General features: G+C 43.4%; 1 protein-coding gene across 2 annotated transcripts; it reads left to right on the forward strand.

Moving 5' to 3' along the window:
* Positions 1–1,928: 1,928 nt before the first annotated feature.
* On the forward strand, positions 1,929–28,503 carry LOC139063828 (uncharacterized). 2 transcript variants are annotated; one of them, XM_070546684.1, is made up of 16 exons: positions 1,929–2,598; positions 11,411–11,527; positions 11,655–11,758; positions 12,234–12,506; positions 12,592–12,685; positions 12,808–12,875; positions 12,968–13,186; positions 13,289–13,354; positions 13,422–13,553; positions 13,690–13,752; positions 13,840–13,992; positions 14,104–14,169; positions 14,248–14,364; positions 14,498–14,548; positions 14,627–14,689; positions 14,775–28,503. In XM_070546684.1, the coding sequence occupies exons 2-16, from the start codon at positions 11,419–11,421 to the stop codon at positions 22,911–22,913; spliced, it is 9,717 nt and encodes a 3,238-aa protein (XP_070402785.1). In that variant the 5' UTR covers positions 1,929–2,598; positions 11,411–11,418; the 3' UTR covers positions 22,914–28,503. The 2 variants fall into 2 exon arrangements, with proteins under 2 accessions (XP_070402785.1, XP_070402793.1); XM_070546692.1 differs by lacking the exons at positions 1,929–2,598; positions 11,411–11,527; positions 11,655–11,758; ... (1 more) ...; positions 12,592–12,685; positions 12,808–12,875 and having other exon boundaries at positions 13,115–13,186; positions 13,478–13,553.
* The last annotated feature ends 43,586 nt before the right edge of the window (positions 28,504–72,089 follow it).

Consider the following 72,089-nt stretch of genomic DNA (forward strand, 5'->3'; position numbering starts at 1 on the left):
GTAAGTGTTTGCAGGTGAGCAGGTTGGAGAGCCCCAGCTGCAGCTGATGACCATCAGCCAGGCCAGAGGATATAAGGAGCAGTGTTGCCACACTTCAGCGCCAGTTGATACTCTATTGTTGGGTACTGTAGCTCTCCTCGTTCCTGTTTAAATCTAGCCTCGTGTTTTTTCTCCCCCGTGCTTAGTTTTATTCTCCTTGTCTGCTGCAGTACCAGCCCTGGATTCTTACCTCAGCTTCCTGCTGTCTGAAGTGGATTTTTCACCCAACGCCGCTCAACTCCTCTGGTCTCCCGCTCTCCACCTCTCACCTGTCCTGGATTACTTCACTGCCTGCTACTCCTCTCCACCAGACCATCTCCAGCTCAGACCTGACTTGCCTCCCTCTCCTGCTCAAAATCCCACTTCACACAGTAAGACTATGCCACCATTACTCCGGTGTTTGCCTGGTTGTCAGTATTCATTTTGTTATCTTCTATTTTAGGATTGGAATACTCCCCCTGGCCCAGTTTGGATCAGCGCTTTTTGTTATTATTTTTCTTTATAATAAAACATGTATAATTTTACTCACCTCTCTCTCCGTGTGTGATTCTTTCATGTGGGTTAAAAGACTGCAGCCCTACATGACAAATCTGGATGAGCTTGTTGTGTCCTTAGTGTTCCCTGTGTGTAGCCTAGTTTGTAACTGAATAAATGTTGTGATTTCTGGTAGTGATTGAGTCCTTGTTGTTTGAGATATTCTCAGGTACCAACACAAACCTGGGTTTAATCGTGATGGTTATTACCATAAGTGAGGCTCGTAATTCCATAGACAAAGGATGGTTAAATGGTTAAAAATGTTAGAAAGACAAATGTTAATTTTACAGCACTGTAATTTGACATCAATGATGTATTGTGATGTAATTACAGTTGACATTTTGTGTAATTTACAGAAATTGAACAGAAACATGAAAATCAAATCATATTCAGTAGGTGTAACATGGCTACAATCTTCATTAAATAATAGCTAACAGAAGTTATTTGACAAATGTTTGTTTTCAAAAGGGTTATGTAATGCAAATGTTCCTTATTTTCTTGTTGTCATTGGGGTCTTCATTATTACATGTAGCAAAAATTATGTATTTCAGTGTGGAGAAAGCAAAGTTGTGGGCAGGTGAGAAGATCCATATGGAATCAGGAAGTGTACATGAGCAACAGTCTATAAGAGAATGGTGATGATGCATGTAGGAAACAGCTTACAGTGTTTATTTGGAGTGTGGACAGGACATGCACTGAAGACCAGATGATTTAAGTAAGGGAGGCCATCCATGGAGCCAGGGAACAGATTCAAACGTGGTTCTGGAGGAGAGGATGGTAGCTATTAAGGCGTCATGAGTTGCTGGAGTTTTGCAATCCTACGGAATGAACAAAGGCAGATGAAGAGGTAAAGTTTCAAAAAGATAAACTGACTGGATGCTACCCCTTAGGAATACAATCTGGTGGTGAGGAGCTGTTGATCTGATTCCTTTATTCCTCCTATCTGATAGGTGGGCCAGCCCCCTGTGTGGAATTACCATCCAACAGCCTACAGGACAAAATGAAAAGTTCACATGGGTTACAGACTACATTTTGACATGTGTGTTATTCTTCTGGTATTATTTAATGTGTATATATTACTGATATTAGTACATTTTTCATTTTAAAGGTAATGTCATATGCAAGGATCAACTCCTTTATATGTGATGTACGTTAAAAACGGTATAAATAATTAAACTAATGCAAGATATGAGAGTACTGTAGAATGTTGTAAAAGCTGAATGTCAGGCTCTATCATGGAGAATGAAATGACTATATATTAAGCGTTCTTGCAAGAAGAGGCAAAGCACAGTAGACTGATATCCTAGTATAAAATTACTCACATAAAATAACTGTCACATATTTTAGCATGTGCAAATGGGGTAGGAACCTGCAGCGTGCTGATATGATCATTTGTGCAGCTGATTCCTTTTTCTAGTAAAAAATCACGTGTAAAACATACACAGCATTGTAATTTAAAGAGATGGGGAAAAAAATCAAATTTATGTTTAATGCTCAGTTAATCATTACAGTGTTTGAATTGAAACATGATGTCAAAGTATTCGGTAAAACCAGTAGGAAAATGGCTGCAAGTTCAGCGAACTTATAATTGTTTATTCGACAGGAAAAAAGAACACCATAAATCTGGCGATGTGGTAAGTAGCACCTATGCTATGGGAGACGTTTCTACGTGCTGATTTTCGATTTGTAGTGTTTTTTTTTTCAAAACTTTATTGAACAAGGTGAAACCGGTTTGTAGCGTTACTAATTGTGAAAAAAGTAAAGTGACGTCAAGTCCCGGAGTTCTATTGGTTGTTTGGTTTCAAAAACCGTCTTCCGCCCCACTGATTGGTTGAGACAACCTTTAACTGAAATAGGCGCCCAAAACGCTTCAGTCTTTTACAGACCCGCTTTGAGTGTACCTCGTGTATATTCAGAGTTCTCCCTAACCCTCGTTTTCCAAGTTGGTATCAACCATATTTGGAGAGCTTCCTTCACCTCTGTTCCTCTGTTTGCATTTAACGCAGCGCATCGTCTTCTGTTGAGGTGAGTCAAATTTGCTTGTTTTTTGGCGGTGTTTAAACATGATAAGATTTGGCTGTTGTAAGTTAGCTTCTCTGCTATTCTGCTGGCTCTAAATCCATGTTAATAGCCTGTGTGTGCAAATTTATTTCAGTGGGGTGTTTGTGTAGGCTTGTAAATTAGACCGCTAGTTTTGCTGTAATTGTCAGGGAAAGCATTCTTTGGAAGCTGCGGAGGTCTGGTTTAGCAATGTTCGGTGACTGGGATCAAGGCCGGATTAAACATATGGGCAAGTGGGCAATTGCCCAGGGCCAGAGGTGGAAAGTAATGAATTACATTTACTCACGTTACTGTAATTGAGTAGCTTTTTTGTATATTTATACTTTTTAAGTCGTTTTTAAAAGCTGTACTTTTACTTTTCCTTGAGTAAGTTTTTAAAAAAGAATTGTAATTTGCTACATTTTAAATCATATCCGTTACTGAGTAAAAATAAATTATAGGCTAAATAAATTACAAATATTACGTGAAGCAGCGTCGGAACGGAAAGAGACACCTGCATGAGCGCCACGTCTAAACCGTTGGGGGTGTGTGGGTGTACACTTTTGCTCAAAGACATAAGTTCAGTCGATCAACTTGCTGTTCACCTCCTCTCTCCCTCCTGTGGGTTGGAACCCGCACTTTCGCGCACCGGTGTGACGTCATCGGAATTCTGCTCGGTTCGGTAGCCGGACTCGGTTCCGTGTTTGAAATGTGTTTCCCTACCGCTCCGCACGGCAGCGGCAAAATAACGTTTAGCGCTCATAACAAGCGGATTATCAGCGCTCTGCTCATAAAACAGAAGACCTGCAGGCCTCTGTGAGTTAATCCTGATATTGTTCAGGTGTAAACATTGTGCTCCATCGCTGTGTTTGAACTCAGAAGATGCTTCTTGATGCCACAGATATGTGATGATTTAGCTTGTTTCTTTATTTTAGTCCAGAATAAGAGATTAAATTATTACAAAAGCAGTTCAGTGTAGTTAAATTAGTCATTCAAATGATTCGAACATGCTGCAGTGTGTGTGTGTGTGCGCGCGCGCTTGCGTGTGCATGTGCGGGCGTGCATGTGTGTGTGTGTGTGTGTGTTACACATGTAGAACTGCTTGAGACAGCGTGGTTTCATTAAATGCATCTTATATCTTGGGTGAAGTAATGGCTCAGGAAAATAACTTATATTTCATAAATAATGACATCTTAATAGTGTCTATGATAATGTTTTATCTTATCTTTGGTCTGGGAGGTGTAACTTATCATGATACATGCCTTTTAAAACATGTTAATGTGCTACAAGAGGAGATGAATGCAGTGTGTGTGTGTGCGCGCTTGCGTGTGCGCGCGTGCATGTGTGTGTGTGTGTGTTACACATATAGAACTGCATGAGACAGCGTGGTTTCATCAAATCCATGCATCTTATATCTTGGCTGAAGTAATGGCTCAGGAAAATAACTTATATTTCATAAATAATGACATCTTAATAGTGTTTATGATAATGTTTTATCTTATCTTTGGTCTGGGAGGTGTAACATATCATGATACATGCCTTTTAAAACATGTTAATGTGCTACAAGAGGAGATGAATGCATTAATTTAAAGTTCATGTTTGGAGTCCAACTTTCACAGACTGGCTCACGCTGGTGAGGAGACACCATTAGTTCTAGTAACACCTGGGCTCCCAAGGCCTGTTCTGACAGGATGGACGTTACGGGACCCTTAAGGATTCCAGTTGGTTGATTGGATGATTATTTAGAAGGACTGGAATGAACAAACTGATTTCAGTGGTGAAGGGTTAAATGAGTGAGTGAACCCACTACCAAGGATGAACTCTGCTAACTTTAAAAATCAGCTACTCTAAATAAGCATGAAGGTCAGAGAGGAGCTCTAGGATGGACATGGATAAAGGAACTGTAATGTAGAGGTAAAGTAGGGCAGAGCCAACGTTAACAGCTGTCATACGGTCCATCTGAAATATTTGACTTTCATTTAGCTTGTTATGTGACAGGTTAGAGCACAGTCTCATGTTAGAGTTTTGTCATGAAAACATTGAGATAGCTCACATACTGATGGCATCTAAAAAATATATTTTTTTCTCAAAATAAAGAATAATGTTAATCACAATTGAAACTAACCATCCTAGAAAAACCTCGTCCAGTCAGTGTGCACGTCCTGTTCTCACTGATTGAATAGAAATCCCTCCTTCAAGCCTTGCGGGTTTGAGTGTGTGTGTGAGCGCACACACGAGCGCATTGTGAACTGGCGTTGTGATTTAGCACTACTTAGATGTAGCCATTTTTACGCTTACAAAAATGTAACTAAGTAACTTTTACTTTGAGTACATTTTGTTTACGATACTTTTTACTTTTACTTGAGTAAAAATTTAGGCAAGTGCTTTTACTTGTAATTGAGTAAAAAATTATCAAAGTATTGGTACTCGTCATTAAGTAGGAAATTTTAGTAGTCTTTCCACCTCTGCCCAGGGCGCACGATCTCTAAAGGGCCCAGAACAGCAAGGGCACGAGCAAAATAGTGTAGGCCTATGTGTAATCTCCCGCTTTATATTAAACTAGGGTGACCGTACGTCCGGTTTTCCCCGGACATGTCCACTTTTCACTCTGTCCGGGCAGATAGGACAAGAAAATAGTTAAATAAAGACAAGAAAACAAAACAAAGTGTTGAAAAGTAAAATGTAGGTAGATTTATCTCCACTACACGTTTTTACCTGTACAAAACAATAAGTTCTACACATGTCATATTTATACATCTGATACAATTCAGATCACCTTCAAAACTCAGTCACACACCCAGGGCCGTTTCAAGACATTTTGGGGGCCAAGGCAAAATGACCCCGCCCACCCCCACCCCCACCCCCCATAACTGGGCTCCCCAGAAGCCTCTGTGTAATTCATACCCTCTCTAGGAGTGTTAGTTATACAGTGTTTATAAAAGCTCCTCAGACATCGCTGACATGTTATCAGATGAAAAACTAAATTATCAGACACGCTGTCTCATCTGCTGCTTTTCTGAACCTGCAAAAAGTAACAAAACCATTTGAAAGCCACTATTTGTGGATTCTCTGAAAGTTTCCGTGGAGTGTGGGACAACTTATTTTTTCATTGATCCTATCGTCTAATCTCACAGCTGAAACAAGCATCCTTAATAATCTGTGCACAGGAAGCTTACCGTTGCTGTAGTAAAACAAAAGGTATAATAATTTATTATTAATAAAACCTTGTCGCAGCACTAAAGCAGAAAAATTAGATTTTGCAATAAATATGCTAAATATTTACATATGAATTGTTTTGGAGCCCTTTTATTGGCAGAATTTGATATTAATTTAGTTCTTACAAAAAATGGGTCCCAACGTGGTTTGTGTGGCGTTGCCATAGTGTGATGTCATAGGCACAGATCCCCTGTCCTCTTGTTTGGAAATGGAAATATGGTCACCCTATATTCAACTAACTCTCCACCTGGGCTTTTGCGCTGCACAGAGACGCTTCGCTGCCTATGACTTTGAACGTCAGTTGAGAGTCAGTCTCATGCAGACTGACCAATGAAGAGAGGGCCTCAAGTTAAGACCCTCTCCTCATTGGTCAGTCCACACGAGGTGGGTCAAAGGTTACCCTGAGCGGGTTACGTGATGTCAGGCATTCAAGTATTGAGTATATTTACTGCATATTACAGTAAAATATTCTGTATGTGACCATATTGTGGTGATCCTTGGGTCGTGATGATGGGGCCCTTGAATATTGTTGCCCAGGGTACAACAAAGTGTTAATCTGGCCCTAACTGGGATGACAGGCTGAAATAAAATGGCGGCTTGTTTAAAGACAGTGTTGGCTGGCAGCCCTGTAACAGTGCTAACCACCGTGCTGCCGTAATAATAACATTAAATAACATTCATGATGGCATTTAAAGGGGCATGCCAGTAGGTGTGTATTAGGTATTTTGAGCCAATAAGTTGGTTGTGGATCACTGACTACCATGTTTCTTAACATTACCTTACTCCATCTAGAGTGCTACCAGCAGAGTATGTGGTAAAATGGTAATGGTTGTTAAAACATTAACCTAATATGTGAACTGTAGCTTTTAAGTCAAATGCTACTGGCATAGCTCACCTTCAGTCTGCTGTTGAACAAGGGCTAAACCTTCTAGAATTACCATGTCAAAGACCAATCAAAAGTCCTGATCCATCTCCAACAGCATTTAAAACAGATTCATCTGGAAAGCAACTTTGCACAGGGACGGTTTGTCACAGTTACAGCCTGAGAGAGCTTGTATGGATTGACACAGACCTTGGAAAATGCTCAACAGAAACTTTGGGGCACCGTTTACACAGTCCAAAAAAGGTTTTGCTTATTGAATTCCCATCCACTCTGCTACTTCAAGGAGAGAAATTCACACTGAAAGCAGTCATTACATTTCAGGAGGGCCCAACACCATAAACACTCGGGCATTATGTGACGTTCTGTAACAGGACCTCGTACAGTAGCGGCGTTTAAAACAAAGCTAAAGACCCACTTTTATGGTTTTGCTTTTAATTCTGCAGGTTAGATGTTTATATATATATATATTTACATGAGTTTATTCTGCTTTTAAATGATAGTTTTTATTTTTAGTCTCTCAGTCTTACTGTGACACACACAGAAAGATGTGGTCACATTTTTCGTATTGATGCTTTAACCATCTGATGTAATTTATTCCTGTGTGAAAAAAAAATATATATTTAATGGATTCAGGCTAAAAGGAAAAGAAAAAAAACTTAGAGTCTCTAAGGACATTGTCTTTGTAAACTGTTCTGTAAAGGTAATGCACCTTAATGCCAGTAGAGGGCAGTATGATACTTGGCAGCTGACCGGGACAGTTTGGTGCGGACATTGGCGCAGCCGTTAGCTTTTCCTCATTCTGCAATGAAGAGCTAACGCAGCAACACCATACTGATGTCCTGTCTGCTCATTTGACTGTTTTTAACAGGTTAGTGTCCTCATATAAGAGCGATAAACAGGTGAAAATGGGAGAAAACCGTGTCAAGATGTGTTTGTCAAGCACCTGTTAATCGGTTTGGGAGGAAGTTTTGTTCTTAATGTGTGGTTTAAATGTGCTGTACGCCTGGCGCCCCCCGATGGTGAAGTTGATATGGCGGCACAATAACGGCTTCATGTTTACTTGGATTTTATCCTGTGTGCTCCATGTAAAATGAATGGCATTGCTGAGAAAGAAGTGTTATTTTGTTCATGTAGGTGAAATAGTGAAAATAAGCAAGGTAGTTGATGAGAAAGAGTTATTTAAACTGGTTTGCATTTATATTATTTTAAAGCTCAAGTGGGGTAGAAATATTAAGTTTGTTCCATGAGTGTCTTATTATATTATGAACATGTAGTGATGAACCAGTATTGCAAGAAAATGTCAAATGCGGTAAAATAAGTGTCTGACTATTCAGAATTTGTCAAAAGGGAACTGCTTAAACAAGGTGAATGGTAGAAAATGTGCTGCTTGACATGGTTGAAAGTGTTAATAAAATTCTGCAATGAAGAGCTAACGCAGCAACACCATACTGATGTCCTGTCTGCTCATTTGACTGTTTTTAACAGAATCACCTGTTGCATGGTCACATACCTGGGACCTGTAACATTACTTTACTGTGCAGCACATTGGTGGCATGCCTCATGCTTGTAAGAGGCTCCATAAATGAAGGTTGATGATAATGCAGGGTATTCGCGGGTTCTTAAAGTCTTAAAAAGGCTTAAATGAGCTTTTCCAAATTTAAGGCCTTAAAAATCCTTAAAAATTACAAATAATCCTTAAATACAGTTTCCAAAGGTCTTAAATTACCAAGGACCCAATAAACAAGACTATTTTATTTCTATAAAAATTCCATGAATTTCTAGTTGGTGTTCAGCATTTTTTGTGTATGATATTGGCATAAGCGGAACCGTACACATTCACTCTGTTGTGAAAGGGGGCTATTTTTAGATTAGCATATTCAGGGTTTTACCTGGCTCAAATTGAGGCAGAGGTGGAACCATCTTGACCACGCGCCAACACATGCATACTCTGTGCATTCAACAGCATCACTTTTTGAAAGGCCAAATATTTTTTCGTTAAGTGTTCTAATCTAAGCTTCTGTTGATTAATTGAATATTCCATTTGACAACATTTCAAGTGAAACAAAACAGGTTTGCTGCTAAAAAAATATGAAATAAAACAAACAAAATTGTCAGGCTGAAATAATGGACTTTTATTATGAAAGGCCCAATAATATGCACTAGATTGGTGTTTAGTTCCTTTTTTCCCATCTGATATTTATAGTTAAAATATTTTTAAATATTTGACCTACATTTCAGTAACATTTTAGGTTTGTATTAAAAACACTCATCTCAGTCTAAATGACACATAAATATATACAGTAAAATATCATTAACATGCATTTGTATTGGAAATGGTAATAACATTTAATTTCTGCTGCTAACAATGTAACAGTGGCGTGTCTGTTATGTACGGCTTGTGAATAATCCAGTTCAAATTATGTTCAAAGATGGAAGCGTTTGTGAATTATATACTACAATGGCTTGCCGTAGACTTGTAGCAGTAATGTGACTCGTATCTGCAGCGGTTCTGATATGTACTGCTGCAGGATGCAGAATAAACAAGATGGTGGGGACTTTTCATCCGCTTGTAGAGTTTAGTCTTTCTTAATTTTACGATCATCATGTATTTTTCTGTGTGCCACTTGATAATGAGACTGCTACCTGTTAGCTTTAGCATTAGCCAGTCTGCGTGTAGCTGCACTTTTGATCCCAAACTTTGGACCGGTTCTGCCTTTGTACCTTTGCTGGTTCCTTTATTTTCCTCCACTGCATCCAGATTTCCACACTGTGTGCCAGCAAAAAGCATTTTTCTTACACATAACTTACTTTTGTTCAATAACGTTCTGGGGAAAATAGAAATTCAAAGATGTTGCACCAGTGCTTTGTTTAAAAATAGACAGACACGCACAGACAGTTTTTGTCGTCGCACTGTACAGCTCTGCTATGGAAGAGCCTGGGTGAAATCAGGACGTCAATAGCACCAACCATAGAAATGTACCAACTAGTGAGAAAAGCAAGTTTTCATCTTTGTCTGCTGCGGTTTTGGCGCTTTTCGGTGAACCGCTGCTCATACAACGCCCTAGTGGCGCAATGCTGCATCTGCTGTTAAAATAACATCAATATAGCTGGGGGCAGAGTGAAATCAGGCTGGGGCGGCACAAAATTAGCTGGAGGCAGCCGCCACACAAATTGGAATGCAGGAAAAACCCTGCCGCATTAGTTGGTTAAGCTAGTGGGAGCTTGCGCCATGGAGAAGTGCAAGTTTTATGGTAACTGGATGGCTAATCCCACGTTCGTGACGTGGTTAACACCGGTTCCAGGCAATAGCTGGAAATTATAGCTTAAATTTAATTTTAAAAATAGCTTACATTTGGTCAAAGTGGCCTTAAAAAAGGTCTTAAAAAGTCTTAAATTTGGCTCCCTTAAATCTGCAGATACCTTGTAATGAAGACGAGTATTAGAATTTGTCTTAAACCCGAAATTGCATTCTTTTAATTATTATTACACTCTTCAAAGGGTAGAACCAGAAAAATGCCTTTTTCAGCAGGTTGGCATGGCAGCTTGTTAGCAGTCAGAGAGGAGAGTCTGACACATGAGACATATGAAGATTTGTTTAATTTCTACAGCAGCATTGTTGTATCAGCTCAGCCATAATAGAAGTTGGTGTTTTGGAATAAATGATTAATAAAGTCTCATTTTGCATTTGCTTTCAGGGCAACTAGCAGTGAGCATGTAGCTAATGTTGGCTGACTAGGAGGTGCTGCTGGTGAACATAAATGTAGTATAGCAATGTTATATTTACTAAATAGAAACAACAAACATGATCAAATGTACTTGTGAAAAGTAATCCCTGAGCTATGCAACTTCAGAGTATTCAGGCTGGTCCCTGTTCATCTCAGTAAAGTGTAGCTGACATGATGGAGCTTGAGTCTGCTTCCATTGCATGTTGCCTACATGTCTTCAATGTTGAACACAGTTCATTTGTTTGATATAGTGAAACTGCTCCTGTACAAACTAATGAAGGCTGAGGACACATTTTTGCAGTTAGATGAAGGTGTTAAAAAGACAAACGCACAGCAAGAAGTTAAGTAGCATTTCTGCTTGTTAAACAGTCAATTACTTACAAACTTTAGGGGGTGCTAAAAGCAAGCAGGAACTGCATTGTTTCCCTTTTAAGGTACAAAACTGGTTATTTTGTATGTTTACAACTTTACTTAAAGAGCAAGTCAACCCCTACCAGAGTCTAACCCCACTCTCACTTCATGTTTGAAAAATGCAACAAATGCTGTTGCCTGGCAGACCGGGAAGGCGGAGCTGCTAACAAATACACACACAGGCTCACAACATCATTGTGACATCATAATGTACCAGTTTACATCATAGCATACCTCTTAGCCAATAGCGGTGGCAGATTTAAATTAAAATACAGTGCAGAGTTTTTACCTGACAACGGCACAACACTGCCAGTTTTAGGCAGAATATTTAAATTTGAACTAAGATGCACTGAAGTGCCAAGTTATTGACTACACGTGTCTGCCTCACGATTAGACACTCGTTTATTTAGTTTATCAGCAAAAAATAGTTTAGTTGGGGGTGACTTGCTCTTTAATGTTTAACAAGTGACAGGCAACTTGTGTGACAGTCAGTTGTGTAGTGCTTGGAGCTAATGTGGGGTTGCCTTCTAAATAATTAACTTACTTTATTTGTTTCAAACAGCATTCACCATGCCTGGCAAAGTGTCCAAACGCAAGGCGGATGCTGCCAAGCGCAGCAAACGTCCACCTCCGCCCCTGCGTATTGGGATTCCAACGCCTAGCAGTGACGACGTTCATCGTATGTATTTAGTAGAACAAATTATTGTAGTGTTATGCAATTCATTTAATTTATACTGTATTTATGTAAGGTGAAAAAATTATTGGACAAAAAAAGATTGAAATTTGTTTTGTTTTTTTCTTTAAAGTCTCTGGTACCGGCTGGCGCCATAGAGTTCGTCGTTGGCCAACTAGTGCAGTGTCCAACAAATCTCACAAGTTGGTCCTTCCGGGTGGGATTCCTGACAAGAAAGTGAGTGTAATGTTCACAAATATTTAAAATGTAAATATAGATTTCCTTCCAATACTATGTAGCAGTACTATGGGATCCTAGGGAAACAGTCAGATGGTGTTGAAGCTGCTGTCAGTTACAGTGCTGCAAACGGATTGAATCGGCTTCTTTTAGACTTGTGCCCCAAGTCTACCAACTTTTGAATCTTAATAGAAAACCTAGTTGTAACCATCTTCCTTTTTATTCAGTGCTTCTCAATCTGTGATTTAGAACTTAAACTGCTCAGTTATTTTTACATGTCTTTATTTTTATTTACATGTCATTATGTTGGTGTATTTTGTAATTGGTTTTACCATTTCATGTTTTATTGTTTGTAAACTTTGACTGTTGTTATCTCATTCTTCCTGAAAAGCTTATTACATTGTCTTTTGTATGAAATGTCATTTAATACAGATTGTTTTATATGAAAATGTATTTATTTCTTTTTCTAATTTAGTTCGTCCTACTTGTTGGGGACTCCCACTTGAGGTCCGTGGCAGACGGCATAGTCCCTATGCCGGATGGCGGCCTCGCTTTTGGAGTGATGTCCACTCCAGGAGCTTGTGCAGATCTTCTGCGCCTTGAGGTTTCACAGGCTGTGTTACCTCGGGAGCCTGATGCTGTTTGCGTCATGGCTCCTTCTAACAACCTTACGGCCAGCAGAACAGTTGAAGAGGCAGGGGATGCTTTTGAGCGGTACCTTTTGGCTATTCTCAGTCGCTGGCCTAAGGTGAGGAGCTGATTTGTGTAATTTTGGAGGTATAGGAAGCGACTGTAAACGTACATTAAAAAAAATTATTTCCTTATTTTTTTAGGTTTTCTGTACCGCCATGATTCCCCGTTTAGTTGGATCCTGGGAGCGTCAAGACCTGTTTCAGCAGGAGTACCACCGCAGATCGGCTAAGCTACGTAAGTTGCAACATAATTAGATAAAAGGTAGTATTGACGACAAGTGATATTGCTATATACTCTTAGGCATCAAACAATCACATTTTATAACTTTACATAAATTTTTTCCTTCTGCTTCGAAGGTGTAAGTTACGTGCCGATCCACGATGACCTACCCAGGTACCGTCGCGAACTGTGGTGCCGTGATGGTGTAAGTATATTGCTTGGAAGAAAACGAGGTAAAGATTCTTAAATTTGAGGTAATAAATTTGTATTTTCTTTTGTTTGTGTTTGTGGTTGCAGATCCACCTCAGTGATGACCACGGGATGCCTATACTCACGCAACTGATGTGGAATGCTTCCTATCAGTTCTTGGAGACACCCGCACCAAAGCCACTGGTGCAGCACCAGGTGTCTCGTCCGCTGAAAGCGAGTATTGTGCCCCGTGTGGTTGTGAAGGGTGTGGAACGCATTCCACCTCCACGCCCTTCCGAATGGACGTTCGTGAGACCTAGCGGGAAGGTGAGACACTTTATAAAGTATAAATATTGTAAAATGTTTATAATTTTAAGCAGCTGTGCCACTAATGCTTCTAAATGTGTTTTCTTTTATTTACCATTGCAGAGGAACCATTCAGGGGAATTTGAAAAGGCTTCTAATTCCCCCAAGAAACGAGTGGTTCTTTCTGAGGTTTGTGAATGTTTTTGATTTATCTTTTTCAAAGAATTTTGATTAGATGATAATATGTCTTCAATAGACTGATGACACTTCAGTGGCCTTCAAGGAGTGTTTCATCCCCCTGAATCCCGTTAGGTTCTCACCTACAATTCTGGCTGCCATGGACACGCTAGCTCCATCGGCTCTTGGTGATGTCCCCACAGACATCCAGGTATCTTTAGACAAAGGGTTTATTATCTCTTAATGTACAGTGTAATGGTGTTCCTGATGGTTGTAATATGGGCTGTCGGTATGTCATTTTTAAAAGTATTACACTAAACTAAAAAATAATACTTTTGTGTTTGTAGACTACGTCTGTGGGACATCGCAAGAAGCCTGCTGTCTTGAAGCCCAGGCCAGTAAAGCAGCGGGTAAATAATTGTTTGATTAATTAAAGACTCTTGCACACAAATACATTATGGTGTCAGTGATCATACAACTGTTGTGAATTACTTCAGTTCTTGGAGACATCCTCACCAAAGCCACTGGTGCAGCGCCAGGTGTCTCATCCAGTTACGGCAAGTAATGTGCCACGCGTTGTTGCGAAGGTTGTGGAAACCACTACACCTCCACCCCCTTCCCAATGGACACCCGTGAGACCTGATGGGATGGTAAGATACTTTGTAAAGTATAAATATTCTTAAAAGTGTATGACTTTAGGTGACACTGCTAGTAATGCCTTTCAATGTGCTTATTATTATTATTATTTTTAATCATTACAGAGGAACCATTCAGGGGAGTCTGAACACGCTTCTGATTCCCCCAAGAAAGGAGTGGTTCTTGGTGAAGTTAGTGAATGTTTTTGATTACATTTTTTTAGATTATTTCCATATAGATGGTAATATCTGGTCATTCTTGTTCAATAGATTGGCACTCCAGTGGCTGTGACGGAGTGTTCCATCCCACAGTTCTCACCTGACAATGTGGTTGCCATGGACACACTTGCTCCATCGGCTGGTTCAGATGGTCCCACAGACATACAGGTAACTTCAAAGTAAATGTTTATTATTATCTTCTAATGTTAAGTGTAATGTACTTCCTGATGTTTGTAATATGGGCTGTCTGTATGGTATATTTGAAAGTATTGTACTTAAACGTATTATTTTCTGTTTGTAGACTACGTCTGTGCGACATTTTAAGAAAGCAGCTAGGCGTGTCCAGCAGGAGGTTGATTCATTAAATTATCTGCCATACAAATACATTGTGGTGTTATTTTTGTTAACTGTTGTTGTTCTTGAATTATAGGTTGCATTCCCACCTTGCATAAATCCTCTTGCAGACGTGGAGTCTGTTCATTTTAGGAAGGAGGTAAGAAGTGTGTGTTTCAAACATAAAAACTAAACAAATCTTGATGGTGTTTAGGATGTATTGCCCTTTAATTTCTTTTATATAGGTGTTGGACTGTGACCAGCTGCCTTTACCCCACCATCAGGAGGCATCTGGTTGTCCTGGGTCTGTCTCTGGGTCTGGTGCTGCTCATGCTGTGATGCCTCCTTCTGGCCAGAAGGGTGATTGCCATCACGTGCATGCATCACCCAGAGGTCAGTCCACTAACACCCCTTCTTGCATGCGTTCACAGATTTTGCTTTCATCTCTAGTTCCAGAGACAACTGTTCAGGAACCTTCAAGCAGTTCTGTTGTAAATAATTTTGATGAAGATGATACAATCTTACACAAGGATGATACACGTTTAGACTCTATCCTAGGATCATTTCACCAGGGCGATAGGCGTTTTAAATATGGGGGAGTTCAGTGTGCAGCTATTACTGTTGTTGCTTTAACAAAGCACAAACAGAAGAGTGTTTTTTCTTGGGACTTTGCCGTGTTGGATAACGTTGTTGAGTTAGGAAATGAGCTGTACACAGATTTGCGCGACAACAAAAAGATTAGAGGTGGACATGAGTTTCTCTCTGTTCCAGACTTGCCAAAGGAAATTGACATAGAAGAACAGCGTTTTAAGCTTGTTTACGGGGATTTTGTTTCAGGAGATGTAGATGTAGTTGAAGGCGAGTTAATAGATGCTGGTGTGTACACTCCTCTCCTGGATGGATTGCAGAAGATGTGCACACAGCATGAAACTTGCATTATGACATTAAGTGGCAATACTTGCGCTATCATTTGTGATAATGGACGTTATGCTGTAGTAGATTCCCATGCACGCTCTGCAGACGGCATGGTAGACCCGACAGGACAGAGTGTAGTTGTGTACTTTGCAAACCTTGATAATGTTTTTCAACATTTTCAGAGGTTTGCTAGTAAACTAGTGGGATCTCAGAAGTCATTTGAGATCACTGGAGTGGATATTGTTCAGATGGACACATTTAAAAATGTATCTGAACAAACAAGCGCAGTTCCCACGAAGGCCAAAGGGGAGAAGCGCAAAAGGTCATCCACATCCACAGCATGCAAAAGGACGAAGATTGATGATGTTAAGGATATGGACTCTGTTGTTTTTGTTAGTGATGTTGCGACAAAGGTTTTGCAGTTTGATCCCATCTCTAGTGATGTGTCAGAGGTTCTGTGTAAACGGTTGAATGTGGAGTATGAAAAGTGTGATTATGCTTGTTGTGGTGTTGGTGAGTTGGGTGTACCATGTGTGAATGAGGAAATAGTGGGTGATGGAAACTGTTTTTTCAGGGCAGTAAGTCGAGCTGTTACTGGCACCCAGAAACATCATAGAAAATTTCGGCTCGCTGTGGTAAACCAGTTAAAAAGGAATCCTCAAACATATCAAAGTATTTTAAGAAGTGAGTATTCCTCGGTTCCACACTATCTTAACTCGTCTAGGATGCAATATGTAGGAAACTGGGCAACTGAGGTAGAAATTCAAGCTGCCGCTGATTATTTTGGCATTAACATTTTCACTTACTGTAATGATAAATGGCTTGAATACAGCTCCTACAGCAGCATATCTAATCAAGGTGTTTATTTACAAAATTGTAATGGTAACCATTATGAGACCGTCGTTTGTGTTAAACAGCCTAACATGGAAACATGTTATGGGTATTGCAAGACTGTAGATGATGATTCTGGAAAATATAACACTCGACAAGCTGCAACTGAACCTTTAAAGGATCGGTTAGAGACCATAAAACCTGTGTCTGCTTCTATAGAAGCACATGATGCCCGTGTCTTTGATCATGCCAATGCTTTTACTCCTCTGTCTGCAGATGTTTGTAAAACTCTTTGTAACATGTTGAAAATAGATTATGACAAACACACATCCCAAGACTCTACACCATGTGGGACTTTAGGAAATGTGTGTAAGACAGAGGATATTGTAGAAGATGGTAATAGTTTTTTCAGAGCTGTAGCTCATTCAATTAGTGGGTCACAGAAAGGCCATCGTAAGGTCCGACTTTCTGTTGTTTCATACATGTTAAAAAATACTGAACAGTGTCAACAGTTCCTGGGAAAACATGCTTCTGTGTCACAATATATTGAAAACTCCCAGATGAAGTATGTAGGTCACTGTGCTACAGAAGTAGAATTTAGGGCTGCAGCTAATATGTTAGGCGTGCACATATTTATTAATAATGGCACTGAGTGGATCAAATATAGCCCTAAATCCAGTAATTTCATCATTGAGGGACTTTATTTGTCAAACTATAATAATATTTTTAAACCTATTATTTGCACTAAGCAGGGTGACAAAGAAACATGTTTGGGTTTTTGTAGAGTTGAGTCTTTGTCAGACACTGTAAACAGGTGCAGAAGATCAACAAAAAAGCAGTTAAATGCTGACCCAAACATTAAAAGTATCAAAATGAATAAAGTTTTGTCTAAATATAAAAAACAAAAAAGGTATTTCACAAAAGCCTTTCTATATAGAAATGACAATACATTTAATGAAAAAGTTAAAACTCAGTACCAACAATTATATAAGACAAGTTTTGAATACAGGATGACAAAAATCAACTCCAGCAAATTTAAATACAAATTTGTTTCTGCACATAAACAGAAAGTTAAACAGATGAGTTCATATAACTATCGTCATAAATTGTCTTACAGAGAAAACGTTAAACAGAGGAGTATTCATGAATACCACCATAATTTGCTTTATCAAGAAAGACTTAAACAGAGGAGTATTCATGAATACCACCATAATTTGCCTCATCAAGAAAGAGTTAAACGGAGGAGTATTCATGAATACCACCATAATTTATCTCATCAACAAAAAGTAAGAGAGTTGAGTAGAAGGCAGTATCTTAAAGTTGAACATAAAACCCGATTAATAGAAAGTACAAAGCACAAACGAGAGCTGATTAAATTAAAGTCACAACACTTTGATTTTGTCACTGAGCAATTTTTGGAGAAGGTAAAAGATGGACCTGATTTTGTGTGTTGTGTGTGCTCTCGATTGTTATTTAAACATCAGGTCTTAAATTGTCGCAAAGAGTATTATAAAAAAACCAAAGAAATGTCACTTATAGCAGATAAATGTATAAGTGAAGATTATGTGCATAGATGCACCAGTGCCTGCAAGTCACCATGTGAGTTTTTCAATACATCTAGAAATTCATTGTATATCTGTTACACCTGCCATTATAAAATTAACAAATGTCAAATACCTCCACAGAGTTCAATCAACAAACTGACTGTTGATCCCATCCCACCTCAGTTGGCACGATTAAATACATTAGAGCAACATTTGATAGCTTTAAATATACCATTTATGAAAATGTTGGCTCTGCCTAAAGGTGGTCAGAATGGAATTCATGGTCCTGTAACTTGTGTACCAGCAAATATAGTTGAAACGTGCAGTTTGTTACCACGCACCAACATGGAGGGGTCTTTATTACCTGTAAAGTTAAAACGTAAATTAACATATAAAGGCCATTATGATTATCAGTATGTTGACGCAGTGCATGTCCAGGAAGCTCTTCAGTATTTAAAACATCATAATTTACATTACAAAGATGTACAGTTCAATGAAGCGTGGATTAATGAATTTTCTCGTGTGGATGACCATTCTGTATCGGAAAAGGATAGTGTTGCTGATAAAGATGAGGGTGCGTGCATAGAAGAGGATGAAGACGAACTGCTGCATGATCGACAGCAACACTGTATGTTTCAGGACACCTGTCTCATGCCAGTGGATATAGGACAAGAAGCATTAGATCAGTATGTTGACAACGTGTTAAATGTAGCTCCTGGTGAAGGTAATAATCCGGTGAAATTGCTATCTGATATTACAAATGAGGCAAAATGTTTCCCTGTATTATTTCCTTCAGGATCAAAAACATACCACGAAAGCCGGCAATATAATTTGACATTGAATCGTTATTTTAACACTAGACTTCTTCACGCTGATGGGCGATTTGCTCATAATGTCGAATATATCTTTTTTGCGCAGTACATGTCTGAACTGGAGCAGGTTGTGTCTAAAGTTTCTATAGCTCTGCGTAAAGGTAAAAGTGGTGAATCCCATGACTTGCGTAATTTGGTAAAGGATCAGGATTCCTTAAATAAGCTGTTGGAGTTTGATGATGGGTATCGTTTCCTCAAACCCATTCGGGGCACACCTGCATTTTGGCAGACTGCACAACGCGACCTGCTGGCATGTGTTAGAATGCTGGGCAAACCTACATGGTTTGCATCATTTTCGTCAGCAGATATGAGATGGACTAATCTCCTGTACAGTATTTTGAGACAGGAAGGCAGAACACAGACAGTGGAACAGCTGGAGTGGGCTGATAAATGTGAACTGCTGCGTAGAAATCCTGTCACTGCTGCTCGAATGTTTGATTTTCGATGGCACGTCTTCTTAAGAGAAGTTCTTATGTCTCCTGCCAATCCCATCGGTAAGATTGTAGATTACTATTATCGTGTTGAGTTCCAGCAGCGTGGTTCTCCACATTGTCATTGTCTGTTTTGGGTTTCTGGTGCTCCAGTTTTAGACAAGAACACAGATGAGGAGGTCACTGCATTCATTGACAAATATGTGACATGTGAACTCCCTCCTGAAGAAGATTCACTGTCTGAAGTAGTCTCATCTGTGCAGCAACATTCAAAACGACATTCAAAGACTTGTAAAAAGAAAAATACTGTTTGTCGTTTTAATTTTCCACGACCTGCATCTACTAGAACTTTTATTAGCCGTGGTGAAAAGTATCAAGATGCAGCAAAGACTTGTAAATGCGATAAAACCGATTCTACTGTGCAGTGTCCCTGTTTGTGTCAAGATAAATCACGTAAACAAGAAATGGACAAAGATGTAGCTAGTGCCATTTTAACTAAAGTAAAGACTGCAATTTCTAGTGACGACTGTCCATATACCAGTGTGGAAGATCTGTTTAGAGGCCTGGGGATTAGCCAGGAATTATTTGAAACGGCTTATAAACGATTTTGTAGAAATACACATGTTGTTTTGAAGAGGCAAGTTGATGAGATATGGATTAATCAGTATAGCAGGTTGCTGTTAAAAGCTTGGAATGCTAATATTGATATCCAATATTGTGTAGATGCTTATGCGTGTTGTGTTTATATAGTATCTTATATGTCCAAAAGCGAGCGGGAAATTGGCCTTCTGCTTGCTAATTCTCAAAGAGAAGCAGCTAAAGATAATGTTAGTGCTAAAGAGGCTTTGAAGACACTCGGAAATGTTTATCTTCATAACCGAGATGTTTGTGCACAGGAAGCTGTGTACAGACTAACCAACATGCATCTAAAAGAGTGTTCTAGAAAAGTAGTTTTTGTTCCCACTGGTGATAATGTAGTGAAAATGAGTCTACCCATTGCTGTTTTGAGACAAAAGGCAATGTCACAGGATCTCAGTACCGACGACATGTGGATGTGCGGCATAGCTGACCGTTATAAGAACAGACCTAATGATGATACATTTAATGACATGTGCCTTGCGACGTTTGCTTCAGAATATCGTGTTTTGAGTAAAAACGAGAAATGTAAAAACCCCGTACAGTTGAGTAGTGATTTCGGATTTGTCGCTAAAAGAACTCGGACTAAGCCAGCCGTTGTTCGTTACGCCCGTTTTTCTGAAACCAGAGAACCAGAGAAGTTTTATCAAAGCATGTTGCAGTTGTTTCTGCCACATCGCTTTGATACTGAACTTAAGCCTTCAACCTGTGAAACATTTGAGGAGTTTTACCGAACCGGTTTTATTAGATTTGTTGATGGAGCAAACCGTTCTGTAAAGTCTGTTGTAGATTTAAATCGGGGTAAATATGAAATGGAATCTGATCGTTTGGAGGCTGTGGACAATATTGTTGGTGATGCAATGTTAGAGAATGCTTGGTGTGAGTTGTGTCCAGAGTTGGAGGTTGAGCGTTTGGAATGTGTGGAAATATTAAAAGAGAGCTCACAAACGGTAAACGATGACCCAGAAATCATCCCAGATTTAGCTCCGTCATCTAAAGACATTGGACGATTAGAGAAGAGAAACGTCATGAGTAGAACTGAAGGCCTGGCATTAATTAGATCTTTGAATGAGAAACAGTTTTCTGTTTTTAATCAGATCCGGCAGTGGTGTATAGATAAAGTTAATGGCGTTAATCCTGAACCACTGCATATTTTTGTTACTGGCGGTGCGGGCACAGGGAAAAGTCACTTGATTCGCGCGATAGAGTATGAAGTTAAAAGATTACTCTCACCTACTTGTAAACATCCCGACAACACGTGTGTGCTCTTAACAGCTCCCACAGGTATAGCAGCATATAATTTGGAGGCCACAACAATCCACTCAACATTTTCTATAGGAAAGGATGTACGCTTACCGTACACTCCTTTGGGTGAAGAGAAGCTCAATTCTTTGCGTTCTCGATTTTGCGATCTCCAGCTTCTCATTATAGATGAAATATCAATGGTAGATCACAACCTCTTATCCTATGTCCATGGTAGATTGCGGCAGATTAAACAAACGGGGAACTTTTCACCTTATGGAAACGTCAGTGTTGTGGCTGTTGGAGATTTTTTCCAGCTACCTCCTGTTAAAGGGAAACCACTCTATTCTGATGGTGTAGGTAGCAGCATATGGACTGATCTATTTAAGGTTGTTGAATTAACAGAGATAGTTAGACAAAAAGATGCAGTGTTTTCCCAGCTGTTAAATAGGATTAGGACTCATTCCAAAGGTCAACCGCTGTTACCTGAGGATTTAAAGATTCTAAAAACTTGTGAAACAGGTGAGGTGAGCTCAGCCTTGCACATATTTGCGACGAATAAACAAGTAAATGAGCACAATATTATTCAATTATGTCAGACTTGTCCTGATTATATATCATTTAAAGCCAAAGATTATGTTAATGATAAAAAAACTGGCAAACTGAAGTTGTTGGAAGGTAATCATGCTAGAGCTTCGAACACAAATTTGGCTGAAGAGTTGTTGTTGGGTAAGGGTGCGCGTGTGATGTTGTGCAAAAATGTGGATGTTGCCGATGGTTTGGTAAACGGGGTCTGTGGTATTGTGACGGAGATTATAATGCAGGAAAATGACACCTTTCCTAAAAAGGTTTATGTTCAATTTGATGACCATCGTGTAGGCTTGCAGAGGAGGAAAACCTCCCAGTCTTTGTCATCAAATTTAGCTGGTTCCACACCTATTGAACCAGAAGAGGAAAAAGCCACTGTTAAAGGTGGATTACGACGTCAATTTCCTCTCAAACTGGCATGGGCATGTACTGTCCACAAAGTACAGGGCTTGACTGTTAACACAGCTGTGGTCAGTCTCAGTAAAATATTTGCGCCTGGCCAAGCGTATGTTGCCCTTAGTCGTGTCACGACTCTTTCTGGGCTCACGATTCAGAAGTTTGATGCAAAAAGAATCTACTGTAAAGATGACATCACGGTTGCTGTCAGTAGGATGGCGCCACTTCTGAGTGGACATACACAGTGGGACAGATTTAACACATCTGTCTTTACTTTCTTTTTAATGAATGTCCAAAGTTTGAATAGACATGTTAAAGACTTGGCTTTCTGCACACGGCATTTGCAACCAAGTTGTATTGCTGTCACAGAAACATGGCTGACTACAGCCTGTTCAGATACGGTAAAGATTGATGGGTACAGTTTTTACAACTGTCCACGACATTTATCGTATACTAGTAATCAAGCGGCATTGGCGGCGTTGCAAGACCAACAACGTGGTGGTGTTGGCATCTATACTGCACAAGGAGTGGCCTTTGAACTTTTAAAGCTTCAAGACGTGAACTTGGAGTGTTTAACTTACAAATTTGTTAGTTTAAACCTACTAATGGCTGTAATTTATCGGCCCCCTTTGTATCCTCTATCTGTATTCCAAGCAAATTTAGTAAAGTTGCTTGATTGGTTGGAGCCTCAAAGTGAGAACGTATTGCTGATGGGGGATTTTAATGATGACATTTTAAAGTCATCTGTGGTGTTGAAAATTGTGACTGACAGAGGCTATGCCCAAATAGTCACAGATCCAACCACAGAAAGGGGCACTTTAATAGATCACGTTTATATAAAATCAAAGGTTTATGAAATGGAGGCAGTTGTTATGCCAACATATTTTAGTGACCATCAGGGAATTTTTTGTGGATTTAAACAGTTGTAGCTTTTTTTCCTGATCGGGTCATCATGTATGTCGTAAAATGGTTTTAGTACTTTGTGGTGATAATAGTTATGTGTCATTGGAAATGGCTGTAGTGACTTTTATAGGTAAACTGGGAATCATGTGTGGTGTTAAATGGCTGTAGGGATTTTTATAGGTAATCTTGGAATCATGTGTGGTGTTAAATGGCTGTAGGGATTTTTATAGGTAATCTGGGCATCATGTGTGGTGTTGAATGGCTGTAGGGATTTTTATAGGTAATCTGGGCATCATGTGTGGTGTTAAATGGCTGTAGGGATTTTTATAGGTAATCTGGGCATCATGTGTGGTGTTGAATGGCTGTAGGGATTTTTATAGGTAATCTGGGCATCATGTGTGGTGTTGAATGGCTGTAGGGATTTTTATAGGTAATCTGGGCATCATGTGTGGTGTTGAATGGCTGTAGGGATTTTTATAGGTAATCTGGGCATCATGTGTGGTGTTGAATGGCTGTAGGGATTTTTATAGGTAATCTGGGCATCGTGTGGTGTTGAATGGCTGTAGGGATTTTTATAGGTAATCTGGGCATCATGCGTGGTGTTAAATGGCCGTAGGGATTTTTATAGGTAATCTGGGCATCATGCGTGGTGTTAAATGGCCGTAGTGATTTTTATAGGTAATCTGGGTATCATGTGTGGTGTTAAATGGCTGTAGTGATTTTTATAGGTAATCTGGGCATCATGCGTGGTGTTAAATGGCCGTAGTGATTTTTATAGGTAATCTGGGCATCATGTGTGGTGTTAAATGGCTGTAGGGATTTTTAAATCATATAGTGCTTTTTACTGTGTGTTGTGTATATATATAGTTGTTGTATACTGTATTCATATACATTATACAAACATGTACCATATGTTCTGAAATGTAAAAAAAAAAAAAAAAAAAAAACCAAAAAAACCAAAAAAAATATTGTTTATGGTTTCGTTACTTGCAATAAGACAGCATTGCATAACATAACAAGTTAGATAATATACGTAAACGTATTGAACACATATTTTAACACAAATTGAATTGCAATTGGACTGTCATTAAATTTTTTCACAACTAATAAAGTGTAGTGGTTAAAGCTTCAGCGGCTTACTGTGATGCTGTTCTTAATGCAGGGTTTGCTTTACCTGGTCATATTGCACAAAAAAAGCAAAGGCAATGGTACAGGTACTCCCACTTGTTGGGACGGGGTTCGACTCCCTGTGTTGCCCTGCTGATAGTGCAGACTACTTTATCAAGTATGATTTTACAAGAAGACAAACCTTATATTATTTAAATATGTCATTACACATAAAATTCCAAATAGCCTATTAGTCATATACAATTTAGGTAAAACCTGTTAGTGTTTTAATTGTTACAACTATAAATTACATAAAATAACAGTGTAATGTATAATGCTTGAACTTGAACATGATGGAGAAAGTACAAACAGTGGCAGCTTATCCAAAAGAGGTTCAGGGCGAAACCCAAAATGAAACTATATTGGTGTGTGCTTGTGTATATTTTTTGTGTCTGTATTTACAATATAGCTGTCAAGTATATATTAATAATGTGTTACATGCAATCATAATAATATTAACTGGCTGTCTCTCGTTAAAGACTGAATGTCCCCCAGAAAATGCATATTGACACATTAAGTCACGTATGATTGCTAGAGAGAATGGGAGAATGGTTGACAATTGGGAGTTTAATGTTGATGGTCTGTAATAATTTGTTGTGTAGAGAAGATGGCACAGTGGAAGGGGCTTAATTTTCCTCTTATGTGACTCCCTCATTCCCTCACAAATATTAGACAGAAATAAACTTTAGTTTGCTGCTTTTTGGCTGCATCCTGCAATACGTGTGTCTTGTCCCTTTATCTGGGGAACAACTATTTGTCCTCTGCCACCATTGAATATGAGCAGGTCAGCTGGAATAATAATTGGCAGTAGCTATGACTTAGTGATTTTGTTGCAGCTGTCTTAGATACTGCTCCGTCTGTTGCTGCCTCAACTACATGTCTCGCTCGCATGCTTGCTCATCCCATAGCAGCACCACATTGCAGTACTGATGTCGTCTAAGGTAGGCAATGATGGCTTTGTGTTAGTTTGGCGTAAATCAGATGTTTCGTGTGGTATGTAGAGCTAAAGGCCTAAAAGGTGGAAGATCTAAAGGTCTTTGAATCAACGATGACCTATAACTGTTACAGTGAAGTGATGACACAAACCAAGTTTAATTCAATTATGGCCTTTATCTTTGAATGTATTGAAGAATGATGTTAGGTTTGGCTGCTGTAACCGATTACATTCATTTCCCATTTAGGGCATCTTTGGTTGACAAAGATGGTTTTCTGTTAATTTGGGATCAATCAGACGTTTGTATTACCTAGAACCAGGGAGCTGAAAGGAAGTGGAGCTAAAGGGGTTTGATTCAACAACCACATCAATGTGTTCGGTGCAGTCACGTGATGACACAAGCCAAGTTTAGTGCCATTCTGACCTTGTATTAGGAAGTTATTAACTTTTAGTCTTATCTAGGGGGTGCTGTGACCAATTACATAAAAATCCCATTGAGGTTATCTTTGCTCATGAAAGATGGTTTTCTGTTAATTTGGCATCAATCAAACATTGCATGGGTCATCTAGAGACAAAACGTTGTAAGTGGGTGGAGTTAAAGTGATTTGAATGAGTGAGCACATACATGTGTTGATTGCAGTTGTGTGATGACTCCCACCATGTTTGATATAGCTTAGAGCTTTTTTTCTAGAAGTTACAAAGGTTTTATTGCATCTAGAGGGCGCTGTCCCAAATTTAGGAAAATATCCCATGGAGCAGTTTGTAGGTTGACAACAACAATTTGCATGCAGTTTGGTGTGAATTGCATTATGCATGTATTATTCAGGGCCTAATATCTGTCAGGGGGCGGAGCTAAAGTGATATTAACCAATTACCTCAGGATTGTGTTGAGTGCCTTTGTGTGATGACACATAGCAAGTTTGGTGCAGTTACGACCTCATCTGTAGGAGTTATTGCTGTTTAAATGGTGTGTAGGGGGCACTGTGGTGACATTATACAAATCTCACCACCCGTTTGTGTCTCATTGGCTAAAGGGCATGATTGTTGATTGCCATGTTCAGTCTCGTGCAGATGGGAGGCTGTTTGTGGAAGTTATGATCAAATGTAAGGTCACGGCGTCATGCCAGAATTCACCATGGCATCAAAGCCCCTCCCTATCTGGAAAGCTATCAGATCTGAATGGTCATTACAGCATCATGAAGACAGTGCATGACCTTAGTGTCATGTTGACTAAATTAGAGGGGACAAATATGGGCAGTTAACCATAAAACAATAGGCTTACTGTAGTCAGGGGGCGGGGCTTAGGTGATGTCAGCTGTCCACATTGTCCTTGTCTTCAGATGTGGTCAGTAATCACACAGACAAAGTTTGATATAGATCTGATCATGCACATGGGAGTTATTAAGTCAAGTAATGTAATGGCGAAAGGTCAAAGTTTGAGGCTTAGCCACGCCCACACCTTTCAACTTTTGAAAAATCCGACGGTTGACTTTTTCCCCCTATGTCTGAAGAGTATATAGCAGAAGATTGAAGGCAATTGGTGAAAAGGACGACGGGGCATCATTCTCCAAGCAATGTGTGCGAAAACCACTAAATTGAGTACTTGGACCAAAATGGCCGACCTGTTTGACTTTGCACTTGGCTCCAAGAGACTTTTTTGTAGGTCATGACACACTACATTAGTGTACAGAATTTCGTAATCCTCAGTCAAAGCATGGCTTGGGGCTGACAGTTTTAATGGCTCTAGGGGGCGCTAGTTAAGAAAATAGGCCACGCCCACAATCTTCAGGTGGCTATTTCTATTGGGGGTGAGACTAGGATCACTCACCAGAAGTTTCGTAGCGATATCACGATAACTGAAGAAATGAGAGTTAAACGTATTTCCTTGGCGTGATGGCGATTTTTGCCATGATCCCAAAGCCCCGCCTTTTTAAGAAAACCTACCTGTATTGGATACCAAGTAACCTCAACTTGTCTACTGCTACTTGCCAGAGATTCCTGGTGATTGGGTAAAAGGAGTCCAATACGGAGCTGTGAAAACAAGAGTGGCGTGGCGAAAGGTGAAAGTTTGAGGCTTAGCCACGCCCACACCTTTCAACTTTTGAAAAATCCGACGGTTGAATTTTTTCCCCTATGTCTTAAGAGTATATAGCAGAAGTGTGAAAGCGATTGGTGAAAAGAGCAACGGAGCATCACTCTCCAAACAACGTGTGCGAAAACCACTAAATTGCGTACTTGGACCAAAATGGCCGACTTCCTGTGCGACTTTGCGCTTGGCTCCAAGAGACTTTTTTGTAGGTCCTGAGACAACACATTAGGTTACCAAATTTCGTAATCCTCAGTCAAAGCATGGCTTGGGGCTGTTAGTTTTAATAGTCCTAGGGGGCGCTATTTCAGAAAATAGGCCCCGCCCACAAACTGCATCTCTCAATTTCTATTGGGGGTCAGACTAGGATCACTCACCAGAAGTTTCGTAGCGATGTCACGATAACTGAAGAAATGAGAGGCAAACGTATTTCCATGGCGTGATGGCGAATTTCGCCATGCTCTCAAAGCCCCACCTTTTTTCAAAACCTAACAGGACTGGATACCAAGTGACCTCAAGTTGTCTACTCGTATTTGCCAGAGATTCCTGGTAATTGGGTAAAAGGAGTCCAATAGGGAGCTGTGAAAAAAAGAGTGGCGTGGCGACAGGTCAAAGTTTGAGGCTTAGCCACGCCCACACCTTTCAACTTTTGAAAAATCCGACGGTTGAATTTTTTCCCCTATGTCTTAACAGTATAAAGCAGAAGTTTGAAGGAGATCGGTGAAAAGGGCGACGGAGCATCACTCTCCAAACAACGTGTGCGAAAACCACTAAATCGCGTACTTGGACCAAAATGGCCGACTTCCTGTGCGACTTTGCACTTGGCTCCAAGAGACTTTTTTGTAGGTCCTGAGACACCACATTAGTGTACCAAATTTCGTAATCCTCAGTCAAAGCATGGCTTGGGGCTGACAGTTTTAATGGTCCTAGGGGGCGCTATTTCAGAAAATTGGCCACGCCCAAGAAATGTTCACGTCAGATTTTTTGGGGGGCCAGACTAGGATCACTCACAAGAAGTTTCGTGACGACATCTTTAGAAATAAAGAAATGGGAGGCAAACGTAAGGCCACGGCAGTACGCCTTACTTCGCCGCGCCGCCACAGCCCCGCCCTCTGCCGAAAACTCCCATAAAGTGACGCCAAGCAACCCCCACTTGCCTTGAGTTACCAGCTCCAAATTTGTGGTGATTAAGTGAAATGGGGCAATTTGGGACCTTTCACAGTAAAACTTGACCTTTTTGGTCCTGAGGGGGCGGGGCTTGTGTGATGTCATCAACCGACCATTCAATTTACTTTGTGGGTCAATGACAAATTACCACAGAAAGTTTGGTAACTCTATTCCGTTCAATTATGAAGTTATAGCAATTTAAATTTTTTTGGCGAGTAGTCAAACTTCGAGGCCTGGCTCCGCCCCTTCAACATATACGAAAACTCAGAATCATTATCTCATTTTGTTCGCCCATCCCTTCTGAGCAATTTTACACAATTTTTGAGACGATCGTGCGAAAAATGATCGAGCAATCCAATCAGAGACGGACCCTAAAAACGGCAAAAAAGGCAAAAAATCGCCATTTCAACCCAAAATGGCCGACTTCCTGTTTGATATTGACCATGGTTGCAAGAGACTTTTCTGTGCGGACTGTTGAGTACTACAAGTATACCAAATTTCATAACTGTACGATAAACTAAGCTTTATGGAGAGGGGTTTTTTTCACTTTGTAGGGGGCGCTGTTCAGCCATTTTCTTTGCGATTTTTTTGGGACCTTTAAAATATCAAATTTTTCACCAGGCCTGACAAGTGTGCAAAATATTGTGAGTTTTGGGGTATGTTAAGGTCCCCAAAAAGCTGTTCAAAGGGGGCACGGAATAACAAAAAATAATAATAATCAGAGCAAAAACAAGAGGCCTTCGCAGCGCTTTCGCTGCTCGGGCCTAATTAAAGCTGCAAGCAGCGTCGTTCGGCCCTCGCAGTGAAGCTGCTCGCCCTCCGTCCGCACCCCCTCCGCTCCATCCCCGATGCTCTCCAAACCCAGCTCCGCGCCGCTCCGTCCTGGCCGGCAGCCGGGGGCACCAGGGCACGTCTGGCAGAACAGAAACGTCAACCACCCCGACACCAGAAACCGTGAACGGCCTCCTCGTCCACACCTCACCCTGACTCAGCATCCGCCTCTGAGCCCAGCATTACACGTCTCACCACTAGGAGATACTCTTTCTTTACCACACTGGTGATGTGATGTTCAGTCTCGGCTAAATCGGAGGCTGTTTGTGGAAGTTACAGTCAAACGTAAGGTCACAGTGACACGCCAGAATTCGCCATGGCATCAAAGCCCCTCCCTTTCTGAAAAGCTAGCAGATCTGAATGGTCATTAAAACATCATGAAGACAGTGCATGACCTTAGTGTCATGTTGACTAAATTAGAGGGGACAAATATGGGCATTTCACCATAAAAAATAGACTTCCTGTAGTCAGGGGGCGGGGCTTAGGTGATGTCAGCTGTCCACATTGTTATTGTCTTGAGATGTGGTCAATGATCACACAGACACAGTTTGATATAGATCTGATCATGCACATGGGAGTTGTTAAGTCAAGTAATGTAATGGCGAAAGGTCAAAGTTTGAGGCTTAGCCACGCCCACACCTTTATACTTATTTAAAATCCGACGGTTGAATTTTTTCCTCTATGTCTTAAGAATATATAGCAGGAGTTTGAAGGTGATCGGTGGAAAGGGCGACGAGACATCATTCTCCTAATAACGTGTGCGAAAACCACTAAATCGAGTACTTGGACCAAAATGGCCGACCTCCTGTGCGACATTGCGCTTGGCTCCAAGAGACTTTTTTGTAGGTCCTGAGACACTACATTAGTGTGCCAAATTTCGTTATCCTCAGTCAAAGCATGGCTTGGGGCTGACAGTTTTAATGGTCCTAGGGGGCGCTATTTCAGAAAATAGGCCACGCCCACAAACTTCAGCTGTCCAATTCTATTAGGGGTCAGAGTAAGATCACTCATCAGAAATTGTGTGGCGATGTCACAATAATTGAAGAAATGAGAGACAAACATATTTCCATGGCGTGATGGCGAATTTCGCCATGCTCCCAAAGCCCCGCCTTTATTCGAAACCTGCCAGTACTATAGACCAAGTGACCTCAACTTGTCTGCTGCTATTAGCCAGTGATTGCTGGTGATTGGTTAAAAAGAGCCCAATAGGGAGCTGTGAAAAAGAGTGGCGTGGCGACAAGTCAAAGTTTGAGGCTTAGCCACGCCCACACCTTTATACTTATTTAAAATCCGACGGTTGAATTTTTTCCTCTATGTCTTAAGAGTATATAGCAGAAGTTTGAAGGCGATTGGTGAAAAGGGCAACGGAGCATCACTCTCCAAACAACGTGTGCGAAAACCACTAAATCGCGCACTTGGACCAAAATGGCCGACTTCCTGTGCGACTTTGCACTTGTCTCCAAGAGACTTTTTTGTAGGTCCTGAGACACCACATTAGTATACCAAATTTCGTAATCCTCAGTCAAAGCATGGCTTGGGGCTGTCAGTTTTAATGGTCCTAGGGGGCGCTATTTCAGAAAATAGACCACGCCCACCGGAATTCCACATCAGATTTTTTGGGGGGCCAGACTAGGATCACTCACAAGAAGTTTCGTGGCGATATCTTTAGAAATGACGAAATGGGAGGCAAACGTAAGGCCTAAGCGGTACACCTGACTTCGCCACGCCGCCACAGCCCCGCCTTCTACAGAAAACACCCATAAAGTGACGCCAAGCAACCCCAACTTGTCTTCAGTTACCCGCTACAAATTTGGGGTGATTATTGGAAAGGGCGAATTTTGGAAAATTTCCCAGTAAAACTTGACCTTTTAAGTCCTGAGGGGGCGGGGCTTATGTGACATCATCAATCGACCATTCATTTGTCTTCGGAGGGCGATGACGATTGTCCTTAGAACATTTCTTTAACTGTGATTCTTTCATTTATGACATTATAGCGATTTGAATTTTTTTGGCGAGTGCTCGAACTTTGAGGCCTGGCCCCGCCCCTTCAGTATTTACGAAAAGTCAATTTTATTTTCTCATTTGAATCGTCCATCGCTTCTGTTCGATTGCACACTGTTTTTGAGACGATTGTGCGAAAAATGACCAAACTGTTTAACCAAATATAGACCCTAGAAATGGCCAAAACGGGGTCAAAATCGCCACTTTAGTCCAAAATGGCCGACTTCCTGTTTGATATTGACCATGGGTGCAAGAGGCTTTTCTGTGCATATTGTTGACTTCTACAAGTGTACCAAATTTCATCACTCTACTATGAAAAAAGGTCAAAGCGGAGGGGTATTTTTAATTTTCCAGGGGGCGCTGTTGAAACATTTTTTTACCAACTTTCACGTTGCCAGTGAAATATGTAAATTTCACGAACTTTCTATATTGGGCCAAAGTTTGGTGAGTTTTTGGATATGCTAAGACCCCCTAAAGGCCATCCAAAGACGCGGAAGAAAAAGAAAGAAAGAAATAATAAGAAACGAAGCAGATACAATAGGCCTTCGCAGCTTCACTGCTCGGGCCTAATCAGAGCAAAAACAAGAGGCCTTCGCAGCGCTTTCGCTGCTCGGGCCTAATCAGAGCAAAAACAAGAGGCCTTCGCAGCGCTTTCGCTGCTCGGGCCTAATTAAAGCTGCAAGCAGCGTCGTTCGGCCCTCGCAGCTCCGCGCCGCTCCGGCCTGACCGGCAGCCCGGGGCACCAAGGCACGTCTGGCAGAACAGAAACGTCAACCACCCCGACACTAGAATCCGCGAATGGCCTCCTAGTCCGCACCTCACCCTGACTCAGCATCCCCTCTGAGCTCACCATTAAAATGATTTGTAAGGTTACGGCGTTACGCCAGAATTCACCAAGGCATCAAAGCCCCTCCCTTTCTGGAAAGCTATCAGATCTGAATGGTCAATACAGCATCATGAAGACAGTGCATGACCTTGGTGACTTGTTGACTAAATTAGAGGGGACAAATATGGGCATTTCAGCATAAAAAAATAGAATTCCTGTAGTCAGGGGGCGGGGCTTAGGTGATGTCAGCTGTCCACATTGTCATTTTTTACAGATATGGTCAATTATCACACAGACAAAGTTTGAAAAAGATCTGATCATGCTCATGGGAGTTATTAAGTCAAGTAAAGTAATGGCGAAAGGTCAAAGTTTGAGGCTTAGCCACGCCCACACCTTTCAACTTTTGAAAAATCCGACGGTTGAATTTTTTACCCTACGTCTTAAGAGTATACAGCAGAAGTTTGAAAGTGATTGGTGAAAAGGGCGACGGAGCATCACTCTCCAAACAACGTGTGCGAAAACCACTAAATCGCGTACTTGGACCAAAATGGCCGACTTCCTGTGCGACTTTGCGCTTGGCTCCAAGAGGCTTTTTTGTAGGTCCTGAGACACCACATTAGTGTACCAAATTTCGTAATCCTCAGTCAAAGCATGGCTTGGGGCTATTAGTTTAAATGGTCCTAGGGGGCGCTATTTAAGAGAATAGGCCACGCCCACAAACTTCAGCTGTCTATTTCTCTTGGGGGTCAGACTAGGATCACTCACCAGAAGTTTCGTAGCGATATCACGATAACTGAAGAAATGAGAGGCAAACGTATTTCCATGGCGTGATGGCGATTTTCGCCATGCTCCCAAAGCCCCGCCTTTTTTCAAAACCTGCCAGTACTGGAGACTAAGTAACCTCAAGCTGTCTACTGCTGTTTCCCACAGAATCCTGGTGATTGGGTAAAAGGAGTCCAGTAGGGAGCTGTGAAAAAAAGAGTGGCGTGGCGACAGGTCAACGTTTGAGGCTTAGGCACGCCCACACCTTTCAACTTTTGAAAAATCCGACGGTTGAATTTTTTCCCCTATGTCTTAAGAGTATATAGCAGAAGTTTGAAGGAGATTGGTGAAAAGGGCGACGAAGCATCACTCTCCAAACAACGTGTGCGAAAACCACTAAATCGCGTACGTGGACCAAAATGGCCGACTTCCTGTGCGACTTTGCACTTGGCTCCAAGAGACTTTTTTGTAGGTACTGAGACACCACATTAGTGTACCAAATTTCGTAATCCTCAGTCAAAGCTTGGCTTGGGGCTATTAGTTTAAATGGTCCTTGGGGGCGCTATTTAAGAGAATAGGCCACGCCCACAAACTTCAGCTGTCTATTTCTCTTGGGGGTCAGACTAGGATCACTCACCAGAAGTGTCGGAGCGATATCACGATAACTGAAGAAATGAGAGGCAAACGTATTTCCATGGCGTGATGGCGATTTTCGCCATGCTCCCAAAGCCCCGCCTTTTTTCAAAACCTGCCAGTACTGGAGACCAAGTAACCTCAAGTTGTCTACTGCTGTTTCCCACAGAATCCTGGTGATTAGGTAAAAGGAGTCCAGTAGGGAGCTGTGAAAAAAAGAGTGGCGTGGCGGCAGGTCAAAGTTTGAGGCTTAGCCACGCCCACACCTTTCAACTTTTGAAAAATCCGACGGTTGAATTTTTTCCCCTATGTCTTAAGAATAAATAGCAGAAGTTTGAAGGAGATTGGTGAAAAGGGCGACGGAGCATCACTCTCCAAACAACGTGTGCGAAAACCACTAAATCGCGTACTTGGACCAAAATGGCCGACTTCCTGTGCGACTTTGCACTTGGCTTCAAGAGACTTTTTTGTAGGTCCTGAGACACCACATTAGTGTACCAAATTTCGTAATCCTCAGTCAAAGCATGGCTTGGGGCTGACAGTTTTAATGGTCCTAGGGGGCGCTATTTCAGAAAATAGGCCACGCCCACCAGATGTTCACATCAGATCTTTTGGGGGGCCGGACTAGGATCACTCACAAGAAGTTTCGTGACGATATCTTTGGAAATGACGAAATGGGAGGCAAACGTAAGGCCAAGGCGGTACGCCTGAATTCGCCGCGCCGCCACAGCCCCGCCCTCTGCCGAAAACTCCCATAAAGTGACGCCAAGCAACCCCCACTTGTCTTGAGTTACCAGCTACAAATTTGTGGTGATTAAGTGAAATGGGGCAATTTGGGACCTTTCACAGTAAAACTTGATCTTTTTGGTCCTGAGGGGGCGGGGCTTGTGTGATGTCATCATCCGACCATTCAATTTACTTTGTGGGTGGATGACGAATGACCACAGAAAGTTTGGTAACTCTATTCCATTCAGTTATGAAGTTATAGCAATTTAAATATTTTTGGCGAGTAGTCAAACTTCGAGGCCTGGCTCCGCCCCTTCAACATATACGAAAACTCAGAATCCTTATCTCATTTTGTTCGCCCATCCCTTCTGAGCAATTTTACACAATTTTTGAGACGATCGTGCGAAAAATGATCGAGCAATCCAATCAGAAACGGACCCTAAAAACGGCAAAAACGGCAAAAAATCGCCATTTCAACCCAAAATGGCCGACTTCCTGTTTGATATTGACCATGGTTGCAAGAGACTTTTCTGTGCGGACTGTTGAGTACTACAAGTGTACCAAATTTCATAACTGTACGATAAACTAAGCTTTATGGAGAGGGGTTTTTTTCACTTTGTAGGGGGCGCTGTTCAGCCATTTTCTTTGCGATTTTTTTGGTACCTTTAAAATATCAAATTTTTCACCAGGCCTGACAAGTGTGCAAAATATTGTGAGTTTTGGGGTATGTTAAGGTCCCCAAAAAGCTGTTCAAAGGGGGCACGGAATAACAAAAAATAATAATAATCAGAGCAAAAACAAGAGGCCTTCGCAGCGCTTTCGCTGCTCGGGCCTAATAATAATCAGAGCAAAAACAAGAGGCCTTCGCAGCGCTTTCGCTGCTCGGGCCTAATTAAAGCTGCAAGCAGCGTCGTTCGGCCCTCGCAGCTCCGCGCCGCTCTGGCCTGGCCGGCAGCCCGGGGCACCAGGGCACGTCCGCAGAACACAAACGTCGACCACCCCAACACCAGAAACTGCTAACGGCCACCTTGTCCGCAACTCACCCTGACTCAGCATCCCCTTTGAGCCCACCATTATATTTTATGTCTCACCACTAGGGAATCCTCTATCTTTACCACACTGGTGGTGTGATGACAGTGACCAACTTTAATGCTATTCTGACCATGTTTTTTAAAGTTATCGAAGGATAACGTTATCTAGGTGGCGCTGTGACCAACTACAGAAAAGTCCCATTGAGGTCAGCTTTGGTGACATTATATAACATTCACCAACCGTTTGTGCCTCATTGGCTAAAGGGCATGATTGTTCATTGCCATATTCAGTTTCGGGCAAATCGGAGGCCGTTTGTGGAAGTTACAGTCAAATGTAAGGTCATGGCGTCACGCCAGCATTCACCATGGCATCAAAGCCCCTCCCTTTCTGGAAAGCTATCAGATCTGAATGGTCTTTAAAACATCATGAAGACACTGTATGACCTGAGTGTCATTTTCATTAAATTAGAGGGGACAAATATGGGCATTTCACCATAAAACAATAGACTTCCTGTTGTCAGGGGGCGGGGCTTAGGTGATGTCAGCTGTCCACATTGTCGTTATCTTGAGATGTGGTCAGTGATCACACAGACAAAGTTTGAATTAGATCTGATCATGCACATGGGAGTTATTAAGTCAAGTAATGTCATGGCGAAAGGTCAAAGTTTGAGGCTTAGCCACGCCCACACCTTTATACTTATTTAAAATCCGACGGTTGAATTTTTTCCCCTTTGACTTAAAAGTACATAGCATAAGTTTGAAGGTGATCGGTGTAAAGGGCAACGGGCCATCAATGTCCAAACAACGTGTGCGAAAACCACTAAATCGAGTACTTGGACCAAAATGGCCGACCTCCTGTGCGAAATTGCGCTTGGCTCCAAGAGACTTTTTTGTAGGGCCAGAGACCCTACATGAGTGTACCAATTTTCGTAATCCTCAGTCAAACCTTGTCTTGGGGCTGACAGTTTTAATGGTCCTAGGGGGCGCTATTTCAGAATATAGGCCACGCCCACAAATCTCAGATGCCCATTTCTATTGGGGGTTAGACTAGGATCACTCACCAGACATTTTGTGGCGATGTCACGATAATTGAAGAAATGAGAGGCAAACGTATTGCCATGACGTGATGGCGAATTTCGCCATGCTCCCAAAGCCTCGCCTTTTTTCAAAACCTGCCAGTACTGTAGACCAAGTGACCTCAACTTGTCAGCTGCTATTTACCAGAGATTCCAGGTGATTGGGTAAAAGGAGTCCAATAGGGAGCTGTGAAAATAAGAGTGGCGTGGCGAAAGGTCAAAGTTTGAGGCTTAGCCACACCCACACCTTTATACTTATTTAAAATCCGACGGTTGAATTTTTTCCTCTATGTCTTAAGAGTATATAGCAGAAGCTCGAAGGCGATTGGTGAAAAGGGCGACGGAGCATCACTCTCCAAACAACGTGTGTGAAAACCACTAAATCGCGCACTTGGACCAAAATGGCCGACTTCCTGTGCGACTTTGCACTTGGCTCCAAGAGACTTTTTTGTAGGTCCTGAGACACCACATTATTGTACCAAATTTCGTAATCCTCAGTCAAAGCATGGCTTGGGGCTGACAGTTTTAATGGTCCTAGGGGGCGCTAATACAGAAAATAGGCCACGCCCACAAACTTAAGCTGACCTTTTCTATTGGGGGTCAGACTAGGATCACTCACAACAATGGTCGAGGTGATATCACGATAAATGAAGAAATGAGAGGCAAACGTATATCCATGGCGTGATGGCGAATTTCGCCATGCTCCCAAAGCCCCGCCTTTTTTCAAAACCTTCCAGTACTGGAGACCAAGTGACCTCAACTTGCCTGCTGCTATTTACCAGAGATTCCTGGTGATTGGGTAAAAGGAGTCCAATAAGGAGCTGTGAAAAAAAGAGTGGCGTGGCGAAAGGTCAAAGTTTGAGGCTTAGCCACGCCCACACCTTTATACTTATTTAAAATCCGACGGTTGAATTTTTTCCTCTATGTCTTAAGACTATATAGCAGAAGTTTGAAAGTGATTGGTGAAAAGGGCGACGGAGTATCACTCTCCAAACAACGTGTGTGAAAACCACTAAATCGCGCACTTGGACCAAAATGGCCGACTTCCTGTGCGACTTTGCACTTGGCTCCAAGAGACTTTTTTGTAGGTCCTGAGACACCACATTAGTGTACCAAATTTCGTAATCCTCAGTCAAAGCATGGCTTGGGGCTGACAGTTTTAATGGTCCTAGGGGGCGCTATTTCAGAAAATTGGCCACGCCCACCGGATGTTCACGTCAGATTTTTTGGGGGGCCAGACTAGGATCACTCACAAGAAGTTTCGTGACGACATCTTTAGAAATAAAGAAATGGGAGGCAAACGTAAGGCCACGGCGGTACGCCTTACTTCGCCGCGCCGCCACAGCCCCGCCCTCTGCCGAAAACTCCCATAAAGTGACGCCAAGCAACCCCCACTTGCCTTGAATTACCAGCTCCAAATTTGTGGTGATTAAGTGAAATGGGGCAATTTGGGATCTTTCACAGTAAAACTTGACCTTTTTGGTCCTGAGGGGGCGGGGCTTGTGTGATGTCATCAACCGACCATTCAATTTACTTTGTGGGTCGATGACAAATGACCACAGAAAGTTTGGTAACTCTATTCTATTCAATTATGAAGTTATAGCAATTTAAATTTTTTTGGCGAGTAGTCAAACTTTGAGGCCTGGCTCCGCCCCTTCAACATATACGAAAACTCAGAATCCTTATCTCATTTTGTTCGCCCATCCCTTCTGAGCAATTTTACACAATTTTTGAGACGATCGTGCGAAAAATGATCGAGCAATCCAATCAGAGACGGACCCTAAAAACGGCAAAAACGGCAAAAAATTGCCATTTCAACCCAAAATGGCCGACTTCCTGTTTGATATTGACCATGGTTGCAAGAGACTTTTCTGTGCGGACTGTTGAGTACTACAAGTGTACCAAATTTCATAACTGTACGATAAACTAAGCTTTATGGAGAGGGTTTTTTTTCACTTTGTAGGGGGCGCTGTTCAGCCATTTTCTTTGCGATTTTTTTGGGACCTTTAAAATATCAAATTTTTCACCAGGCCTGACAAGTGTGCAAAATATTGTGAGTTTTGGGGTATGTTAAGGTCCCCAAAAAGCTGTTCAAAGGGGGCACGGAATAACAAAAAATAATAATAATCAGAGCAAAAACAAGAGGCCTTCGCAGCGCTTTCGCTGCTCGGGCCTAATTAAAGCTGCAAGCAGCGTCGTTCGGCCCTCGCAGCTCCGCGCCGCTCCGGCCTGGCCGGCAGCCCGGGGCACCAGGGCACGTCCGCAGAACACAAACGTCGACCACCCCAACACCAGAAACTGCTAACGGCCACCTTGTCCGCAACTCACCCTGACTCAGCATCCCCTTTGAGCCCACCATTATATTTTATGTCTCACCACTAGGGAATCCTCTATCTTTACCACACTGGTGGTGTGATGACAGTGACCAACTTTAATGCTATTCTGACCATGTTTTTTAAAGTTATCGAAGGATAACGTTATCTAGGTGGCGCTGTGACCAACTACAGAAAAGTCCCATTGAGGTCAGCTTTGGTGACATTATATAACATTCACCAACCGTTTGTGCCTCATTGGCTAAAGGGCATGATTGTTCATTGCCATATTCAGTTTCGGGCAAATCGGAGGCCGTTTGTGGAAGTTACAGTCAAATGTAAGGTCATGGCGTCACGCCAGCATTCACCATGGCATCAAAGCCCCTCCCTTTCTGGAAAGCTATCAGATCTGAATGGTCTTTAAAACATCATGAAGACACTGTATGACCTGAGTGTCATTTTCATTAAATTAGAGGGGACAAATATGGGCATTTCACCATAAAACAATAGACTTCCTGTTGTCAGGGGGCGGGGCTTAGGTGATGTCAGCTGTCCACATTGTCGTTGTCTTGAGATGTGGTCAGTGATCACACAGACAAAGTTTGAATTAGATCTGATCATGCACATGGGAGTTATTAAGTCAAGTAATGTCATGGCGAAAGGTCAAAGTTTGAGGCTTAGCCACGCCCACACCTTTATACTTATTTAAAATCCGACGGTTGAATTTTTTCCCCTTTGACTTAAAAGTACATAGCATAAGTTTGAAGGTGATCGGTGTAAAGGGCAACGGGCCATCAATGTCCAAACAACGTGTGCGAAAACCACTAAATCGAGTACTTGGACCAAAATGGCCGACCTCCTGTGCGAAATTGCGCTTGGCTCCAAGAGACTTTTTTGTAGGGCCAGAGACCCTACATGAGTGTACCAATTTTCGTAATCCTCAGTCAAACCTTGTCTTGGGGCTGACAGTTTTAATGGTCCTAGGGGGCGCTATTTCAGAATATAGGCCACGCCCACAAATCTCAGATGCCCATTTCTATTGGGGGTCAGACTAGGATCACTCACCAGACATTTTGTGGCGATGTCACGATAATTGAAGAAATGAGAGGCAAACGTATTGCCATGGCGTGATGGCGAATTTCGCCATGCTCCCAAAGCCCCGCCTTTTTTCAAAACCTGCCAGTACTGTAGACCAAGTGACCTCAACTTGTCAGCTGCTATTTACCAGAGATTCCAGGTGATTGGGTAAAAGGAGTCCAATAGGGAGCTGTGAAAAAAAGAGTGGCGTGGCGAAAGGTCAAAGTTTGAGGCTTAGCCACGCCCACACCTTTATACTTATTTAAAATCCGACGGTTGAATTTTTTCCTCTATGTCTTAAGAGTATATAGCAGAAGCTCGAAGGCGATTGGTGAAAAGGGCGACGGAGCATCACTCTCCAAACAACGTGTGTGAAAACCACTAAATCGCGCACTTGGACCAAAATGGCCGACTTCCTGTGCGACTTTGCACTTGGCTCCAAGAGACTTTTTTGTAGGTCCTGAGACACCACATTAGTGTACCAAATTTCGTAATCCTCAGTCAAAGCATGGCTTGGGGCTGACAGTTTTAATGGTCCTAGGGGGCGCTAATACAGAAAATAGGCCACGCCCACAAACTTAAGCTGACCTTTTCTATTGGGGGTCAGACTAGGATCACTCACAACAATGGTCGAGGTGATATCACGATAAATGAAGAAATGAGAGGCAAACGTATTTCCATGGCGTGATGGCGAATTTCGCCATGCTCCCAAAGCCCCGCCTTTTTGCAAAACCTTCCAGTACTGGAGACCAAGTGACCTCAACTTGCCTGCTGCTATTTACCAGAGATTCCTGGTGATTGGGTAAAAGGAGTCCAATAAGGAGCTGTGAAAAAAAGAGTGGCGTGGCGAAAGGTCAAAGTTTGAGGCTTAGCCACGCCCACACCTTTATACTTATTTAAAATCCGACGGTTGAATTTTTTCCTCTATGTCTTAAGACTATATAGCAGAAGTTTGAAAGTGATTGGTGAAAAGGGCGACGGAGTATCACTCTCCAAACAACGTGTGTGAAAACCACTAAATCGCGCACTTGGACCAAAATGGCCGACTTCCTGTGCGACTTTGCACTTGGCTTCAAGAGACTTTTTTGTAGGTCCTGAGACACCACATTAGTGTACCAAATTTCGTAATCCTCAGTCAAAGCATGGCTTGGGGCTGACAGTTTTAATGGTCCTAGGGGGCGCTATTTCAGAAAATAGGCCACGCCCACCAGATGTTCACATCAGATCTTTTGGGGGGCCGGACTAGGATCACTCACAAGAAGTTTCGTGACGATATCTTTGGAAATGACGAAATGGGAGGCAAACGTAAGGCCAAGGCGGTACGCCTGAGTTCGCCGCGCCGCCACAGCCCCGCCCTCTGCCGAAAACTCCCATAAAGTGACGCCAAGCAACCCCCACTTGTCTTGAGTTACCAGCTACAAATTTGTGGTGATTAAGTGAAATGGGGCAATTTGGGACCTTTCACAGTAAAACTTGATCTTTTTGGTCCTGAGGGGGCGGGGCTTGTGTGATGTCATCATCCGACCATTCAATTTACTTTGTGGGTGGATGACGAATGACCACAGAAAGTTTGGTAACTCTATTCCATTCAGTTATGAAGTTATAGCAATTTAAATATTTTTGGCGAGTAGTCAAACTTCGAGGCCTGGCTCCGCCCCTTCAACATATACGAAAACTCAGAATCCTTATCTCATTTTGTTCGCCCATCCCTTATGAGCAATTTTAAACCATTTTTGAGACGATCGTGCGAAAAATGATCGAGCAATCCAATCAGAAACGGACCCTAAAAACGGCAAAAACGGCAAAAAATCGCCATTTCAACCCAAAATGGCGGACTTCCTGTTTGATATTGACCATGGTTGCAAGAGACTTTTCTGTGCGGACTGTTGAGTACTACAAGTGTACCAAATTTCATAACTGTACGATAAACTAAGCTTTATGGAGAGGGTTTTTTTTTCACTTTGTAGGGGGCGCTGTTCAGCCATTTTCTTTGCGATTTTTTTGGGACCTTTAAAATATCAAATTTTTCACCAGGCCTGACAAGTGTGCAAAATATTGTGAGTTTTGGGGTATGTTAAGGTCCCCAAAAAGCTGTTCAAAGGGGGCACGGAATAACAAAAAATAATTAAAGCTGCAAGCAGCGTCGTTCGGCCCTCGCAGCGAAGATGCTCACCCTCCTTCCGCACCCCCTCCGCTCCATCCCCGACGCTCTCCAAACCCAGCTCCCCGCCGCTCCGTCCTGGCCGGCAGCACGGGGCACCAGGGCACGTCCACGGACTGAAACGTCCACCACCCTGACACCAAGAAAAGCTAACAGTCACCTCGTCCACACCTAACCCTGAATCAGCATCCCCTCCGAGCCTACCATTATATTACATGTCTCACCACTAGGGCATACTTTATCTTTAGCACACTGTTGGTGTGATGACAAAGACCAACTTTAGTGCTTTTCTGCCCATATTTATTAAAGTTATCAAAAGTTAAAGTTATCTAGGGGGCGCTGTGATCAATTACAGAAAAATCCCATTGAAGTCAGCTTTGGTTGACAAAGACAGTTTTCTGTTATTTTGGCATCAAACGGACGTTGTGTGTGTTATCTAAAGCCAGTGAGCTGAAAGGGGCGGAGCTACAGGGATTTGAACCAACAACCACATCAATGTGTTTGGTGCAGTCACGTGATGTCACAAGCCAAGTATAATGCCATTCTGACTTTGACTTTAGAAGTTAATAAAGTTTGAACCCATCTAGGGGGCGTTGTGACCATTTACAAGTAAATGCCATAGAGGTCATCTTTGGTCATCAAAGATGGTTTTCTGTTAATTTGGAATCAATCAAACGTTGCATGGGTCATCTAGAGACAAAAAGCTGTAAGTGGGTGGAGTTAAAGTGAATTGAACAAGTGATCACATACATGTGTTGATTGCAGATTTGTGATGACTCCCACAATGTTTGATGTAGTTTGGAGCTTTTTTGCAGAAGTTACAAAGGTTTTTTTTATCTAGGGGGTGCTGTCCCAAATTTAAGAATTATTCCATGAAGAAGTTTGTAGGTTGATGACAGTCATTTGTGTGCAGTTTGGTGTGAATTGCATCATGCATATGTTATTCAGGGCCTAATATCTGTCAGGGGGCGGAGCTAAAGCAATATCAACAACTTACCACAGGACTGTGGTGGGTGCCATTGTGTGAGTACACATAGCAAGTTTGGTGCAGTTACGACCTCGTCTGTAGGAGTTATTACAGTTTTAATGGTGTGTAGGGGGCGCTGTGGTGACATTACACAACGTTCACCAACCGTGTGTGCCTCGTTGAATAAAGGGCATGATTGTTGATTGCCATGTTCAGTCTCGGGCAGATCGGAGGTTGTTAGTGGAATTTACAGTCAAACGTAAGGTCACGGCGTCACGCCAGAATTCGCCGTGGCATCAAAGCCCTTCCCTTTCTGAAAAGCTATCAGATCTGAATGGTCATTACAACATCATAAAGACAGTGCATGACCTTAGTGTCATGTTGACTAAAGTAGAGGGGACAAATATGGGCATTTCACCATAAAAAATAGACTTCCTGTAGTCAGGGGGCGGGGCATAGGTGATGTCAGCTGTCCACATTGTCATTGTCTTGAGATGTGGTCAATGATCACACAGACAGAGTTTGATATAGATCTGATCATGCACATGGGAGTTGTTAAGTCAAGTAATGTAATGGCGAAAGGTCAAAGTTTGAGGCTTAGCCACGCCCACACCTTTATACTTGTATAAAATCCGACGGTTGAATTTTTTCCTCTATGTCTTAAGATTATATAGCAGGAGTTTGAAGGTGATAGGTGGAAAGGACGACGAGACATCATTCTCCTAATAACGTGTGTGAAAACCACTAAATCGAGTACTTGGACCAAAATGGCCGACTTCCTGTGCGACTTTGCACTTGGCTCACAGAGACTTTTTTGTAGGTCCTGAGACCCCACATTAGTGTACCAAATTTCGTACTCCTCAGTCAAAGCATGGCTTGGGGCTGACAGTTTTAATGGACCTAGGGGGCGCTATTTCAGAAAATAGGCCACGCCCATTTGATGTTCACATGAGATCTTTTGGGGGGCCGGACTAGGATCACTCACAAGACGTTTCGTGACTGTATCTATAGAAATGACGACATGGGAGGCACATGTATGGCCACGGCGGTACGCCTGACTTCGCCGCGTCGCCACAGCCCCGCCTTCTGCAGAAAACACCCATAAAGTGACGCCAAGCAACGCCAACTTCTCTTCAGTTACCTGCTACAAATTCGGGCTGATTATTCGACAGGGCGAATTTTGGAAAATTTCCCAGTAAAACTTGACGTTTTAAGTCCTGAGGGGGCGGGGCTTGTGTGACATCATCCAGCGACCATTCATTTGTCTTCGGGGGGCGATGACGATTATCCATAGAAAGTTACTTTAACTGTAATTCTTTCTTTTGTGAAATTATAGCAATTTGAATTTTTTTGGCGAGTGCTCGAAATTTGAGGCCTGGCCCCGCCCCTTCAGTATTTACGAAAAGTCAATTTTATTTTCTCATTTGAAGCGTCCATCGCTTCTGTTCGATGGCACACTATTTTTGAGTCTATGGTACGAAAAATGACGAAACTGTTCAACCAAATATAGACCCTAGAAATGGCCAAAACGGCTAAAAATCGCCATTTCAACCCAAAATGGCCGACTTCCTGTTTTATATTGACCATGGTTGCAAGAGGCTTTTCTGTGCGGACTGTTGAGTAGTACCAGTATACCAAATTTCATAACTGTACGATAAACTAAGCTTTATGGAGAGGGGTATTTTTCACTCTTTAGGGGGCGCTGTCGAGCCACTTTTTTATCAACTTTCACATCGCCAGTGAAATACGTAAATTTCACGCACTTTCTATATTGGGCCAGAATTTGGTGACTTTTTGTATATGCTAAGACCCCCTAAAGGCCACCCAAAGACGCGGAAGAAAAAAGAAAGCGTAATAATAATAATAATTAAAGCTGCAAGCAGCGTCGTTCGGCCCTCGCAGCGAAGCAGCTCGCCCTCCTTCCGCACCCCCTCCGCTCCATCCCCGACGCTCTCCAAACCCAGCTCTGCGCTTCTCCATCCTGGCCGGCAGCCGGGAGCACCAGGGCACGTCTGGCAGAACAGACAGTCAACCACCCCGACACCAGAAACCGTGAATGGCCTCCTCGTCCACACCTCACCCTGACTCAGCATCCCCTCTGAGCCCACCATTACACGTCTCACCACTAGGAGATACTCTATCTTTACCACACTGGTGATGTGATGTTCAGTCTCGGGCAAATCGGAGGCTGTTTGTGGAAGTTACAGTCAAACGTAAGGTCACAGCTTCACGCCAGAAATCGCCATGGCATCAAAGCCCCTCCCTTTCTGAAAAGCTATCAGATCTGAATGGTCATTACAACATCATGAAGACAGTGCATGACCTTAGTGTCATGTTGACTAAATTAGAGGGGACAAATATGGGCATTTCACCATAAAACAGTAGACTTCCTGTAGTCAGGGGGCGGGGCTTAGGTGATGTCAGCTGTCCACATTGTCACTGTCTTCAGATGTGGTCAGTGATCACACAGACAAAGTTTGAAATTGATCTGATCATGCACATGGGAGTTATTAAGTCAAGTAACGTAATGGCGACTGGTCAAAGTTTGAGGCTTAGCCACGCCCACACCTTTATACTTATTTAAAATCCGACGGTTGAATTTTTTCCTCTATGTCTTAAGAGTATATAGCAGGAGTTTGAAGGTGATCGGTGGAAAGGACGACGAGACATCATTCTCCTAATAACGTGTGGGAAAACCACTAAATCGAGTACTTGGACCAAAATGGCCGACCTCCTGTGCGACTTTGGACTTGGCTCCAAGAGACTTTTTTGTAGGTCCTGAGACACTACATTAGTGTGCCAAATTTCGTGATCCTCAGTCAAAGCATGGCTTGGGGCTGATAGTTTTAATGGTCCTAGGGGGCGCTATTTCAGAAAATAGGCCACGCCCACAAACTTCAGCTGTCCAATTCTATTAGGGGTCAGAGTAAGATCACTCATCAGAAATTGTGTGGTGATGTAACAATGATTGAAGAAATGAGAGACAAACGTATTTCCATGGCGTGATGGTGAATTTCGCCATGCTCCCAAAGCCCCGCCTTTATTCGAAACCTGCCAGTACTATAAACCAAGTGACCTCAACTTGTCTGCTGCTATTTGCCAGTGATTGCTGGTGATTGGTTAAAAGGAGTCCAATAGGGAGCTGTGAAAAAAAGAGTGGCGTGGCGACAGGTCAAAGTTTGAGGCTTAGCCACGCCCACACCTTTATACTTATTTAAAATCCGACGGTTGAATTTTTTCATCTATGTCTTAAGAGTGTATAGCAGATGTTTGAAGGTGATTGGTGAAAAGGGCGATGGTGCAACACTCTCCAAACAACGTGTGCGAAAACCACTAAATCGAGTACTTGGACCAAAATGGCCGACTTCCTGTGTGACTTGGTGCTTGGCTCCAAGAGACTTTTTTGTAGGTCCTGAGACACCACATTAGTGTACCAAATTTCGTAATCCTCAGTCAAAGCCTGGCTTGGGGCTGACAGTTTTAATGGTCCTAGAGGGCGCTATTTCAGAAAATAGGCCACGCCCACAGGATTTTCACATCACATTTTTTGGGGGGCAGGACTAGGATCACTCCCAAGAAGTTTTGTGGCGATATCTTTAGAAATGACGAAATGGGAGGCAAACGTAAGGCCTAAGCGGTACGCCTGACTTCGCCGCGCCGCCACAGCCCCGCCTTCTGCAGAAAACTCCCATAAAGTGACGCCAAGCAACCCCAACTTGTCTTCAGTTACCTGCTACAAATTTGGGGTGATTATTTGAAAGGGCGAATTTTGGAAAATTTCCCAGTAAAACTTGACCTTTTAAGTCATGAGGGGGCGGGGCTTGTGTGACATCATCTATCGACCATTCATTTGTCTTCGGGGGGCGATGGCAATTGTCCTTAGAAATTGTTTTAACTGTAATTCTTTCATTTGTGAAATTATAGCAATTTGAATTTTTTTGGCGAGTGCTCGAACTTTGAGGCCTGGCCCCGCCCCTTCAGTATTTACGAAAAGTCATTTTTATTGTCTCATTTGAATCGTCCATCGATTCTGTTCGATCTCGCACTATTTTTGAGACGATGGTGCGAAAAATGACCAAACTGTTCAACCAAATATAGACCCTAGAATTGGCCAAAACGGCTAAAAATCCTCATTTCAACCCAAAATGGCCGACTTCCTGTTTTATATTGACCATGGTTGCAAGAGGCTTTTCTGTGCGGACTGTTGAGTATTATCAGTATACCAAATTTCATAACTGTACGATAAACTAAGCTTTATGGAGAGGGGTATTTTTCACTTTCTAGGGGGCACTGTCGAGCCACTTTTTAATGAACTTTCACATCGCCAGTGAAATACGTAAATTTCACGCACTTTCTATATTGAGCCAGAATTTGGTGACTTTTTGGATATGCTAAGACCCCCTAAAGGCCACCCAAAGACGCGGAAGAAAAAAGAATAATAATTAAAGCTGCAAGCAGCGTCGTTCGGCCCTCGCAGCGAAGCTGCTCGCCCTCCTTCTGCACCCCCTCCGCTCCATCCCCGACGCTCTCCAAACCCGGCTCCGCGCTTTTCCATCCTGGCCGGCAGCCGAGGGCACCAGGGCATGCCTGGCGGAACAGAAAGTCAGCCACCCCGACACCGGAAACAGTAAAAGGCCTCCTCGTCCACACCTCACCCTGACTCAGCATCCCTTCTGAGCCCACCATTACATGTCTCACCACTAGGAGATACTCTATCTTTACCACACTGGTGATGTGATGTTCAGTCTCGGGCAAATCGGAGGCTGTTTGTGGAAGTTACAGTCAAACGTAAGGTCACAGCGTCACGCCAGAAATCGCCATGGCATCAAAGCCCCTCACTTTCTAAAAAGCTATCAGATCTGAATGGTCATTACAACATCATGAAGACAGTGCATGACCTTAGTGTCATCTTGACTAAATTAGAGGGGACAAATATGGGCAGTTCACCATAAAACAATAGACTTCCTGTAGTCAGGGGGCGGGGCTTAGGTGATGTCAGCTGTCCACATTGTCACTGTCTTCAGATGTGGTCAGTGATCACATAGACAAAGTATGAAATTGATCTGATCATGCACATGGGAGTTGTTAAGTCAAATAAGGTAATGGCGACTGGTCAAAGTTTGAGGCTTAGCCACGCCCACACCTTTATACTTATTTAAAATCCGACGGTTGAATTTTTTCCTCTATGTCCTAAGAGTATATAGCAGAAGTTTGAAGGTGATCGGTGGAAAGGGCGAGGAGATATCATTCTCCTAATAACGTGTGCGAAAAACACTAAATTGAGTACTTGGACCAAAATGGCCGACCTCCTGTAGGACATTGCTCTTGGCTCCAAGAGACTTTTTTGTAGGTCCTGATACACTACATTAGTGTGCCAAATTTTGTGATCCTCAGTCAAAGCATGGCTTGGGGCTGACTGTTTTAATGGTCCTAGGGGGCGGTGTTTCAGAAAATAGGTCACGCCCACAAACTTCAGCTGTCCAATTCTATTAGGGGTCAGAGTAGGATCACTATTCAGAACTTGTGTGGCGATGTCACAATGACTGAAGAAATGAGAGACAAACCTATTTCCATGGCATGATGGCAAATTTCGCCATGCTCCCAAAGCCCCGCCTTTATTCGAAACCTGCCAGTACTATAAACCAAGTGACCTCAACTTGTCTGCTGCTATTTGCCAGTGTTTGCTGGTGATTGGTTAAAAGGAGTCCAATAGGGAGCTGTGAAAATAAGAGTGGCGTGGCGACAGGTCAAAGTTTGAGGCTTAGCCACGCCCACATCTTTATACTTATTTAAAATCCGACGGTTGAATTTTTTCATCTATGTCTTAAGAGTGTATAGCAGATGTTTGAAGGTGATTGTTGAAAAGGGTGATGGGGAATCCTTATCCAAACAATGTGTGCGAAAACCACTAAATCGAGTACTTGGACCAAAATGGCCGACTTCCTGTGCGACTTTGCTCTTGGCTCCAAGAGACTTTTTTGTAGGGCCTGAGACACCACATTAGTGTACCAATTTTCGTACTCCTCAGTCAAAGCATGGCTTGTGGCTGGCAGTTTTATTGTTCCTAGGGGGCGCTATTTCAGAAAATAGGCCACGCCCACAAATTACAGCTGTCCAGTTCTATTGGGGGTCAGACTAGGATCACTCACCAGACATTTTGTGGCAATGGCACGATAATTGAAGAAATGAGAGGCAAACTTATTGCCATGGCGTGATGGCGAAATTCGCCATGCTCCCAAAGCCTCGCCTTTATTCGAAACCTGCCAGGACTAAAGACCAAGTGTCCTCAACTTGTCTGCTGCTATTTGCCAGTGATTGCTGGCGATTGGTTAAAAGGAGTCCAATAGGGAGCTGTGAAAAACAGAGTGGCGTGGCGACAGGTCAAAGTTTGAGGCTTAGCCACGCCCACACCTTTATACTTATTTAAAATCCGACGGTTGAATTTTTTCCTTTATGTCTTAAGAGTGTATAGCAGAAGTTTGAAGGCGATTGGTGAAAAGGGCGATGGAGCATCACTCTCCAAACAACGTGTGCGAAAACCACTAAATCGAGTACTTGGACCAAAATGGCCGACTTCCTGTGCGACTTTGCACTTGGCTCCAAGAGACTTTTTTGTAGGTCCTGAGACACCACATTAGGAAACCAAATTTCGTACTCCTCAGTCAAAGCATGACTTGGGGCTGACAGTTTTAATGGTCCTAGGGGGCGCTATTTCAGAAAATAGGCCACGCCCACTGGATGTTCACATCACATTTTGTGGGGGGCCGAACTAGGATCACTCCCAAGAGGTTTTGTGGCGATACCTCTAGAAATGACGAAATGGGAGGCAAACGTAAGGCCACATCGGTACGCCTGACTTTGCCGCGCCGCCACAGCCCCGCCTTCTGCAGAAAACTCCCATAAAGTGACGCCAAGCAACCCCAACTTGTCTTCAGTTACCTGCTACAAATTTGGGGTGATTAGTTGAAAGGGCGAATTTTGGAAAATTTCCCAGTAAAACTTGACCTTTTAAGGCCTGAGGGGGCGGTGCTTATGTGACATCATCAATCGACCATTCATTTGTCTTTGGGGGGCGATGCCGATTGTCCATAGATAATTACTTTAACTGTAATTCTTTCATTTATGAAATTAAAGCAATTTGAATTTTTTTGGCGAGTGCTTGAACTTTGAGGCTTGGCCCCGCCCCTTCAGTATTTACGAAAAGTCAATTTTATTTGCTCATTTGATTCATCCATCGCTTCTGTTCGATCGCACACTATTTTTGAGACAATCGTGCGAAAAATGACCAAACTGTTCAACCAAATGTAGACCCTAGAAATGGCCAAAACGGGGTCAAAATGGCCACTTTAGTCCAAAATGGCCGACTTCCTGTTTGATATTGACCATGGGTGCAAGAGGCTTTTCTGTGCGTATTGTTGAGTTCTACAAGTGTACCAAATTTCATCGTTCTACTATGAAAAAAGGTCAAAGCAGAGGGGTATTTTTAATTTTCTAGGGGGCGCTGTCGAAACATTTTTGTACCAACGTTCACGTTGCCAGTGAAATACGTAAATTTCACGCACTTTCTATATTGGGCCAGAATTTGGTGAGTTTTTGGATATGCTAAGACCCCCTAAAGGCCACCCAAAGACGCGGAAGAAAAAGAAAAAAAAAAAAGAAAAAAAATTAAAGCTGCAAGCAGCGTCGTTCGGCCCTCGCAGCGAAGCTGCTCGCCCTCCTTCCGCACCCCCTCCGCTCCATCCCCGACGCTCTCCAAACCCAGCTCCGCGCTTCTCCGTCCTGGCCGGCAGCCGGGGGCACCAGGGAACGTCTGGCGGAACAGAAAGTCAACCACCCCGACACCAGAAACCGTGAACGGCCTCCTCGTCCACACCTTACCCTGACTCAGCATCCCCTCTGAGCCCACCATTACACGTCTCACCACTAGGAGATACTCTATCTTTACCACACTGGTGATGCGATGTTCAGTCTCGGGCAAGTCGGAGGCTGTTTGTGGAAGTTACAGTCAAACGTAAGGTCACAGTGTCACGTCAGAAATCGCCATGGCATCAAAGCCCCTGCCTTTCTGAAAAGCTATCAGATCTGAATGGTCATTACAACATCATGAAGACAGTGCATGACCTTAGTGTCATCTTGACTAAATTAGAGGGAACAAATATGGGCATTTCACCATAAAACAGTTGACTTCCTGTAGTCAGGGGGCGGGGCTTAGGTGATGTCAGCTGTCCACATTGTCACTGTCTTCAGATGTGGTCAGTGATCACACAGACAAAGTATGAAATTGATCTGATCATGCACATGGGAGTTGTTAAGTCAAATAAGGTAATGGCGACTGGTCAAAGTTTGAGGCTTAGCCACGCCCACACCTTTATACTTATTTAAAATCCGACGGTTGAATTTTTTCCTCTATGTCTTAAGAGTATATAGCAGAGGTTTGAAGGTGATCGGTGGAAAGGGCGAGGAGATATCATTCTCCTAATAACGTGTGCGAAAACCACTAAATTGAGTACTTGGACCAAAATGGCCGACCTCCTGTGCGACATTGTGCTTGGCTCCAAGAGACTTTTTTGTAGGTCCTGGTACACTACATTAGTGTGCCAAATTTTGTGATCCTCAGTCAAAGCATGGCTTGGGGCTGACTGTTTTAATGGTCCTAGGGGGCGCTGTTTCAGAAAATAGGCCACGCCCACAAACTTCAGCTGTCCAATTCTATTAGGGGTCAGAGTAGGATCACTCATCAGAACTTGTATGGCGATGTCACAATGACTGAAGAAATGAGAGACAAACGTATTTCCATGTCGTGATGGCGAATTTCGCCATTCTTCCAAAGCCCCGCCTTTATTCGAAACCTGCCAGTACTATAGACCAAGTGACCTCAACTTGTCTGCTGCTATTCGCCACTGTTTGGTGGTGATTGGTTAAAAGGAGTCCAATAGGGAGCTGTGAAAAAAAAGAGTGGCGTGGCGACAGGTCAAAGTTTGAGGCTTAGCCACGCCCACACCTTTATACTTATTTAAAATCCGACGGTTGAATTTTTTCATCTATGTGTTAAGAGTATGTAGCCGAAGTGTGAAGGCAATTGGTGAAAAGGGCGACGGAGCATCACTCTCCAAACAACGTGTGCGAAAACCACTAAATTGCGCACTTGGACCAAAATGGCCGACTTCCTGTGCGACAATGCACTTGGCTCCAAGAGACTTTTTTGTAGGTCCTGAGACACCACATTAGTGTACCAAATTTCGTAATCCTCAGTCAAAGCATGGCTTGGGGCTGTCAGTTTTAATGGTCCTAGGGGGCGCTATTTCAGAAAATAGACCACGCCCACCGGAATTTCACATCAGATCTTTTGGGGGGCCAGACTAGGATCACTCACAAGAAGCTTCGTGGCGATATCTCTAGAAATGACGAAATGGGAGGCAAACGTAAGGCCTAAGTGGTACGCCTGAATTCGCCGCGCCGCCACAGCCCCGCCTTCTGCAGAAAACTCCCATAAAGTGAAGCCAAGCAACCCCAACTTGTCTTCAGTTACCCGCTACAAATTTGGGGTGATTATTGGAAAGGGCGAATTTTGGAAAATTTCCCAGTAAAACTTGACCTTTTAAGTCCTGAGGGGGCGGGGCTTATGTGACATCATCAATCGACCATTCATTTGTCTTCGGAGGGCGATGACAATTGTCCACAGAACATTTCTTTAACCGTAATTCTTTCATTTATGAAATTATAGCAATTTGAATTTTTTTGGCGAGTGTTCGAACTTTGAGGCCTGGCCCCGCCCCTTCAGTATTTACGAAAAGTCAATTTTATTGTCTCATTTGAATCGTCCATCGATTCTGTTCGATCTCGCACAATTTTTGAGACGATGGTGCGAAAAATGACCAAACTGTTCAACCAAATATAGACCCTAGAAATGGCCAAAACGGGGTCAAAATGGCCACTTTACTCCAAAATGGCCGACTTCCTGTTTGATATTGACCATGGTTGCAAGAGACTTTTCTGTGCGGACTGTTGAGTACTACAAGTATACCAAATTTCATAACTGTACGATAAACTAAGCTTTATGGAGAGGGGTATTTTTCACTTTCTAGGGGGCGCTGTTCAGTCACTTTTTGACGAACTTTCACATCGCCAGTGAAATACGTAAATTTCACGCACTTTCTATATTGGGCCAGAATTTGGTGACTTTTTGGATATGCTAAGACCCCCTAAAGGCCATTCAAAGACGCGGAAGAAAAAAGAATAATAATAAGAAGAAACGGAGCAGATACAATAGGCCTTCGCAGCTTCACTGCTCGGGCCTAATAATAAGAAGAAACGGAGCAGATACAATAGGCCTTCGCAGCTTCACTGCTCGGGCCTAATAATAATCAGAGCAAAAACAAGAGGCCTTCGCAGCGCTTTCGCTGCTCGGGCCTAATTAAAGCTGCAAGCAGCGTCGTTCGGCCCTCGCAGCGAAGCTGCTCGCCCTCCTTCCGCACCCCCTCCGCTCCATCCCCGACGCTCTCCAAACCCAGCTCCGCGCTTGTCCATCCTGGACGGCAGCCGGGGGCACCAGGGCACGTCTGGCAGAACAGAAAGTCAACCACCCCGACACCAGAAACCGTGAACGGCCTCCTCGTCCACACCTCACCCTGATTCAGCATCCCCTCTGAGCCCAGCATTACACGTCTCACCACTAGGAGATACTCTATCTTTACCACACTGGTGATGTGATGTTCAGTCTCTGGCAAATCGGAGGCTGTTTGTGGAAGTTACAGTCAAACGTAAGGTCACAGCGTCACGCCAGAAATCGCCATGGCATCAAAGCTCCTCCCTTTCTGAAAAGCTATCAGATCTGAATAGTCATTACAACATCATGAAGACAGTGCATGACCTTAGTGTCATGTTGACTAAATTAGAGGGGACAAATATGGGCATTTCACCATAAAACAGAAGACTTCCTGTAGTCAGGGGGCGGGGCTTAGGTGATGCCAGCTGTCCACATTGTCACTGTCTTCAGATGTGGTCAGTGATCACACGGACAAAGTTTGAAATTGATCTGATCATGCACAAGGGAGTTATTGAGTCAAGTAACGTAATGGCGACTGGTCAAAGTTTGAGGCTTAGCCACGCCCACACCTTTATACTTATTTAAAATCCGACGGTTGAATCTTTTCCTCTATGTCTTAAGAGTATATAGCAAGAGTTTGAAGGTGATCGGTGGAAAGGGCGACGAGACATCATTCTCCTAATAACGTGTGCGAAAACCACTAAATCGAGTACTTGGACCAAAATGGCCGACCTCCTGTGCGACATTGCGCTTGGCTCCAAGAGACTTTTTTGTAGGTCCTGAGACACTACATTAGTGTGCCAAATTTCGTGATCCTCAGTCAAAGCACGGCTTGGGGCTGACAGTTTTAATGGTCCTAGGGGGCGCTATTTCAGAAAATAGGCCACGCCCACAAACTTCAGCTGTCCAATTCTATTAGGGGTCAGAGTAGGATCACTCATCAGAAATTGTGTGGCGTTGTCACAATGATTGAAGAAATGAGAGACAAACGTATTTCCATGGCGTGATGGCGAATTTCGCCATGCTCCCAAAGCCCCGCCTTTATTCGAAAGCTGCCAGTACTATAGACCTAGTGACCTCAACTTGTCTGCTGCTATTTGCCAGTGATTGCTGGTGATTGGTTAAAAGGAGTCCAATAGGGAGCTGTGAAAAAAAGAGTGGCGTGGCGACAGGTCAAAGTTTGAGGCTTAGCCACGCCCACACCTTTATACTTATTTAAAATCCGTAGGTTGAATTTTTCCCCCTTTGTCTTAAGAGTCTATAGCAGAAGTTTGAAGGTGATTGGTGAAAAGGGCAATGGTGTAACACTCTCCAAACAACGTGTGCGAAAACCACTAAATCGACTACTTGGACCAAAATGGCCGACTTCCTGTGCGACTTTGCACTTGGCTCCAAGAGACTTTTTTGTAGGACCGGAGACACCACATTAGTGTACCAGATTTCGTACTCCTCAGTCAAAGCATGGCTAGGGGCTGACAGTTTTAATGGTCCTAGAGGGCGCCATTTCAGAAAATAGGCCACGCCCACAAACTACAGCTGTCCAAATCTATTGGGGGTCAGACTAGGATCACTCACCAGACATTTTGTGGTGATGGCACGATAATTGAAGAAATGAGAGGCAAACGTATTGCCATGGCGTGATGGTGAATTTTGCCATGCTCCCAAAGCCCCGCCTTTTTTCAAAACCTGCCAGTACTGGAGACTAAGTGACCTCAACTTGTCAGCTGCTATTCGCCAGAGATTGCTGGCGATTGGGTAAAAGGAGTCCAATAGGTAGCTGTGAAAAAAAGAGTGGCGTGGTGACAGGTCAAAGTTTGAGGCTTAGCCACGCCCACACCTTTATACTTATTTAAAATCCGACGGTTGAATTTTTTCCTTTATGTCTTAAGAGTCTATAGCAGAAGTTTGAAGGCGATTGGTGAAAAGGGCGATGGAGCATCACTCTCCAAACAACGTGTGCGAAAACCACTAAATCGAGTACTTGGACCAAAATGGCCGACTTCCTGTGCGACTTTGCACTTGGCTCCAAGAGACTTTTTTGTAGGTCCTGAGACACCACATTAGTGTGCCAAATTTCATAATCCTCAGTCAAAGCATGACTTGGGGCTGACAGTTTTAATGGTCCTAGGGGGCGCTATTTCAGAAAATAGGCCACGCCCACCGGATGTTCACATCACATTTTGTGGGGGGCTGAACTAGGATCACTCCCAAGAGGTTTTGTGGCGATATCTCTAGAAATGACGAAATGGGAGGCAAACGTAAGGCCTAAGCGGTACGCCTGACTTCGCCGCGCCGCCACAGCCCCGCCTTCTGGAGAAAACTCCCATAAAGTGACGCCAAGCAACCCCAACTTGTCTTCAGTTACCCGCTACAAATTTGGGGTGGTTATTGGAAAGGGCGAATTTTGGAAAATTTCCCAGTAAATCTTGACCTTTTAAGTCCTGAGGGGGCGGGGCTTATGTGACATCATCAATCGACCATTCATTTGTCTTCGGAGGTCGACGACGATTGTCCTTAGAACATTTCTTTAACTGTAATTCTTTCATTTATGAATCTATAGCAATTTGAATTTTTTTGGCGAGTGCTCGAACTTTGAGGCCTGGTCCCGCCCCTTCAGTATTTACGAAAAGTCAATTTTATTGTCTCATTTTAATCGTCCATCGCTTCTGTTCGATCGCACACTATTTTTGAGACGATCGTGCGAAAAATGACCAAACTGTTAAACCAAATATAGACCCTAGAAATGGCCAAAACGGGGTCAAAATGGCCACTTTAGTCCAAAATGGCCGACTTCCTGTTTGATATTGACCATGGGTGCAAGAGGCTTTTCTGTGCGTATTGTTGAGTTCTACAAGTGTACCAAATTTCATCACTCTACTATGAAAAAAGGTCAAAGCGGAGGGGTATTTTTAATTTTCCAGGGAGCGCTGTTGAAACAATTTTTTACCAACTTTCACGTTGCCAGTGAAATACGTAAATTTCACGCACTTTCTATATTGGGCTAGAAGGAGTCCAATAGGGAGCTGTGAAAAAAAGAGTGGCGTGGCGACAGGTCAAAGTTTGAGGCTTAGCCACGCCCACACTTTTATACTTATTTAAAATCCGTAGGTTGAATTTTTCCCCCTTTGTCTTAAGAGTCTATAGCAGAAGTTTGAAGGTGATTGGTGAAAAGGGCAATGGTGTAACACTCTCCAAACAACGTGTGCGAAAACCACTAAATCGACTACTTGGACCAAAATGGCCGACTTCCTGTGCGACTTTGCACTTGGCTCCAAGAGACTTTTTTGTAGGACCGAAGACACCACATTAGTGTACCAGATTTCGTACTCCTCAGTCAAAGCATGGCTAGGGGCTGACAGTTTTAATGGTCCTAGAGGGCGCCATTTCAGAAAATAGGCCACGCCCACAAACTACAGCTGTCCAAATCTATTGGGGGTCAGACTAGGATCACTCACCAGACATTTTGTGGTGATGGCACGATAATTGAAGAAATGAGAGGCAAACGTATTGCCATGGCGTGATGGTGAATTTTGCCATGCTCCCAAAGCCCCGCCTTTTTTCAAAACCTGCCAGTACTGGAGACTAAGTGACCTCAACTTGTCAGCTGCTATTCGCCAGAGATTGCTGGCGATTGGGTAAAAGGAGTCCAATAGGTAGCTGTGAAAAAAAGAGTGGCGTGGTGACAGGTCAAAGTTTGAGGCTTAGCCACGCCCACACCTTTATACTTATTTAAAATCCGACGGTTGAATTTTTTCCTTTATGTCTTAAGAGTCTATAGCAGAAGTTTGAAGGCGATTGGTGAAAAGGGCGATGGAGCATCACTCTCCAAACAACGTGTGCGAAAACCACTAAATCGAGTACTTGGACCAAAATGGCCGACTTCCTGTGCGACTTTGCACTTGGCTCCAAGAGACTTTTTTGTAGGTCCTGAGACACCACATTAGTGTGCCAAATTTCATAATCCTCAGTCAAAGCATGACTTGGGGCTGACAGTTTTAATGGTCCTAGGGGGCGCTATTTCAGAAAATAGGCCACGCCCACCGGATGTTCACATCACATTTTGTGGGGGGCTGAACTAGGATCACTCCCAAGAGGTTTTGTGGCGATATCTCTAGAAATGACGAAATGGGAGGCAAACGTAAGGCCTAAGCGGTACGCCTGACTTCGCCGCGCCGCCACAGCCCCGCCTTCTGGAGAAAACTCCCATAAAGTGACGCCAAGCAACCCCAACTTGTCTTCAGTTACCCGCTACAAATTTGGGGTGGTTATTGGAAAGGGCGAATTTTGGAAAATTTCCCAGTAAATCTTGACCTTTTAAGTCCTGAGGGGGCGGGGCTTATGTGACATCATCAATCGACCATTCATTTGTCTTCGGAGGTCGACGACGATTGTCCTTAAAACATTTCTTTAACTGTAATTCTTTCATTTATGATTCTATAGCAATATGAATTTTTTTGGCGAGTGCTCGAACTTTGAGGCCTGGTCGCGCCCCTTCAGTATTTACGAAAAGTCAATTTTATTGTCTCATTTTAATCGTCCATCGCTTCTATTTGATCGCACACTATTTTTGAGACGATCGTGCGAAAAATGACCAAACTGTTAAACCAAATATAGACCCTAGAAATGGCCAAAACGGGGTCAAAATGGCCACTTTAGTCCAAAATGGCCGACTTCCTGTTTGATATTGACCATGGGTGCAAGAGGCTTTTCTGTGCGTATTGTTGAGTTCTACAAGTGTACCAAATTTCATCACTCTACTATGAAAAAAGGTCAAAGCGGAGGGGTATTTTTAATTTTCCAGGGGGCGCTGTTGAAACAATTTTTTACCAACTTTCACGTTGCCAGTGAAATACGTAAATTTCACGCACTTTCTATATTGGGCCAGAAGGAGTCCAATAGGGAGCTGTGAAAAAAAGAGTGGCGTGGCGACAGGTCAAAGTTTGAGGCTTAGCCACGCCCACACCTTTATACTTATTTAAAATCCGTAGGTTGAATTTTTCCCCCTTTGTCTTAAGAGTCTATAGCAGAAGTTTGAAGGTGATTGGTGAAAAGGGCAATGGTGTAACACTCTCCAAACAACGTGTGCGAAAACCACTAAATCGACTACTTGGACCAAAATGGCCGACTTCCTGTGCGACTTTGCACTTGGCTCCAAGAGACTTTTTTGTAGGACCGAAGACACCACATTAGTGTACCAGATTTCGTACTCCTCAGTCAAAGCATGGCTAGGGGCTGACAGTTTTAATGGTCCTAGAGGGCGCCATTTCAGAAAATAGGCCACGCCCACAAACTACAGCTGTCCAAATCTATTGGGGGTCAGACTAGGATCACTCACCAGACATTTTGTGGTGATGGCACGATAATTGAAGAAATGAGAGGCAAACGTATTGCCATGGCGTGATGGTGAATTTTGCCATGCTCCCAAAGCCCCGCCTTTTTTCAAAACCTGCCAGTACTGGAGACTAAGTGACCTCAACTTGTCAGCTGCTATTCGCCAGAGATTGCTGGCGATTGGGTAAAAGGAGTCCAATAGGTAGCTGTGAAAAAAAGAGTGGCGTGGTGACAGGTCAAAGTTTGAGGCTTAGCCACGCCCACACCTTTATACTTATTTAAAATCCGACGGTTGAATTTTTTCCTTTATGTCTTAAGAGTCTATAGCAGAAGTTTGAAGGCGATTGGTGAAAAGGGCGATGGAGCATCACTCTCCAAACAACGTGTGCGAAAACCACTAAATCGAGTACTTGGACCAAAATGGCCGACTTCCTGTGCGACTTTGCACTTGGCTCCAAGAGACTTTTTTGTAGGTCCTGAGACACCACATTAGTGTGCCAAATTTCATAATCCTCAGTCAAAGCTTGACTTGGGGCTGACAGTTTTAATGGTCCTAGGGGGCGCTATTTCAGAAAATAGGCCACGCCCACCGGATGTTCACATCACATTTTGTGGGGGGCTGAACTAGGATCACTCCCAAGAGGTTTTGTGGCGATATCTCTAGAAATGACGAAATGGGAGGCAAACGTAAGGCCTAAGCGGTACGCCTGACTTCGCCGCGCCGCCACAGCCCCGCCTTCTGGAGAAAACTCCCATAAAGTGACGCCAAGCAACCCCAACTTGTCTTCAGTTACCCGCTACAAATTTGGGGTGGTTATTGGAAAGGGCGAATTTTGGAAAATTTCCCAGTAAATCTTGACCTTTTAAGTCCTGAGGGGGCGGGGCTTATGTGACATCATCAATCGACCATTCATTTGTCTTCGGAGGTCGACGACGATTGTCCTTAGAACATTTCTTTAACTGTAATTCTTTCATTTATGAATCTATAGCAATTTGAATTTTTTTGGCGAGTGCTCGAACTTTGAGGCCTGGTCCCGCCCCTTCAGTATTTACGAAAAGTCAATTTTATTGTCTCATTTTAATCGTCCATCGCTTCTGTTCGATCGCACACTATTTTTGAGACGATCGTGCGAAAAATGACCAAACTGTTAAACCAAATATAGACCCTAGAAATGGCCAAAACGGGGTCAAAATGGCCACTTTAGTCCAAAATGGCCGACTTCCTGTTTGATATTGACCATGGGTGCAAGAGGCTTTTCTGTGCGTATTGTTGAGTTCTACAAGTGTACCAAATTTCATCACTCTACTATGAAAAAAGGTCAAAGCGGAGGGGTATTTTTAATTTTCCAGGGGGCGCTGTTGAAACAATTTTTTACCAACTTTCACGTTGCCAGTGAAATACGTAAATTTCACGCACTTTCTATATTGGGCCAGAATTTGGTGACTTTTTGGATATGCTAAGACCCCCTAAAGGCCATCCAAAGACGCGGAAGAAAAAAAAATAAAAAAAAAAAATAATAATAATTAAAGCTGCAAGCAGCGTCGTTCGGCCCTCGCAGCGAAGCTGCTCGCCCTCCTTCCGCACCCCCTCCGCTCCATCCCCGACGCTCTCCAAACCCAGCTCCGCGCTTCTCCATCCTGGCCGGGGGCCGGGGGCACCAGGGAACGTCTGGCGGAACAGAAAGTCAACCACCCCGACACCAGAAACCGTGAACGGCCTCCTCGTCCACACCTTACCCTGACTCAGCATCCCCTCTGAGCCCACCATTACACGTCTCACCACTAGGAGATACTCTATCTTTACCACACTGGTGATGCGATGTTCAGTCTCGGGCAAGTCGGAGGCTGTTTGTGGAAGTTACAGTCAAACGTAAGGTCACAGCGTCACGTCAGAAATCGCCATGGCATCAAAGCCCCTGCCTTTCTGAAAAGCTATCAGATCTGAATGGTCATTACAACATCATGAAGACAGTGCATGACCTTAGTGTCATCTTGACTAAATTAGAGGGAACAAATATGGGCATTTCACCATAAAACAGTTGACTTCCTGTAGTCAGGGGACGGGGCTTAGGTGATGTCAGCTGTCCACATTGTCACTGTCTTCAGATGTGGTCAGTGATCACACAGACAAAGTATGAAATTGATCTGATCATGCACATGGGAGTTGTTAAGTCAAATAAGGTAATGGCGACTGGTCAAAGTTTGAGGCTTAGCCACGCCCACACCTTTATACTTATTTAAAATCCGACGGTTGAATTTTTTCCTCTATGTCTTAAGAGTATATAGCAGAGGTTTGAAGGTGATCGGTGGAAAGGGCGAGGAGATATCATTTTCCTAATAACGTGTGCGAAAACCACTAAATTGAGTACTTGGACCAAAATGGCCGACCTCCTGTGCGACATTGTGCTTGGCTCCAAGAGACTTTTTTGTAGGTCCTGGTACACTACATTAGTGTGCCAAATTTTGTGATCCTCAGTCAAAGCATGGCTTGGGGCTGACTGTTTTAATTTTCCTAGGGGGCGCTGTTTCAGAAAATAGGCCACGCCCACAAACTTCAGCTGTCCAATTCTATTAGGGGTCAGAGTAGGATCACTCATCAGAACTTGTATGGCGATGTCACAATGACTGAAGAAATGAGAGACAAACGTATTTCCATGTCGTGATGGCGAATTTCGCCATTCTCCCAAAGCCCCGCCTTTATTCGAAACCTGCCAGTACTATAGACCAAGTGACCTCAACTTGTCTGCTGCTATTCGCCACTGTTTGGTGGTGATTGGTTAAAAGGAGTCCAATAGGGAGCTGTGAAAAAAAAGAGTGGCGTGGCGACAGGTCAAAGTTTGAGGCTTAGCCACGCCCACACCTTTATACTTATTTAAAATCCGACGGTTGAATTTTTTCATCTATGTCTTAAGAGTATGTAGCCGAAGTGTGAAGGCAATTGGTGAAAAGGGCGACGGAGCATCACTCTCCAAACAACGTGTGCGAAAACCACTAAATTGCGCACTTGGACCAAAATGGCCGACTTCCTGTGCGACAATGCACTTGGCTCCAAGAGACTTTTTTGTAGGTCCTGAGACACCACATTAGTGTACCAAATTTCGTAATCCTCAGTCAAAGCATGGCTTGGGGCTGTCAGTTTTAATGGTCCTAGGGGGCGCTATTTCAGAAAATAGACCACGCCCACCGGAATTTCACATCAGATCTTTTGGGGGGCCAGACTAGGATCACTCACAAGAAGCTTCGTGGCGATATCTCTAGAAATGACGAAATGGGAGGCAAACGTAAGGCCTAAGCGGTACGCCTGAATTCGCCGCGCCGCCACAGCCCCGCCTTCTGCAGAAAACTCCCATAAAGTGAAGCCAAGCAACCCCAACTTGTCTTCAGTTACCCGCTACAAATTTGGGGTGATTATTGGAAAGGGCGAATTTTGGAAAATTTCCCAGTAAAACTTGACCTTTTAAGTCCTGAGGGGGCGGGGCTTATGTGACATCATCAATCGACCATTCATTTGTCTTCGGAGGGCGATGACAATTGTCCACAGAACATTTCTTTAACTGTAATTCTTTCATTTATGAAATTATAGCAATTTGAATTTTTTTGGCGAGTGCTCGAACTTTGAGGCCTGGCCCCGCCCCTTCAGTATATACGAAAAGTCAATTTTATTGTCTCATTTGAATCGTCCATCGCTTCTGTTCGATCTCGCACAATTTTTGAGACGATGGTGCGAAAAATGACCAAACTGTTCAACCAAATATAGACCCTAGAAATGGCCAAAACGGGGTCAAAATGGCCACTTTACTCCAAAATGGCCGACTTCCTGTTTGATATTGACCATGGTTGCAAGAGACTTTTCTGTGCGGACTGTTGAGTACTACAAGTATACCAAATTTCATAACTGTACGATAAACTAAGCTTTATGGAGAGGGGTATTTTTCACTTTCTAGGGGGCGCTGTTCAGTCACTTTTTGACGAACTTTCACATCGCCAGTGAAATACGTAAATTTCACGCACTTTCTATATTGGGCCAGAATTTGGTGACTTTTTGGATATGCTAAGACCCCCTAAAGGCCATTCAAAGACGCGGAAGAAAAAAGAATAATAATTAAAGCTGCAAGCAGCGTCGTTCGGCCCTCGCAGCTCCGCGCCGCTCCGGTCTGCCGTCGCACCAGTGCACGTCTGACAGAACAGAAACGTCAACCACCCCGACACCAGAAACCGCGAATGGCCTCCTAGTCTGCACCTCACCCTGACTCAGCATCCCCTCTGAGCTCACCATTAAATTGAATATTAAGATTACGGCGTTACGCCAGAATTCGCCATGGCATCAAAGCCCCTCCCTTTCTGGAAAGCTATCAGATCTGAATGGTCATTACAGCATCATGAAGACAGTGCATGACCTTAGGGTCATGTTGACTAAATTAGAGGGGACAAATATGGGCATTTCAGCATAAAAAATAAATTCCTGTAGTCAGGGGGCGGGGCTTAGGTGATGTCAGCTGTCCACATTGTCATTGTTTACAGATATGGTCAATGATCACACAGACAAAGTTCGAAAAAGATCTGATCATGCACATGGGAGTTATTAAGTCAAGTAAAGTAATGGCGAAAGGTCAACGTTTGAGGCTTAGCCACGCCCACACCTTTCAACTTTTGAAAAATCCGACGGTTGAATTTTTTCCCCTATGTCTTAAGAGTGTATTGCAGAAGTTTGAAGGTGATTGGTGAAAAGGGCGACGGAGCATCACTCTCCAAACAATGTGTGCGAAAACCACTAAATCACGTACTTGCACCAAAATGGCCGACTTCCTGTGCGACTTTACGCTTGGCTCCAAGAGACTTTTTTGTAGGTCCTGAGACCCCACATTAGTGTACCAAATTTCGTAATCCTCAGTCAAAGCATGGCTTGGGGCTGAAAGTTTTAATGGCTCTAGGGGGCGCTATTTAAGAATATAGGCCACGCCCACAAACTTCAGCTGTCTATTTCTCTTGGAGCTCAGACTAGGATCACTCACCAGAAGTTTCGTAGCAATATCACGATAACTGAAGAAATGAGACAAACGTATTTCCATGGCGTGATGGCGATTTTCGCCATGGTCCCAAAGCCCCGCCTTTTTTCAAAACCTGCCAGTACTGGAGACCAAGTAACCTCAACTTGTCTACTGCTGTTTGCCACAGAATCCTGGTGATTGGGTAAAAGGAGTCCAGTAGGGAGCTGTGAAAAAAAGAGTAGCGTGGCGACAGGTCAAAGTTTGAGGCTTAGCCACGCCCACACCTTTCAACTTTTGAAAAATCCGACGGTTAAATTTTTTCCCCTATGTCTTAAGGGTATATAGCAGAAGTTTGAAGGAGATTGGTGAAAAGGGCGACGGAGCATCACTCTCCAAACAACGTGTGCGAAAACCACTAAATCGCGTACTTGATCCAAAATGGCCGACTTCCTGTGCGACTTTGAACTTGACTCCAAGAGACTTTTTTGTAGGTCCTGAGACACCACATTAGTGTACCAAATTTCGTAATCCTCAGTCAAAGCATGGCTTGGGGCTAATAGTTTAAATGGTCCTAGGGGGCGCTATTTCAAAACATAGGCCACGCCCACAAAATTCAGCTGTCTATTTCTCTTGGAGCTCAGACTAGGATCACTCACCAGAAGTTTCGTAGCAATATCACGATAACTGAAGAAATGAGAGACAAACGTATTTCCATGGCGTGATGGCGATTTTCGCCATGGTCCCAAAGCCCCGCCTTTTTTCAAAACCTGCCAGTACTGGAGACCAAGTAACCTCAACTTGTCTACTGCTGTTTGCCACAGAATCCTGGTGATTGGGTAAAAGGAGTCCAGTAGGGAGCTGTGAAAAAAAGAGTAGCGTGGCGACAGGTCAAAGTTTGAGGCTTAGCCACGCCCACACCTTTCAACTTTTGAAAAATCCGACGGTTGAATTTTTTCCCCTATGTCTTAAGGGTATATAGCAGAAGTTTGAAGGAGATTGGTGAAAAGGGCGACGGAGCATCACTCTCCAAACAACGTGTGCGAAAACCACTAAATCGCGTACTTGATCCAAAATGGCCGACTTCCTGTGCGACTTTGAACTTGACTCCAAGAGACTTTTTTGTAGGTCCTGAGACACCACATTAGTGTACCAAATTTCGTAATCCTCAGTCAAAGCATGGCTTGGGGCTAATAGTTTTAATGGTCCTAGGGGGCGCTATTTCAGAAAATAGGCCACGCCCACCAGATGTTCACATCAGATCTTTTGGGGGGCCGGACTAGGATCACTCACAAGAAGTTTCGTGACGATATCTTTGGAAATGACGAAATGGGAGGCAAACGTAAGGCCAAGGCGGTACGCCTGAATTCGCCGCGCCACCACAGCCCCGCCCTCTGCCGAAAACTCCCATAAAGTGACGCCAAGCAACCCCCACTTGTCTTGAGTTACCAGCTACAAATTTGTGGTGATTAAGTGAAATGGGGCAATTTGGGACCTTTCACAGTAAAACTTGATCTTTTTGGTCCTGAGGGGGCGGGGCTTGTGTGATGTCATCATCCGACCTTTCAATTTACTTTGTGGGTGGATGACGAATGACCACAGAAAGTTTGGTAACTCTATTCCATTCAGTTATGAAGTTATAGCAATTTAAATATTTTTGGCGAGTAGTCAAACTTCGAGGCCTGGCTCCGCCCCTTCAACATATACGAAAACTCAGAATCCTTATCTCATTTTGTTCGCCCATCCCTTCTGAGCAATTTTACACAATTTTTGAGACGATCGTGCGAAAAATGATCGAGCAATCCAATCAGAAACGGACCCTAAAAACGGCAAAAACGGCAAAAAATCGCCATTTCAACCCAAAATGGCCGACTTCCTGTTTGATATTGACCATGGTTGCAAGAGACTTTTCTGTGCGGACTGTTGAGTACTACAAGTGTACCAAATTTCATAACTGTACGATAAACTAAGCTTTATGGAGAGGGGTTTTTTTCACTTTGTAGGGGGCGCTGTTCAGCCATTTTCTTTGCGATTTTTTTGGGACCTTTAAAATATCAAATTTTTCACCAGGCCTGACAAGTGTGCAAAATATTGTGAGTTTTGGGGTATGTTAAGGTCCCCAAAAAGCTGTTCAAAGGGGGCACGGAATAACAAAAAATAATAATAATTAAAGCTGCAAGCAGCGTCGTTCGGCCCTCGCAGCGAAGCTGCTCGCCCTCCTTCCGCACCCCCTCCGCTCCATCCCCGAAGCTCTCCAAACCCATCTCCGTGCTTCTCCATCCTGGCCGGCAGCCGAGGGCACCAGGGCACGTCTGGCGGAACAGAAAGTCAACCACCCCGACACCAGAAACCGTGAACGGCCTCCTCGTCCACACCTCACCCTGACTGAGCATCCCTTCTGAGCCCACCATTACACGTCTCACCACTAGGAGATTATCTTTATCACACTGGTGACGTGATGTTCAGTCTCGGGCAAATCAGAGGCTGTTTGTGGAAGTTACAGTCAAACGTAAGGTCACAGCGTCACGCCAGAAATCGCCATGGCATCAAAGCCCCTCCCTTTCTGAAAAGCTATCAGATCTGAATGGTCATTACAACATCATGAAGACAGTGCATGACCTTAGTGTCATCTTGACTAAATTAGAGGGGACAAATATGGGCATTTCACCATAAAACAGTAGACTTCCTGTAGTCAGGGGGCGGGGCTTAGGTGATGTCAGCTGTCCACATTGTCACTGTCTTCAGATGTGGTCAGTGATAACACAGACAAAGTTTGAAATTGATCTGATCATGCACATGGGAGTTATTAAGTCAAATAACGTAATGGCGACTGGTCAAAGTTTGAGGCTTAGCCACGCCCACACCTTTATACTTATTTAAAATCCGACGGTTGAATTTTTTCCTCTATGTCTTAAGAGTATATAGCAGAAGTTTGAAGGTGATCGTTGGAAAGAACGACGAGACATCATTCTCCTAATAACGTGTGCGAAAACCACTAAATCGAGTACTTGGACCAAAATGGCCGACCTCCTGTGCGACATTGCGCTTGGCTCCAAGAGACTTTTTTGTAGGTCCTGAGACACTACATTAGTGTGCCAAATTTTGTGATCCTCAGTCAAAGCATGGCTTGGGGCTGATAGTTTTAATGGTCCTAGGGGGCACTGTTTCAGAAAATAGGCCACACCCACAAACTTCAGCTGTCCAGTTCTATTAGGGGTCAGAGTAGGATCAGTCATCAGAAATTGTGTGGCAATGTCACAATGATTGAAGAAATGAGAGACAAACGTATTTCCATGGCGTGATGGCAAATTTCGCCATGCTCCCAAAGCCCCGCCTTTATTCGAAACCTGCCAGTACTATAGACCAAGTGACCTCAACTTGTCTGCTGCTATTTGCCAGTGATTGCTGGTAATTGGTTAAAAGGAGTCCAATAGGGAGCTGTGGAAAAAAAGAGTGGCGTGGCGACAGGTGAAAGTTTGAGGCTTAGCCACGCCCACACCTTTATACTTATTTAAAATCCGACGGTTGAATTTTTTCCCCTACGTCTTAAGAGTATATAGTAGAAGTTTGAAAGTGATTGGTGAAAAGGGCGACGGAGCATCACTCTCCAAACAACGTGTGCGAAAACCACTAAATCGCGTACTTGGACCAAAATGGCTGACTTCCTGTGCGACTTTACGCTTGGCTCCAAGAGACTTTTTTGTAGGTCCTGAGACCCCACATTAGTGTACCAAATTTCGTAATCTTCAGTCAAAGCATGGCTTGGGGCTATTAGTTTAAATGGTCCTAGGGGGCGCTATTTAAGAAAATAGGCCACGCCCACAAATTTCAGCTATGTTTGTCTCTTGGGGGTCAGACAAGGATCACTTACAAGAAGTTTCGTAGCGCTATCACAATAACTGAAGAAATGAGAGGCAAACGTATTTCCATGGCGTGATGGTGATTTTCACCATGCTGCCAAAGCCCCGCCTTTACTCGAAACCTGCCAGTACTGGATACCAAGTGACCTCAAGTTGTCTACTGCTATTTGCCAGAGATTATTGGTGATTGGCTAAAAGGAGTCCAATAGGAAGCTGTGAAAAAAAGAGTGGCGTGGCGAAAGGTCAAAGTTTGAGGCTTAGCCACGCCCACACCTTTCAACTTTTGAAAAATCCGACGGTTGAATTTTTTCCCCGATGACTTAAGAGCATATGGCAGAAGTTTGAAGGAGATTGGTGAAAAGGACGACGGAGCATCACTCTCCAAACAACGTGTGCGAAAACCACTAAATCGCGTACTTGGACCAAAATGGCCGACTTCCTGTACGACTTTGCACTTGGGTCCAAGAGACTTTTTTGTAGGTCCTGAGACACCACATTAGTGTACCAAATTTCGTAATCCTCAGTCAAAGCATGGCTTGGGGCTGACAGTTTTAATGGTCCTAGGGGGCGCTATTTCAGAAAATAGGCCACGCCCACCGGATGTTCACATCAGTTCTTTTGAGGGGCCGGACTAGGATCACTCACAAGAAGTTTCGTGACGATATTTTTAGAAATGACGAAATGGGAGGCAAACGTAAGGCCACGGCGGTACGCCTGACTTCGCCGCGCCGCCACAGCCCCGCCCTCTGTCGAAAACTCCCATAAAGTGACGCCAAGCAACCCCCACTTGTCTTGAGTTAACAGTTACAAATTTGTGGTGATTGAGTGAAATGGGGCCATTTGGGACCTTTCATAGTAAAACTTGACCTTTTTGGTCCTGAGGGGGCGGGGCTTGTGTGATGTCATCATCCGACCATTCATTTTACTTTGTGGGAGGATGACAAATGACCACAGAAAGTTTGGTAACTCTATTCCATTCAATTATGAAGTTATAGCAGTTATAATTTTTTTGGCGAGTAGTCAAACTTCGAGGCCTGGCCCCGCCCCTTCAGCATATACGAAAACTCAGAATCCTTGTCTCATTTTGTTCGGCCATTTCTTCTGAGCAATTTTATACCATTTTTGAGACGATCGTGCGAAAATTGATCGAGCAATCCAATCAGAGACTGACCCTAAAAACGGCAAAAATGGCCAAAAATCGCCATTTCATCCCAAAATGGCCGACTTCCTGTTTGATATTGACCATGCTTGCAAGAGACTTTTCTGTGCGGACTGTTGAGTACTACAAGTGTACCAAATTTCATAACTGTACGATAAACTAAGCTTTATGGAGAGGGTTTTTTTTCACTTTGTAGGGGGCGCTGTTCAGCCATTTTCTTTGCGATTTTTTTGGGACCTTTAAAATATCAAATTTTTCACCAGGCCTGACAATTGTGCAAAATATTGTGAGTTTTGGGGTATGTTAAGGTCCCCAAAAAGCCATTCATTTCGCGCACGGAATAATAAATAATAATAATAATTAAAGCTGCAAGCAGCGTCGTTCGGCCCTCGCAGCTCTGCGCCGCTCCGGCCTGGCCAGCAGCCCGGGGCACCAGGGCACGTCTGGCAGAACAGAATCGTCAACCACCCCGACGCCAGAATCTGCAAATGGCTTCCTAGTCCGCACCTCACCCTGACTCAGCATCCCCTCTGAGCTCACCATTAAATTGAATTGTAAGGTTACGGCGTTACGCCAGAATTCGCCATGGCATAAAAGCCCCTCCCTTTCTGGAAAGCAATCAGATCTGAATGGTCATTACAACATCATGAAGACAGTGTATGACCTTAGTGTCATGTTCACTAAATTAGAGGGGACAAATATGGGTATTTCAGAATAAAAAATAGACTTCCTGTAGTCAGGGGGCGGGGCTTAGGTGATGTCAGCTGTCCACATTGTCATTTTTTACAGATATGGTCAATGATCACACAGACAAAGTTTGAAAAAGATCTGATCATGCACATGGGAGTTATTAAGTCAAGTAAAGTAATGGCGAAAGGTCAAAGTTTGAGGCTTAGCCACGCCCACACCTTTCAACTTTTGAAAAATCCGACGGTTGAATTTTTTCCCCTACGTCGTATGAGTATACAGCAGAAGTTTGAAAGTGATTGGTGAAAAGGGCGACAGAGCATCACTCTCCAAACAACGTGTGCGAAAACCACTAAATCGCGTACTTGGACCAAAATGGCCGACTTCCTGTGCGACTTTGTCCTGGCTCCAAGAGACTTTTTTGTAGGTCCTGAGACACCACATTAGTGTACCAAATTTCGTAATCCTCAGTCAAAGCATGGCTTGGGGCTATTAGTTTAAATGGTCCTAGGGGGCGCTATTTAAGAGAATAGGCCACGCCCACAAACTTCAGCTGTCTATTTCTCTTGGGGGTCAGACTAGGATCACTCACCAGAAGTTTCGTAGCGATATCACGATAACTGAAGAAATGAGAGGCAAACGTATTTCCATGGCGTGATGGCGATTTTCGCCATGCTCCCAAAGCCCCGCCTTTTTTCAAAACCTGCCAGTACTGGAGACTAAGTAACCTCAAGTTGTCTACTGCTGTTTCCCACAGAATCCTGGTGATTGGGTAAAAGGAGTCCAGTAGGGAGCTGTGAAAAAAAGAGTGGCGTGGCGACAGGTCAAAGTTTGAGGCTTAGCCACGCCCACACCTTTCAACTTTTGAAAAATCCGACGGTTGAATTTTTTCCCCTATGTCTTAAGAGTATATAGCAGAAGTTTGAAGGAGATTGGTGAAAAGGGCGACGGAGCATCACTCTCCAAACAACGTGTGCGAAAACCACTAAATCGCGTACTTGGACCAAAATGGCCGACTTCCTGTGCGACTTTGCACTTGGCTCCAAGAGACTTTTTTGTAGGTCCTGAGACACCACATTAGTGTACCAAATTTCGCAATCCTCAGTCAAAGCTTGGCTTGGGGCTATTAGTTTAAATGGACCTAGGGGGCGCTATTTAAGAGAATAGGCCACGCCCACAAACTTCAGCTGTCTACTTCTCTTGGGGGTCAGACTAGGATCACTCACCAGAAGTGTCGGAGCGATATCACGATAACTGAAGAAATGAGAGGCAAACGTATTTCCATGGCGTGATGGCGATTTTCGCCATGCTCCCAAAGCCCCGCCTTTTTTCAAAACCTGCCAGTACTGGAGACCAAGTAACCTCAAGTTGTCTACTGCTGTTTCCCACAGAATCCTGGTGATTGGGTAAAAGGAGTCCAGTAGGGAGCTGTGAAAAAAAGAGTGGCGTGGCGGCAGGTCAAAGTTTGAGGCTTAGCCACGCCCACACCTTTCAACTTTTGAAAAATCCGACGGTTGAATTTTTTTCCCTATGTCTTACGAGTACATAGCAGAAGTTTGAAGGAGAATGGTGAAAAGGGCGACGGAGCATCACTCTCCAAACAACGTGTGCGAAAACCACTAAATCGCGTACTTGGACCAAAATGGCCGACTTCCTGTGCGACTTTGCACTTGGCTCCAAGAGACTTTTTTGTAGGTCCTGAGACAGCACATTAGTGTACCATATTTCGTAATCCTCAGTCAAAGCATGGCTTGGGGCTATTAGTTTAAATGGACCTAGGGGGCGCTATTTAAGAGAATAGGCCACGCCCACAAACTTCAGCTGTCTACTTCTCTTGGGGGTCAGACTAGGATCACTCACCAGAAGTGTCGGAGCGATATCACGATAACTGAAGAAATGAGAGGCAAACGTATTTCCATGGCGTGATGGCGATTTTCGCCATGCTCCCAAAGCCCCGCCTTTTTTCAAAACCTGCCAGTACTGGAGACCAAGTAACCTCAAGTTGTCTACTGCTGTTTCCCACAGAATCCTGGTGATTGGGTAAAAGGAGTCCAGTAGGGAGCTGTGAAAAAAAGAGTGGCGTGGCGGCAGGTCAAAGTTTGAGGCTTAGCCACGCCCACACCTTTCAACTTTTGAAAAATCCGACGGTTGAATTTTTTTCCCTATGTCTTACGAGTACATAGCAGAAGTTTGAAGGAGAATGGTGAAAAGGGCGACGGAGCATCACTCTCCAAACAACGTGTGCGAAAACCACTAAATCGCGTACTTGGACCAAAATGGCCGACTTCCTGTGCGACTTTGCACTTGGCTCCAAGAGACTTTTTTGTAGGTCCTGAGACAGCACATTAGTGTACCATATTTCGTAATCCTCAGTCAAAGCATGGCTTGGGGCTGACAGTTTTAATGGTCCTAGGGGGCGCTATTTCAGAAAATAGGCCACGCCCACCGGATGTTCACATCAGATCTTTTGATGGGCCGGACTAGGATCACTCACAAGAAGTTTCGTGACGATATCTTTGGAAATGACGAAATGGGAGGCAAACGTAAGGCCAAGGCGGTACGCCTGAATTCGCCGCGCCGCCACAGCCCCGCCCTCTGCCGAAAACTCCCATAAAGTGACGCCAAGCAACCCCCACTTGTCTTGAGTTACCAGCTACAAATTTGTGGTGATTAAGTGAAATGGGGCAATTTGGGACCTTTCACAGTAAAACTTGATCTTTTTGGTCCTGAGGGGGCGGGGCTTGTGTGATGTCATCATCCGACCATTCAATTTACTTTGTGGGTGGATGACGAATGACCACAGAAAGTTTGGTAACTCTATTCCATTCAGTTATGAAGTTATAGCAATTTAAATATTTTTGGCGAGTAGTCAAACTT

Source organism: Nothobranchius furzeri, chromosome 2, assembly GCF_043380555.1.
Source record: "Nothobranchius furzeri strain GRZ-AD chromosome 2, NfurGRZ-RIMD1, whole genome shotgun sequence".
Lineage (NCBI taxonomy): Eukaryota > Metazoa > Chordata > Actinopteri > Cyprinodontiformes > Nothobranchiidae > Nothobranchius > Nothobranchius furzeri.

Excerpts from the sequence above, each read along its gene's own strand:
- LOC139063828 (XM_070546684.1), top strand. The coding sequence starts at position 11,419 with ATGCCTGGCAAAGTGTCCAAACGCAAGGCGGATGCTGCCAAGCGCAGC. Across the intron at positions 11,528-11,654 it reads TAGCAGTGACGACGTTCATC|TCTCTGGTACCGGCTGGCGC; the intron begins GTATGTATTTAG and ends TTTTCTTTAAAG. Across the intron at positions 13,554-13,689 it reads ATGTCCCCACAGACATCCAG|ACTACGTCTGTGGGACATCG; the intron begins GTATCTTTAGAC and ends TTGTGTTTGTAG.